This window comes from Jatropha curcas, chromosome 7 (assembly GCF_041381405.1).
Source record: "Jatropha curcas cultivar XTBG-Jc1 chromosome 7, XTBG_Jcur_1.0, whole genome shotgun sequence".
Taxonomy (NCBI): Eukaryota; Viridiplantae; Streptophyta; class Magnoliopsida; order Malpighiales; family Euphorbiaceae; genus Jatropha; species Jatropha curcas.
In genome coordinates, this window is record NC_143157.1 from 21,705,709 (window position 1) to 21,777,797 (window position 72,089).

The following is a 72,089-nucleotide window of genomic DNA, read 5'->3' on the forward strand; positions in this document are numbered from 1 at the left end:
GCCGATGTCAACTCCTTTTTTAATTTGTTAAAGGCATTTAAACACTCTTTATTAAAATCAAAAGGAACATCCTTAACAAGCAAATTACAAAGAGGTTTAGTTATTTTGGAGAAATCCTTGATGAATCTCCTATAAAAACCAGTATGGCCAAGGAAGCTTCTCACTCCCCTTACTAAGTTTGGAGGGGGTAGCTTCTCAATTACTTCCACCTTGGCCTTGTCCACTTCAATCCCCTCTTGTGAGATTTTGTGGCCCAAAACAATTCCTTCACTAACCATGAAATGGCATTTTTCCCAGTTCAGAACAAGGTTAGTATCTTCACATCTCTGCATTACTAATGAAAGGTTATAGAGGCATGATTCAAATGAATGACCAAACACAGAAAAATCATCCATAAAAATTTCTATGAACTTTTCAACCATGTTAGAAAAAATGGACATCATGCATCTTTGAAAAATTGCAGGTGCGTTGCATAAACCAAAGGGCATTCTCCTATATGCAAAGGTACCGTAAGGACAAGTGAAAGTAGTTTTCTCTTGGTCCTCCGAAGCAATAGGTATCTGAAAATACCCTGAGTATCCATCCAGAAAGCAGTAGTATGGATAGCCTGCAAGTCTCTCGAGCATTTGATCAATAAAGGGTAAGGGAAAATGATCCTTACGTGTTGCCTTGTCCAATTTTCTGTAATCGATGCATACACGCCAACCTGTGACAGTTCTCATAGGAATTAATTCATTATTTTCATTTGTCATGACTGTCATACCTCCCTTCTTTGGAACTACTTGGACAGGACTTACCCAACTACTATCAGAAATTGGGTAGATAATGCCGGCATCCAAGAGTTTAATGATTTCAGTTTTGACTACTTCCTTCATGTTGGGATTCAATCTTCATTGATGCTCAATAGAAGGTTTGTAGTCGTCTTCCATCAGGATTTTGTGCATACATATGCTTGGACTTATCCCCTGCAAGTCAGAAATTGACCATCCTAAAGCTTTTCTATGTTTCTGCAACACCTGCAACAACCTTTCTTCTTGATCACATGTTAGGCGAGAGGAAATAATAACAGGAAAAGAGTTGTTCTCACCTAAAAATGCATGCTTCAAATGAGGAGGAAGCTGCTTCAGCTCTTGTTTTGGTGGTGTGCTTTCTTTTTCTTTTTCTTCTGAATTATTATCATTATTATCTATGCTATATAGAGTGTTTTTTACACATTTATCAATTACATATATTCTAAAACAATCATCACAGTCCATAGGAAATTTACACGATTTTAAAACATCAAAAACAACTTCTTCTTGGCCTACTCTTAAAGTTAGTTTTCCGTCATGTACATCTATAAGTGCTCTTGCAGTTGCAAGAAATGGTCGTCCAAGGATCAATGATCCCTCTCTTCCTTCATCAATGTCAAGGATAACAAAATCAACGGGAAAAATAAATTTTCCAACCTTGACAAGTACGTCTTCTACAATTCCCTTAGGCTATTTTATCGATCGATCGGCCAATTGTAGAGACATCCTCATTGGCTTAAGCTCTCTCATACCTAGCATTTTAAAAACTTCATAAGACATAAGATTTATGCTAGCTCCTAAATCGGCTAAAGCCTTTTCAAAATTTAAATTGCCAATATTACAAGGAATAGAAAAACTCCCTGGATCCTTAAGTTTAGGAGGCAATTTATTTTGGATGACTGCACTGCATTCCTCTGTTAGCATTACCATCCCCTGATCATCAATCCTTCTTTTCTTGCTCAGGATTTCCTTCAAGAATTTTGCATAACTGGGCATCTGAGCAAGAGCTTCAGCAAAAGGAATGTTTATTTGAAGCTTCTTGAAGACGTCAAGAAATTTCATGAAGCTCTTATCATCCTGCATTTTCTTTAACCTTTGTGGAAATGGAACAGGTGGAACATAAGGTTTTACTTCTTCCTTTTCTACTAGATCAATGATAGGTGCCTTTCTCTCTTCTTCCTTCTCTTTCTCCTTTCTGGGCTTGTCCTCCAACTCTCTGCCACTTCTCAAGGTGATGGCTTGTACCTGTTCTTTAGGATTTTTCTCAGTGTTACTAGGTAACGTACCTTGAGGTTGAGCTGCCATCATATTTGCAAACTATCCCATTTGGATCTCTAGATTTCTTATCACGGCTTGTTGGATTTTATTGTGTTCTCTCATTTCATTCATAAAATCCATGTGTGATTTTGAAAGAGCAGTGAGGAGATCATCATGAGACTTTTTCTCCAGAGGCAAAAAACCTGGTGGTGCATTCAAGGTGTTTTTAGAATTACCATATGAAAGATTTGGATGATTTCTCAACCTGTTATCGTAAAGATTTGAATATGGGTAATTCCTCCTCCCTTGGTTCATCACGTAGTTCACTTGCTCTAAAGTCTGTGGAATTACAGAATCTAGCATGCATTCTCCACTTTCATGTGGTTCGTTGCATCTATCACAAGTTTGCATGATGGAGTTCACAGATTTAGTGGTTAGTAAGTCTAGCTTTCTTACCATGATGTCTACCTTTGCATTGAGTGCAGTGATGGCATCGATTTCATAGATCCCTGCAGTTTTTCTCCTTTCAAAACTGCTTTGATAATGGCTGTTACTTGCCATTTCTTCTATCAAATCGTATGCCTCATCGATTTCCTTTCTTTCAAAAGACCCTCCTACAGCTGCATCGAGAGTAATCTTAATGTTAGGTGACAAAGCATTATAGAAAGTTTGGACTTGTAACCATTTGGGTAGACTATGATGAGGACATTTTCTCAATAAATCTTTAAATCTTTCCCAAGCTTCGTACAAGCTTTCTTGATCATGATGAATGAAGGTCATGATCTCATTTCTCAATTTTGTTGTTTTAGAAGATGGAAAGAATTTAGCCAAAAATTTCTGGGCTAACTCTTCCCCAGTTGTAAAACTTCCAGCGGAACAAGATTGTAACCATGATCGTGCTTTGTCCCTTAGAGTAAAAGGAAAGAGTCTTAATTTAATGGCATCTTCAGAAACACCATTTTGTTTAAAAGTATCACAAATCTCCAGGAGATTTGTGATGTGAGCGTTAGGATCTTCACTAGGGAGCCCTCCATATTGAATAGAAGTGGAAAGCATCTGAATAATTGCTGGTTTAATTTCAAAGTTATTTGCTTCCACTCTTGGTCTAGTAATACTAGAGGTAGCTCCATTAAGAGAAGGCGTGGTATAATCTCGCAATGTGCGGACATTAGGCTAATGCCTAATCTGAGGATTAATAGCAAGAGGTATGTTCTATGGTGGAGGATTGATTCCGTCCATGTTTGATTGTTCACTACAAAAAAAAACGCGAAATTGCGACCGACCGATCGGTCGCAAATTATGAGAAATCGGTCGCTAAATGGAATTAGCGACCGATTTGCAAAGGACACTAGTCGGTCGCAAAAGTGCTGGTCGCAAATCATTTTGCGACCGATTTACTAATCGATCGCAACTTTTGCGATCGACCAATCGGTCGCTAATCAGAGACCGACAAATCGGTCCAAATCGGTCGCAAATCGGTCGCAAAAAGTGTTGGTCGCAAATCAGTCGCCAATTCTTTTCTTATACTTTGGTTGCAATTTGGTCGCTAATCGGTCGCAAAATATAATTACAGGCAAAAAAAAATTTAATAATATTAAAAATCATAATTTTTTTCCACTGTCAAAAATTGACATATATCTACATTACAATCATGAGCATTATCATCAAGATCACAACACAATAACAATGTAAGAATGTAATTGTAAATGTAATATACTATACAAAATATGAAAAAAATCACTGAAAGCTAAATCGATCCAAAATCAAATCTACGAGGTTGGTCCTCTAAACAATCCAATGTCGTAGCGTCGACAGGAGTATCTACTGGATGTGTCGTAGTGTCGGCAGGAGTGACCAAGGTTACTCTATGACTTTGTCATGCTTGATGCCAAAACCAACATCTTCATCACGACACCACTAAATAGCTGTGAATACTCAAATTTTGAGGCTCAAAAAGCCAGTTTTCCCGGACTGTGAATAATAAAATTTTCTACAGTGAATTTGACTTTGCTATAGTAAATTTGACTTTGCAAACAGTCCGGCCGGACCGGAGGCCATTTTGGAAACTCACCGAAAGTATGCCAATATGGTACTTAAAATGTCCGGAATGTCGCGAGGATCGCGGAACAGGTCCCGGAAAATTTTTTGGAGGTTCGGAACTCCCAAAAAGGCTCCCGGAGCGAGGCACGGTGGCCACACCGGCCACGGCGGCGTCGGCCGCCGGGCCTGGCGGCAGCAGCCGCCCAAACTGGGCGGTAGCTGCCGCCCCACCGCGCGGGCGAGGCCTGGCGCCAAGCGCGCGCGGGGCCTGCGCCCCGCGCGGGCGAGGCCTCTCGCCCCGCGCGGGCGAGGCCTACCGCCAACGCGCGCGGGGGCCTGTCGCCCCGCGCGGGCGAGGCTTGGCCCCCCACCCCCTGGGCGAGCCCTGCCGCCAGCGCGCGCGGGGCCTGTCGCCCCGCGCGGGCGGGGCCTGTCGCCCCACCGACAGGGCGATAGCCACCGCCCTCCCAGGCGGTGCCTACCGCCGAGCCGGGCGACAGCTGCCACCCAGCTCCTTCGGCGGCAGCTACTGCCGAGACAGGCGGTAGCTACCGCCGGGGACCCGAAAATGGCCTATAAATAGGCCATTTTCAGACCATTTTGGCACCTCTGTCCGTGTTGACGGGCGAATCCTTCCCCCTCTCACGCTCCTTGCGTTTTCTTTACCGCTTTTTGCATTTAATTTAATTTTTATTGCATTTTTATTGTGATATTTGGACATTAAAATTAAATAAATTAAAATTAATTAATATTTCCTAAGCGAGGAGCTTAATCTGGAATTAAGAAGCGGTCGTCGATTAAATCAGGTATGTAAACAAAACTCTGCCTATTTAATTTTAGCACTTCATGCATATTTCTCTTCTACTCTTAATAATTCTACAATTGCATAAATGCATCCACGTCATTATTTTTTGGTAAATAAACTGCCTTATTTAATTTGATTAAGCTTAAATGCCCGGTTAATCAATAATCGTGGTATTAAAGCCTTAAATCCGACAATATTGGCTAAAAGAGCCTAGTTAATTAATAACTACGGTTCAATTGCCTTATTTCGAACAAATCTGGCTTAAGTCCAATTAATCAATAATTGTGACTAAAAGCCTTAATCAATCACGTTTCAACAATAAATGGTGATTAAGCTCGAACGCCCGATTAATCGATAATCGTGGCATTAAAGCCTAAATCGCACATTTTGGCAAACTAATTGCCTAAAACAACACATTTTCGGCTCAAAGCCATAAAATCGACATTTTTGGTAAAATGCCTTAAAATGAACCAATTTTCGGCCAAAGGCCTAAAATCAACCATTTTGGCGACGATCGCCTAAATTACACATTTTAGCAAACGAATTGCTTAAATCAACACTTTTTGGCCAAAGGTCTTAAAATCAATCATTTTGGCGACAATCGCCCAATCAACACTTTCGGTAAATAGATTGTTTAAATCAACACATTTTGGCTAAAAGCCTTAAAATCAATCATTTTGGCGACAATCGCCCAATCACATCATTTTGGCAAATAGATTGCCTAAATCAACCATTTTGGCTAAGAGCCTTAAAATCAACGACTTTGGCGACAAATTGCCCGACAACCATTTTTGGCACAAATGCCTTAAAACCAACATTTTTGGCGACGAACGCCTAATCGAATCAATCGATCCTTTGGCAAAATGCCTAAACAAAATGCACAAAGCATACACACACTCATGCACAAAGCATACACAAACATGCACGAAGCATACACACACTCATGCATTAAGCATACACCTTCAAAGCCCTTCAAAGAAGGCCTATCGAACTACGTTGACTTTGATCTTTCATTCAAACGGAAGTACGTAGGCACGTTCGGGATTTCACCCCGGGTGGCAAGTCAAAATCACATAAACATTTCATTTGGTCCAATTACATCATTCACCTTGCAAAGCATTCATTCATCGGTTAGTTCATCAGCATGACATAGTCTCGGGATCCATCTCGGGTTCGCAGACTGTGCTTTAAACATTGGGATAATTAATCTAGTAACCAGGTTAATTAAAATTGGAGTCACTTAGGGTTTTTTCCTAGTTTACCCTAAAATAATTAAACAAGGTGGCGACTCCTACATTCACGTGCATTTCTGTCCTTAGTCACATGCATCCATATGCATATGATATTTGGGGGAGGGGTTCACAGTTTGGCGACTCTGCTGGGGATTTATGTAATTAATTTGCATAAAGTGGACTACAATTGTTGTGAAAACTAACCGGCCTTTCTTTAAGGCATTATTTTATTATGCTTTGTTTTGCAGGGTACCCTAATACGAATCAAGTGTTCTTTCCTTAAGAATACTTGATAAATCCGGACTTAATTGAAAAATGTGATTAAGACATTAAAACTTGTTGATTTATTTGCACGATTGAGAATCCTTTTCTCCATTGCATAAAAAAATGAATTTCAAATGAATTTCTTCTCTCTCTGTTCAAACTTCTGAGTCTGGATAGCAAGTAGCGCTGATCGGCAGGTCTCTTTGATTATGCCGACGGACAGCCAAAGCGTCCTTCCTGTTACCGCAAACCATCCCTAATCCTTTTGGGGGTGGCCCATGAGTATGCGTACCGTTGGACCTATGCGAAACTCTTTGTTTCACATGTGGTTAGGTATATCCTTACTCAAGGTTCAAGGGTCCTTTAATAATTCGATTCTCTATTTGTGTCATAGCCTATAGAACCTATCCTTTAGGACTGTATGCACCCAATGATGTGAATCATATCATTAAACAGATTATGACGTGATGTAGTGCGCATTCACGCATTCATCCCATGCTTCACAAAAAAAAAAACTCGTTCCATTTCAAAGCTGAAAAATCACATTTTGGTCCCTAAGACCTGAAAAATCACATTTCGGTCCCTGAGACCTAGAAAATTACATTTGGTCCCTGAGACCTAGAAAATTACATTTTAGTCCAAAATTTTCCAATTTGGCCACAAAGGCCCAAAAATTCCCATTTTGGCCCCAAAGGCCCCAAAAATTCTCAATTTGGCCCCGAAGGCCCAAAAATTCTCGATTTGGCCCCGAAGGCCTAAAAAATTTCCAATTTGGCCTCGAAGGCCCAAAAAATCAAATCTCGGCCCGTAAGGCTCCAAAATTCCTAATTTGGCTCCGAAGGCCCGAAAATTCCTAATTTGGCCCCAAAGGCCCAAAATTTCCCAAATTTGGCCCATAAGGCCCAAAAATTCAAATCTCGGCCCGTAAGGCCCAAAAATTCCTAATTTGGCCCATAAGGCCCAAAAATTCCTAATTTGGCCCCAAAGGCCCGAAAATTCACAATTTGACCCCGAAGGCTCGAAAATTCCTAACTTGGCCCCTAAGGCCCAAAATTTTCCAATTTGGCCTCGAAGGCCCAAAAATTCACATCTCGGCCCCTAAGGCCCAAAAAATTCCTAATTTGGCCCCGAAGGCCCGAAAATTCCTAATTTGGCCCCAAAGGCCCAAAAATTCCCAAATTTGGCCCATAAGGCCCAAAAATTCAAATCTCGGCCCGTAAGGCCCAAAAATTCCTAATTTGGCCCGTAAGGCCCAAAAATTCCTAATTTGGCCCCAAAGGCCCGAAAATTCACATCTTGGCCCCGAAGGCCCGAAAATTTCCAATTTGGCCTCGAAGGCCCAAAATTTTCCAATTTGGGCTCGAAGGCCCAAAAATTCACATCTCGGCCCCTAAGGCCCAAAAAATTCCTAATTTGGCCCCTAAGGCCCAAAAATTCCCGATTTGGCCCCTAAGGCCCAAAAATTCCCGATTTGGCCCCGAAGGCCCAAAAATTCCTAATTTGGCCCGTAAGGCCCAAAAATTCCTAATTTGGCCCCAAAGGCCCAAAAATTCACATCTTGGCCCCGAAGGCCCGAAAATTCCCAATTTTGCCCCTAAGGCCCAAAATTTTCCAATTTGGCCTCGAAGGCCCAAAAATTCACATCTCGGCCCCTAAGGCCCAAAAAATTCCTAATTTGGCCCCGAAGGCCCAAAATTTCCGATTTGGCCCCAAAGGCCCAAAAATTCTCAATTTGGCCCCAAAGGCTCAAAAATGCCCAATTTGGCCACAAAGGCCCAAAAGTTCACCTTTTGGCCATAAAGGCCCAAAAAAAAAAATCTTCTTTGAGAACTTAGGGCCTTTCGAAAAGTCGAGGTGTCCAACCCTAAGCACTCTACCTTACATATCGCATCCCATTGGATCCTATCCTAGGTGTCCTAGCATACCAACATTACCCTACCACACAGGGTCATACCACCCCACATCACAAGGGTTAAGTCCAAATACCTTACCCATACACTACCCTGTCTCACACACTATCTCACACCTTATATAGGATAGTCTAATCATTTTGACTATGTCCTTTCACAGGTACCCCTCCAAAGACCACCTATACCCGAAACACCAACTGAGCTCTCACCTACAAGTCCAACAACCCCAACTGCACCAATGGCATCACTGTCTGACATCCAAAACCTCATTGAACAAATGGAAGCTAGAATGGAGGCTAGAATGAATGAAGCATTGGCTGCCCAGAGGACTGCCCTAATAGCTGAACTAGGTGGTGGTAATGGAAATGGGGCTTTCGCTGGGGGAAGTGGAACTGCTACCTCCAATCAGGGTTCTGCTACTGAACCGACAAACCCTACCCTTAACCTGGATGACATGCCCTTCAGAACTGCTTCTGAGCTGGAAGCTCAGAAAATGAGAGAAAAATTAGAACTGTTGGAAAGGTCTATTACTGCCCTCAAGACACATAAGGAAGTGGTGGACATGGACTCCTTGTCTTTGTTCCCCGAAGCGAGACTGCCAACAAAATTCAAAATGCCCAACATGGATAAGTTTGACGGAACCACTTGTCCCAAAACGCACCTGAAAATGTATGTGGGTGCCCCCAACCCGTTTGGCCTGAACAGCGAGCTCCTTGCTCAGTTGTTTCAGCAATCTTTGACTAGTGCTGCATTAAGATGGTTTGTAAGCTTGGATCGTTCCAAAATGAAGAATTGGGAGGACATATGCAATGCTTTCAACATGCAGTACCATTATAATATCGAAGTGGATGTTACCCGGAGGGAGCTGGAAACCACTAAACAAAAGAGCAATGAACCCTTCTCCTCGTTCCTTTCGAGGTGGAGAGCCAAAGCTGCTCAAATGATCAACCGACCCTCTGAACAGGAACAAGTTGACATAATAATCAAGAATTTACTGCCTGTCTACCAGTCACAACTTCAAACACAGTACTTGCCTACGTTCCAATCGCTCATTGCGACTGCAACTAAGGTGGAAGACTTAATTCAATTGGGTCAACTCAAAGAAGACTCATACAAGAAGCAGAATTGTGCTGGGACCAGTGAGACAAATGAAATAGCCAGTATAATCCCCACGAATCCTTTACGTGTTGGGAATTTGGGAAACAATCAGCCAAGGAGGCAATATACCGATCTCGGCATGCCAATCCTTTTGGTGTTCCGAGAAGCAGTGAAAGCAAATTTACTAAAGCCCTTAGAAGCAAGGCCATTACCAAACCCCCTGCCTCGGAATTTCAAAGCCAATGAATACTGTGAGTACCATCAAGGACATGGGCATAAGACCGAATCATGCTGGACTTTGAAAAACCGTCTACAAGACCTAGTTGACAATGGGTCCATCATCCCCAAAAGCAAGCTGGACATCAACCAATCCCTTGCCTAACCATGGGATTAATGCAAAAAAAAAAAAAAAATTTGCTGAACAAGAATCGTTCGATCCTTTCGAACTTTTCTTAGAAATGAATGAAGTTTGTGTCTGAGAAGATTGATATCAAACCTCCAAAAGAATAAAGGAATTGTTCAAGACCAACAACAACATGTCTGATCGATTGAAGCATCGAGAAGAACAAAGTCACTATAATCAATTCAATCCTAGTCCATCACAGTCCACCTAGAGTCTATCTTTTAGGGTCTAGTTCTTTTTCTTTTCATTTTCATTTCCATTCAAGTCTTCATTCAATTCAAATTTGTAAATCTAAGTGTCTTTTGTACACAAATTTTGTCTTCTCAATAAAAAGGGATCAGTTTACGTTCCAATCATGTTTATACTCTTTCCATATTCTTTCCTGTGAAAGCACAAAAAAAAAAATCAAAAAAAAATAATAATAAAAAAAATTGAAAAAAAAATGATGACAAAAAAAAAAGATAATAAAAATTGGCAAAGAAAAATGCATTCATCCTTTCATTTGCTCTGCATCAATTAAAGCTGGGGGGCATCCTAAGAAGCACCATCAAAGGGGAAGTTTTGAAGGGTAATCATGGAAAGGATCCAGCAAAGGGTACGCAAGACTTCAAGCAGTACCGAGGCAAAGCCGATTGAAGGGGTTAGGGCCAGAATGGTTTCTCCGAAAACCCAAGAATGGAAGATGCTCCGACAAAGAGGTGTTTGAATTCTGAGCTTGAAAGCGACAGAATAAAGAAGTTATGGTGGGTCTGCATGAAGTCGCAATGCCATCCATACACTACTCAAGTCATCTCAGAATCAAGTTGCCTCGAAATTCTTTATGGAGAGGCTGCTTCCAAACAAGCTAAAGAAAAAAAAAATGGGCAAAGGGAATTTCTGCACAAAAGAAAGAAATCAAGGACAAAGCTACAGGAAATCAAGTTGTCAAAAACAGGTCAACTGCAAGCTCTCCGTTAAATTCAAGCCCATCAAGGGTAGATGACAAATCATTTCAGCCATAAGGACAAAGACCAAGCGGCTGCTCAGATTTTGAAAAAGCAAGTTAAAGAAGCAGTCATTTCCACAAATTGGATGACAACAAACACCTTGAAAATCAAGCGCCAAGCATGGCACAAGTACAACTGTCCTTATAAACAAGGATCATTTCCCAAAATAAGGAAAAGGAAGAGTCTCCTCAAAATTCCTTATGGAGAGGAGAACCATTGAGGAAATAAGTTTCAAATTTAGAGGAAGATAAAGTTCAAGAAAAGGAATCAAATTAACCTCAAGAATTCAAACATGGCGAAGCCACAAACTCAAAGCATAAAAGCTTCTTCAACACTCAAGTCACTCAAGTTACCACCACAATGTGGGTATTCAAAACTCTTTGTGATGAATACAAGTCATATTTCCGTCAACCAGTGGTGCAACCACTACAACAACAAAGTCAGATTCGCCTAGGATCATCACTATTATACGAGCTCAAGTCAATAAGTTGATTCAACAACATCAAGTCGGGAATGAATCCCGTAAAGACATCAAGCCGGGAAGGAAACCCGCGAAGAAATCAAGTCAGAAATGAATTCTGCGTGAACATCAAGTCGGGAAGGAATCTTGCAAAGACATCAAGCCGGGAAGGAAACCCGCGAAGAAATCAAGTCAGAAATTAATTCTGCATCAACATCAAAGTCGGGAATGAATCCCGTAAAGACATCAAGTCGGGAAGAAATCCCACGAAGAAATCAAGTCAGAAATGAATTCTGCATCAACATCAAGCCAGAAATGAATTCTGCATCAACATCAAGTCGGGAAGAAACCCCGCGAAGAAATCAAGTCAGAAATGAATTCTGCATCAACATCAAGTCGGGAAGAAACCCCACGAAGAAATCAAGTCAGAAATGAATTCTGCATTAACATCCAGCCGGGAAGGAATCCCGCAAAGACATCAAGCCGGGAAGGAATCCCGCGAAGAAATCACGTCAGAAATGAATTCTGCATCAACATCAAGTCGGGAAGGAATCCTGCAAAGACATCCGATCGGGAAGGAATCCCGCAAAGACATCAAGCTGGGAAGAAATCCCGCGAAGAAATCAAATCGGAAATGAATTCCACAATCAGCATTAAGGCGGAATTGAATTTTGCCCCAACAGCAAGTCGGAAATAAATTCCGCACCAAGCCGGAAAGGAATTCCGCACTAACATCAAGCCGGAGATGAATTCCGCACCAGCCGAGCACGAAGTTCGCATCCCGGGAGGAACTACGAAAGACCTGATTCTCCCCATCCCCCGAAGAGTTCTTGGAGATACGTAGGCAGCCACAAAGGCGCGGTCACAAACATAAGTTTGCATCATAAAAAGCATTTTCTCTTTGCCAATATAATACAAAAAATAAAAAAAAAAAAAAGAGAAGAAAAGAAAAATAAAAGCTGGAGTTGAAAACCCGGAAGGGCGGCTTCAGGCAAGAATTAAGCCCGCTAGGCTGAAAACCCGAAAGGGCGGTCTAGGCAAAAGTTAGGGCAAAGAGCCTGCTAGAGTCGAAAACCCGAAAGGGCGGCTACTAGGCAAAAGTTAAGGCGAAAAAAAAAAAAAGTGCTTTCAAAGGTCTCCTTGGGAGTATATAAATCATTTTTTTTCAGGAATCACTGAGTTCCTTCGAGTCAAATTTCACTACAAGAAAAATTTGAGTCTCTAAATCGAGTCTCCAATGAGTCAAGTCTCCATCACCAGTGGTCATTCCACAACGAGTCACAAAAATCGAGTCACTCTCAAAAGTTCATCACTATTTGAGTCATTCCAAGAGACAGAGAAAGGAAAATGTCAATTCAATCCCCGGAGTTTCCAAAATAACCCTAAAAATGTCAAACATAATCGTTGAGAGGTAATTCTTTAATACCTCGTCTCCACTCGAACCATCGTTTCTTCGATCATTTCAGACGAGCGATGTCATCAACATTGTCTGTTTCCTCGAGTCATATAAGTGGCTTTGTTCTCTTTGATTCCTCAATCGATTGGACAAGTACAACACCAATGTTTTGAAGTATTCCATGGTCAGCACCATTCTGGGGGCAAGAAGTGATAAGAACCTTCACCATTCTCCCATCACAGAAGTAATCACGGAATTTCTAGTCTTTCATTAAGAAGAAATTCTATTTCAGCTAATAAAGGCATCAAACAGGGGGCGAAATCCTCCAGGTCGGATTCAGGGGCAAGTGTTAACATACACAACCCAGGGTGAAACCCAACTATCGTCGACCTTTTTTTACATAAAACCTAGGGGGAAACCCTAACCAATAGCCAACCATTTTTCATCCAAAACCAAGCCATTTGATCATTTCGACTTTAGGTGGACCCTTGGTTCTCAAAGAAAAAACAAAAATAAAACAAAACATCTTTTCAAGTCCTCTAAGAGGCAAAGCATCTTTTCAAGTCCTCTAAGAGGCAAAATCTCTTTTCAAGCCCTCATTAAGAGGCAAAACATCATTTCAAGTCCTCTAAGAGGCAAAATCTCATTTCAAGCCCTCATTAAGAGGCAAAACATTTTTTCAAGTCCTCTAAGAGGCAACATCTCTTTTCAAGCCCTCATTAAGAGGCAAAACATCAAAATCTCATTTGAAGCCCTCATTAAGAGGCAAAACATCTTTTCAAGTCCTCTTAGAGGCAAAATCTCTTTTCAAGCCCTCATTAAGAGGCAAAACATTTTTTTCAAGTCCTCTAAGAGGCAACATCCTCAAAATTTGCGTTTCAGACAACCACCGACTCCCATAAATCATTTTTATGGTCGGCAGTGGGGGGCAACTGTGAATACTCAAATTTTGAGGCTCAAAAAGCCAGTTTTCCCGGACTGTGAATAATAAAATTTTCTACAGTGAATTTGACTTTGCTATAGTAAATTTGACTTTTTTACAGTAACTTTGACTTTGCTACAGCAACTGTGCAAACAGTCCGGCCGGACCGGAGGCCATTTTGGAAACTCACCGAAAGTATGCCAATATGGTACTTAAAATGTCCGGAATGTCGCGAGGATCGCGGAACAGGTCCCGGAATATTTTTTGGAGGTTCGGAACTCCCAAAAAGGCTCCCGGAGCGAGGCACGGTGGCCACACCGACCACGGCGGGGCCGGCCGCCGGGCACGGCGGGGCCGGCCGCCGGGCCTGGCGGCAGCAGCCGCCCAAACTGGGCGGTAGCTGCCGCCCCACAGCGCGGGCGAGGCCTCTCGCCCCGCGCGGGCGAGGCCTACCGCCAACGCGCGCGGGGGTTGTCGCCCCGCGCGGGCTAGGCTTGGCCCCCCACCCCCTGGGCGAGCCCTGCCGCCAGCGCGCGCGGGGCCTGTCGCCCTGCGCGGGCGGGGCCTGTCGCCCCACCGACAGGGCGGTAGCCACTGCCCTCCCAGGCGGTGCCTACCGCCGAGCCGGGCGACAGCTGCCACCCAGCTCCTTCGGCGGCAGCTACCGCCAAGACAGGCGGTAGCTACCGCCGGGGACCCGAAAATGGCCTATAAATAGGCCATTTTCAGACCATTTTGGCACCTCTGTCCGTGTTGACGGATGAATCCTTCCCCCTCTCACGCTCCTTGCGTTTTCTTTACCGCTTTTTGCATTTAATTTAATTTTTATTGCATTTTTATTGTGATATTTGGACATTAAAATTAAATAAATTAAAATTAATTAATATTTCCTAAGCGAGGAGCTTAATCTGGAATTAAGAAGCGGTCGTCGATTAAATCAGGTATGTAAACAAAACTCTGCCTATTTAATTTTAGCACTTCATGCATATTTCTCTTCTACTCTTAATAATTCTACGATTGCATAAATGCATCCACGTCATTATTTTTTGGTAAATAAACTGCCTTATTTAATTTGATTAAGCTTAAATGCCCAGTTAATCAATAATCGTGGTATTAAAGCCTTAAATCCGACAATATTGACTAAAAGAGCCTAGTTAATTAATAACTACGGTTCAATTGCCTTATTTCGAACAAATCTGGCTTAAGTCCAATTAATCAATAATTGTGACTAAAAGCCTTAATCAATCACGTTTCAACAATAAATGGTGATTAAGCTCGAACACCCGATTAATCGATAATCGTGGCATTAAAGCCTAAATCGCACATTTTCGCAAACTAATTGCCTAAACCAACACATTTTCGGCTCAAAGCCATAAAATCGACATTTTTGGTAAAATGCCTTAAAATGAACCAATTTTCGGCCAAAGGCCTAAAATCAACCATTTTGGCGACGATCGCCTAAATTACACATTTTAGCAAACGAATTGCTTAAATCAACACTTTTTGGCCAAAGGTCTTAAAATCAATCATTTTGGCGACAATCGCCCAATCAACACTTTCGGTAAACAGATTGTTTAAATCAACACATTTTGGCTAAAAGCCTTAAAATCAATCATTTTGGCGACAATCGCCCAATCACATCATTTTGGCAAACAGATTGCCTAAATCAGCCATTTTGGCTAAGAGCCTTAAAATCAACGACTTTGGCGACAAATCGCCCGACAACCATTTTTGGCACAAATGCCTTAAAACCAACATTTTTGGCGACGAACGCCTAATCGAATCAATCGATCCTTTGGCAAAATGCCTAAACAAAATGCACAAAGCATACACACACTCATGCACAAAGCATACACAAACATGCACGAAGCATACACACACTAATGCATTAAGCATACACCTTCAAAGCCCTTCAAAGAAGGCCTATCGAACTACGTTGACTTTGATCTTCCATTCAAACGGAAGTACGTAGGCACGTTCGGGATTTCACCCCGGGTGGCAAGTCAAAATCACATAAACATTTCATTTGGTCCAATTACATCATTCACCTTGCAAAGCATTCATTCATCGGTTAGTTCATCAGCATGACATAGTCTCGGGATCCATCTCGGGTTCGCAGACTGTGCTTTAAACATTGGGATAATTAATCTAGTAACCAGGTTAATTAAAATTGGAGTCACTTAGGGTTTTTTCCTAGTTTACCCTAAAATAATTAAACAAGGTGGCGACTCATACATTCACGTGCATTTCTGTCCTTAGTCACATGCATCCATATGCATATGATATTTGGGGGAGGGGTTCACAATAGCAACACACAAATAAGGTAAATTTGAAAATATTATAATTATGCTTATAATAAATATTTAATTTAATAAATAAATCATAGATATTGAACATGTACCTTAAACTTCTTATCTTTAACAGAGTGCAGTGATTGCATAAACTTAATTGTATACATCCCAGAATCAAACCTATCAATTTAATTTAATACTGAATCAAATATACTTACATTTACAAATATAAGATTTTTAAATTGACAAAGTAACTTACTCATTATATATAAGTAAGAGAAACAAATAAAACATCATCAAACTAAGATTTTTAAGCCATAAAGGCTCTTTTGAGGTTTACAAATTTGATTGGGTAATACTGTGAGACCTTGAGGTCGTGTCATATAAACCTCCTTATTAAATCTCCATGCAAAAATGGATTGTTAACATCCAATTGATGAAGATGCCAATGTTTAATTGCAGCAAAAGCAAGTAATAGTCTAATGGTAGTCATCTTTGCTACAGGACTGAATGTATCAAGAAAATCCAGTCCTTCAATTTGGGTATAACCTCTAGCCACTAGCCTGGCTTTATGTCTCTCTATGCTCCCGTCTGACTTGTGCTTGACTTTGTACACCCACTTGTAGCCTATTGGAGTTTTTCCAGGTGGAAGTGTGACTAAAGTCCAAGTTTGAGTCTTGTTTAATGCTTCTAGTTCAGCAGACATGGCATCCCTCCAAACTTGATGTTTAACTGCCTCTCAATATGATTTGGTTTCAACAACAGAAGTAATATTGGATATGAAATGAAAATAGGAAGGGGATATGTGTTGGTAAGAGATTACTGCAGATAAAGGGTGTTTAATGTAGTTGTTTAGTGAAGAATGTGTTGTGGTCAGATTACAATGGTAATCTTTAAGGTATTATGGGGCTCTTCTTATTCTTTGGGGTCGAGATGGTAAAGGAGAGGGGGCGAATTAGAGGACAAAGGCTATATTGTTTAAGAATGGACAGTAGATGTTGGGTAAGGATCAAACAAATCTGCAGTAGGGTAAGAGGTGAAAGTGGAAATTGTAAGTTGTGAAAAATTATGTGTAGGGGATAAAGGATTAATAAACAGGAAATGGTTTTCATAAAAGATCACATGTCGAGATGAGAACATCTTTCTTTTTTTGAGGTCCATGAGGACATAACCCTTTGTACTAGGTTTAAAACCCAAAAAGATTGATTTCCTAACTCTTGGATCTAACTTTTGTCTGTGAGAGGACAATGCTGTAGCATAGGCTTGACAAACACTTTAAGTTATTGGTAATTTGGAAGTTTTTGATAGAGTTTTTGGTAAGGGGATTCATTCTGTAATTTAAGGAGTAGGGATTCTATTAATCAAGAACATTGAGTGCAGTACATCATAACACCAAAAAGATTTGGGCAAATGGGATTGGAAGAGCAATGATCTAGTCACATTTAGAATGTGCTAATGCTTCCTTTCAACAATGTCGTTCTGTTGAGGTGTCTCTACACAGAAGTTTGATGTTAAATTTCCTTAATTTTGTAAAACTCATGCATTTAAATTCAATGCCATTATCTTTTCTTACTTGTATAAAAGTTGTGTTTCAATATTTTTGTATAAAAGCTTGAACTAAGGATCTCACTTATGATTTGGCTTTCATTAAGAAAATCCATAAAAATCTAATGTGATCATCAACAATGGTAGTACCTTTGTCCGTGTAAAGAAGGAACTGACAGTGACCCCCGAATTCATTTGCAATAAGTCAAAAGCAGAACTAATGACGGACTCACTTATTGGAAAAGATGGTTTCCTTTATTTTTCCAAATGACAGCAATCACAAGGCATGGTATTTGAATTACATTGAACAAAAGGAAAATCTTAGAAATTTCAAGTAACCTTGGGTTTGATAAGTGCCCAAGTCTATAATGCCATACAAGCTCCATCGGAAATGAGACATTTGGTACTACAGTAGTAGAAGCAGCAATAGCACAAATAGAATTCACCAGATGAGAAATTGTTGGAGAAGTCAAGACATAGAGACCAGCTTGAACTTCAGCTGTACAATCCTCTTCGATGTGAGGTAATCCTAGATAACACAAGTATTGCCTTCAAAATGTAAGCTACATGCCAGACTGACATTAAGTTAAACTTGAAACTTGGTATGTATAACACATCAGTCAATTGAAATTCTTCTGTGAAAAATATTGTTCCTGAATAAGCAACAGTAACAAAGCTTCCATCAGGTAGTTTAACAATAATTGGCTTAATCTTTCTACATATTGTGAACAATGAAAGAGAGAAGCAGATATGATCGGTGGCGCCTGTGTCTAGAAGCCATGAATGATGTGCTGTTTGATTAAGAAGAATCATAGAATTACCTATTGTGTTGTCCAGGACAGATGAGTTCATAAGTTCAATGGTTGCATTTTGTTATGTAGGAGTCACAACATTATTGCAAGCATAATCTATGCTGTCAGTTGTTCAATGAGTCCAATATGGTTGTTCTTGAATGAGAGAAAGCAACTTCATGTCTTGGTCTAGTGTAAAGAACATATTTGAATTTTCTGAAACATTATGAGAATCTACTGCAGAAAAATTACTAGCATCAAACAAATTAACAGTAGGTTGAATTGCATTGTTCTTAAACTGAAAATTAGGAGGGTAACCATGCTTTTTATAATAAGTCTCAACTGTATGCCTTAGTTTACCACAATAAGTGCAAAACTTAGTTCCTGAGTTCATCTTATTTCTATTCATCTGAGGAGAGTATGCTTTTGAATAGGTATCTGAAATCCATTACCACTAATTCTATTGCCAGAAGAATTGTGGTTCCCATTCTTGTTTCCATAAGAGTTATTAAAACTAGTGTTTGGCCTAAAAGATTTATTCAATAAAGCCTTTGACTCAGAAGTACTTGTGTATAACAACTGCCTCTCCTGTTGTATAACTAGAGAGAAAAATTTATTCACAGATGGCAGATGATCTAGCATCATTACTTAAGATTTAACATGGGGCATATTGATCATTCAGGCCCTTCAAAAACCTAATCACACAATCATTCTCCATAAATGTCTTGAACACACCAATTGCACCATAAGAACAAGTAGGTATAGGCCTGAAATTGAGCAACTCATCCCACAAGATTTTCAATTGAGTAAAATATTCAATTAAAGACAACTGTCCTTGCTTAAAACTAGAAATTTCTTCTTGGAGATTTGAGATTCGTAATACATCACCTTGAGAGAAAAGATCTTGCAAATCACTCCATACATCAGATGCCTTATCAATCCATAACATACTTTGTGATCCAAGACAGAATCATGGTGTTACATCTCTCCTAGGTTGAGTACCTTGGATCAGCCTGTGATGGTGGAGGCATTGAACCATTAACGAACGCCATTTTGTTCTTTGAAATTAGCGCCATCTTTATGGCTCTGGCCCATGAGAGGTAATTAGAACCAAAAAGAATAGGTGAGACTAAGACAAGGGAGGGATTTTCAATAAGATGAAGGAAATATGGATTAGAAGGGTTCTGGAGGTGATCATTGACAATTTTACTTCAAAATTGAGGAATAAGAAACATTAAGAATGATTTCAGCAAATATCAAAGGAAACTTGAATCAAGAACTCACGAAGAACAATAAACACTAAGAGCTTCGCAGATCAAAGGACGTGTTCCAATACCATAACAGAAATTTTAGAGAAAACAAATTGGAAAATTCTGGAAGATATTTTCATTGAATGAGAAATGAATCTGTTTACACATATATGAGCTTTACAGCTTTATTTCGTTACAGCTTCTAGAACAAGTTGTTTTTCATCTCTAACTGACTTGCCAACTAGGATTCTAGAATAACTAATTTAGTATAATAAATACTAACATGATCCTTACCGTACCATTTAACTTGGTTCTATGTTTTCTATATCTCCTCGTTTTGTGTCCAAACTCTGTATTTTGCCATCTGTTAATAGCTTTCTCTCATGATTTATTTAACTTTTCTTAATTTGATAGAGAAATAGAAATTAAAAGAAAAAAAAATATCAATGTCAAAAAGAAATTTTATAAGAATTATTTAAATTACAAAAAAAAAAAAAAAAAATTGGTCTTACCAAACCTCATAAAGCTTTCTCTATTTATAGTATAATAATAAATAACTAATTGCAATTCAATATATTATCATTAAAACTAATAATGACAACTATATATTACAATTTTAAGATAAATAAATATTAAAATGTTTGGAAATTCATTGTTAATAAAACTATTAATAAATATTTTCACCGTTAACCTTCTCTATCATTCTTTTAAATATAAAATTTTCATTCATAATAATAGATGATAATTATGATTAATTATAGCGATTTTCAATATCAATATTATACTAATATTAATTTAAAAGATAAATTATAATATTAATATGATAATCAACATCAAAATTATGATAATCTTTAATTAAAAATCAGGTTATAATATTATAATAATTTTAATTATTTAATAGATATAATTGAATGACAATTAATACCAATATTATGTAATTTTAATTGAGAAAGATAGGTTACAATATTATAATAATTATAATTATTTAATAAGATGTATTAATTATGATAATTGAATAATTAACATCAATATTTATATAACATTATAATTAATAATTAAATTCTATGTGGCACTATCAAAATTTAAGAGTTCTATGTGACAGTATAATCCTATATGTCATCACCAAAATTTAAAAATATCATGTGGCAAAAGCAATGGAAGAGCATTTATTTAAGAAATGTAACATGTGAACTTCTTGCGAAAAAAATACTTGCTTTATATATATATATATACACTCGATTCGATTGTTTTGCTTCCTCCAAGTATTGCTAACAATTTTTTTACCAAAATAATTTTATTAAATATCAAAAAGGTCCAAAAAAAAACTTAATATAATCGAGCATTGAATATGAGCTGATAAGCACCCGCATATACTCAAAGCTAATTTAGAAATATTAAGTGAAGAAAGCTGCTTAGATGCAGCAATGAAGCATAAAATTCCACTAAACTATGATTGATACCCAACCACAAATATTGCTTTAAGTAAACAGTAAGGAAGAAAGTTACAAGTAGAAATTCCTTTGAGATGAGAAAAGATTACTGCTGGTAATCTTCCCGAAAATTACCCAACCAATCAACATACTACATGCTAAATCTGCTAATAACGTGTTACGATTAAAGATGTGAAATGAACAGAAGCTAAAATCATCAAAAGTCTCCGTATAAAAATTCACCGTCACCGGTCTACGCACTTTTCACATAAAAACCTTGTCATACTCTTAACTTTTAATTTTATACACTGAAAATTTTAACTCATAAAATTGGAACTGTCAAATATTTTTATTCGATCTATTAAACACCTCAACTTATAAAATTAAATCGATTAAGCACTTATTGGATAGTTAAAAAAATGTAAAAATTATTTTTCAAAAGTTATATTAATCACATATCAATTTAAGATTTTGGAAATAAAACCTAAAAACCTTAATAAACAAGATTTTTTTTTGTCAAAATTCAGTGGTTAAATTATGTTTTTGCCATCAACAAAATAGATAATGAGAATAGAAGCTTCAAATACAAGCAATAATGAACCAAAATTTGATCCAATAAATTTTCTGTTGTATCATTCAAAAAAATTTAAAAATTATTGTTCCAAAAGTTGTAATAATGACATATCATATTAATATTTTGGATATAAAAGCTAAAACCTTAAAGAAATATTATTTTTAGTGCAAGAAGGTGTGAGATTATTTTAAAAATTTAAATTTAAGATGTCACAAGATCGATTTTAGAGTTCAGAGTGTTACAAGATTTTTTTTATCAAAATTCATAGGTTAAATTACGTATTTTGGCCATCAGCAAAATAATCAATGAGAACAGAAGCTTCAAACACAAGGAATAATGAACCAAATGTGATCAACAAATTTTCTGTTGTATCATCCAAAAAAATGTTGCATCAACCAAACTTGGGCTCATGCAACACCAAAAAATAATGTTTATTGGGCTCATGCAAACTTGGGTCTATTTTATTTGAGTTTGGATTCCGCAAGTATTCAAAATGCTGAGTGGAAAATTGAGAACAAGGTCTAGAAATTGGTTTGCGCTTGGGATAGTCCATTGAGGCTTAGTTAGAACCTATAAATATATATATATATATAACCTACCAAATTGACCAAATCAAATTGGTTCTATTTGGTTTGATTTATTTTTTAACATATGTTTAGTTCGGTTTCGATTTTAGTTAAAAAAATCAAAATTTTTTTAGCTCGTCTCGATTTTCATTAAGCCAAAACAATAAATTCAAATCCGCTCAAAATCAATTAAATCTATTTAGTTTGGTTTAACACAAATTGTTGGAGAACACACATTCAATATGAGAGCTAAGACCGTTATATATATAAGAGAAAGAATAAGAGATGTCATGCACTTGTGTGACAAGGAGAAGACTACATGATACAAGGCAGATTATTTGCCTACTTATTTATGAGTCTTGTAAGGGGTGAACATTCAGTTGGTTGGATCGATTTTGAGTGATTCACCCACAATTAAAATATTCATTTTAAAATTAGCTTGTAATAATATTTTTATTAGAAATCAAAAAGTTCAAAATCTATATATATATATAAGCATAGCAGTTTGTATTATATGAAAGTTAAGTATAAGTCTCTGAAATTGCCAAGTATGAGGAGGACAATAATTATTTAACACGGTTATAAGAAGATAAGTTATAATGACAGCAATTGTAAGAAGATAAATTGTTTCATAGTTTTAGTGTCTTTGTCATGATAATATCTATTAGTTACATCCCATCGAGATAATGCATTAAATTTAATTAAAATACAAATAACTCAAGTCATAATATAAGAAATACTTAATTTATACTAGGAGCAAAGTTGCACGGACACAGGACACGAAATACGGAACGTACGTGATATATGATAAAATAAATAATTATTTATAATAAATAAAAAACATAAAATAAAAAATACTTCATTTTTTATTTTAATATAATTAGTTTAAATTAAAATACATATAACCCAAATTATAAAATAAAAAATATTTAATTTCTTATTTTAATAATTACCTTGATATATGAAGTAGTCTTATATACCAAAAGTAAAGTTGCACAGACATGGACACGAGATACGGGAACGTACGAGATATAATAATAAATAAACAATTATTTATAATAAATAATAAATATAAAATATAAAATACTTAATTTTTATTTCAATATTATTAGTTAAATTTTTAAAATTATTATCTGTCATGACCCGTTTTCATGGGCCGGACCGGCACTAACGCCCAGGTAAGCTTAAAGGCCCCGAGGCCCGTAGTAAGCCTGAAACACTAAAATTTACTATCTCAATATAAATTTCAAACATTCAGCCCATATTACTAAAAAAAAATAAACCTCAAGATTTTATTACATCTCGGCCCAAATTTATCTTCTACAACATTCCATAGTCCGGGCCCAATTTACAATACATCACATTTCTAATATGGGCTCACAGAATTATTTCGTCTATAATAATACACGACTAAATGTAAGTAAATTCTACACTTGCGGAGTCACTAATTGTTTGGTATACATAGCTTTTATACATATAATTACATAATAAAATAATTATGGAACTAGGAAGATTTCTCTATTGCCCTGCGCCGAAAAAACATAGCCTAAGTCGAATTAAAGAAAAACTTACTTCCTGAAAAAAAATTAAACAAGACATGTGAGTTTCTAAGAGTAATAATTATTGCACAACACACGCATTCACACAAATGTGTAAATATATCAATCTAGTCCTTCGACTAGTTATATGCTCACGCGGTCAGTCATACAAATGGCATATCATCAGCACTCACAATCATTAACATCTTCATATAATCACATCACGTGGAAATTAGTCAGTGGCGTCACCGAAACTCTCGACGAGCCGTACTCTCACTTAGCCCATCCTCTCAAACATGTGCACCTGGGGAGCCAATCCCCCATACCTGGCTGACCGGTCTAATCCTCACACGACCAGTCCTCTCATTGTTTTTACATTCTCTCTTTTCTTTTCCATACCAACACGAGGCATCCCGGTCGTCTCCGTCAAATCTAGATCATCAGGCGCACACAACAGGAGGTCACCCTGCGGGCTACCATAAAATCTAGATTATCAAGTGCGCCCAATAAGAGACCACCTTGTGGTTTCTATCCATGGTATCAGGTGCACACGGGGGCGCCGATCTCCCATTTTTCCGGCCGATTGTCCAATTTCATAATTTCATCATAATCAGGATCCATGCTTTATCGACCGTTCTCACAAATCCATGGTGACCCACTTCATCCCAATTCCACACAAACAAAGCATAGCATTATCACAACACAATTAATCAAGTATTGCAATTAAATGCAAGCATATTAATCAATTAAACATCATAATACAATGCACAATTAGACATCCAAAATCAATGCAAATAAATAAATAAATAGTATTAACAATAAACAACAATAATAAAATAAATAATAATACTGAAAATAAATAAATAAATAATTGAATAATTAAATGAATAATAATGATATTAATAATTATAATTAGAGCACTTTATTTATTATGTATCAAATTATAGAATTTATCTAAATAAGCTTATTTATTATGTTATTAATTAACACTAGTCTAGGTTCTATCAAAATTTCGGCAGAACCTCCCCTAGAAATATGACTATCTACCTGTTTAAACATCATAATAATATTATATGTTTATCAATCAATACACACAGCCCATCCGTCGGGCAACTCACAACAACACTTCCCATCCGCCGCATTCGTAACTCAACATCCATTAAGCTCTTGCATCAACAAATAATCAACTTACATAAAAAATAACTAATAATTCTTATTTCCATGTCAAATCTTCTAATTACAATTATAGTTCATGAAATTTATTTGACAATACTCTAAACTAATTTCCAATTACATTATCCTAAAATCCTAAACCAATTAATTAAACATATTCGGCTATCGCGAAATCCGCATACTAATCAATTTAATTTATTTACAAAGGACTAAAAATGTTCTACATATATTTAGGCTATTCCAATAACCTAATTTCTTATTATTCAATTTAATTTACTCAATTACTCAATTAAATTCATTAATTAACTAATTCAGAATTTATACAAAAATTGAGAATTGAGTCTTAGAGTGTACAGAATGAAATTTGGGCAACGGTTCCACGATCCTCGCGATGAGAGTAAAATCTGTCCATTGTTGCCTCGCCGGCCGGGAGCCAGAACGCCGCCTACACGGCGGCCGAAAAATCGTTCTTGCCCAAAATTTTGCGATCCACACACCCCTAGACTCGAAATTTCATAGGGAGCTTGATTTTTTCATCCATTTGTTGAGCCCATGGCTGGTCTAGCCGGAACGGGCATCAACAGCCGCTGCCACCATTGCCGTCGATCCAAAGGAGGAGAACAGCATCTCAACCGCGCTGCCGCAGCCGCCGGAGACGAAGGGGAGGACGAAGGAGAGACCGCGTTTGCGAGAGGAGCCAGCGTCCCCGGAAAGTCGCGGAACAGGAGGCTTGACGCGATTCCGGTCGCGACTCCTCCTGCGACAGCTACTGACATTAGAGACGAACGGAAAGAGGCGAGGTTAACACTGCGGCGGGGTCGGAGCTTGCTGCGGAGAGGAAATGACGGCGAGGAGCTCCGGTGGGCTGAGCAGGAAAGGAGGAGGGGAGAAGGAGCGGAAAAGAACGCGCGGAGGAGGTGAAGGAAAGAAAAGATAAAAAAAAAAGATGGTTATAGAGAACAATGGGCCATTCCGGTTCGATTCGAACCGGTTTGGTTCAATTCAATGATTTGGCCCGTTTTTTGCTCGGTTTGCAGGTTTTTTCACGTGGTTTTCGAAAAATTAATTTGATTTCCGGGTCCGGTTCGATTTATTTTAATTATATTAGTTAAATTCCGTAACATTTCCTCCATTTATTCAATAATAATAAAAATATTAATAGTAATGATATTTGATTTTAGGATAATTAATTTATATATATTCATAATAGATTAAATTGCTGGAGTTTTATATTATTTTTTGAAAATTTTAACTGTTCTCAAATAAAAAATTCCGACAATATATTTGGGCTTGGGCCCAACTCGCAAAACTTTGGACTCAAATTAAAATTGTTTGGTGTTTATAGCCCATATAGTTGAAAATCGAGATTTTTGATTTAATAAAATTTTCAAAAGTTTCAAAAATAAAAATTCGGGGTATTTCATTATCACTATTGAAAAATCTATATATATATATAAACAGGATAGTTTGTGTTATAGAGAAACCAAGTGTAAGTCTCGGAAATTGCCAAATGAGAGGATGACAATAATTATTTAGCACAATTGTAAGAAGATGAATTGTTTTATATTTTCTAAAGGTTCGATCAATTATTAAAAATTAAAAAACCAAAAATAGGAATAGTAGGACCAATAATTAATTTGTCAGCTAAGTTTTACAAATTTGATTGATGTGCAAGCACATTTGTCCAAGTTTGATTTTTTTTTTTTTAATTTTCTAAAAATCAAATTACTTTTCTTTTTTTTTTTTTATATCAAAAAAAATAAGTAACATAAGTAGGACATCCATACGTTTATAACACACTACACTAAATAAGTATAACACATTAATATTTTAAATAAATAAATAATTATTTATAATAAATCATAAACATAAAATAAAAAAATAATTAATTTCTTATTTCAATGTAATTAGTTAAATTCTTAAATTTATTTCACTATTGAAAAATACATTTTATAGTGTGTGTGCATTTTTTTATGCAGGTCATACTAGAGGTGTCAAAATGAGTCATGATACGGGAACACGATTTGCCTAACACGCGAAATAAATGTGTTAGAGTTGAGATTAAACGAGTTCGTGTCATAAACAAGTCACGCATTTATAACACGAATATAAACGTATTGTGCCGGGAGTTATGCGAGTGACCCATTTATTTAAGAGTAAAGAGATAATTTTAGTGTTAGATATAAATACTCTAAAACGAAAACCTATTTAAATTTTATTATTGTATTACTTTTATTTTAGTTATGAATCTTGAAGAATGTATGCATTTTATGTATGAAAATTTATTTTAAAATACAATTGGAGTTAAATAAGTTAAAATTTAAAAATATTATAAGCATGTTAAGTGGGTTGTACACAAGTCAAAGCGACCCAGTTAACATGTTTATGATATTAAGTGAGTTATACAGATTGTATATAGGTTAACACGACCCATTTAATATATTTATGATATTAGGACAAATTGCGAAGTGTAAGGAGTTAGTATAATTGTAAGAAGATAAGTTGTTTTTATATTTTTAGATAAAGTCATATAAGATGAAAAAAGAAAAGAAAACTAAACTATTATTAATAAGCAAAAACTATTTTATTTGGAAATAAGAAAAGAATATAAGGAAAAAAAATTCTGATAATTTTCTCTTCGAATTAAAAGCAAAATAAAAAAAAAAACTATAAAAATAAATTTGTAGAGAAAAAATAATTTTGTTTTTTTTATATCCAAAAAATTGAGTAACATAAGACATTCATATGCTTCAGGCATACTGCACTAAATAAGTATAACACATTAATATTTCAAATAAATAAATAATCATTTATAATAAACCATAAACATAAAATAATAAAATTTAATTTTTTATTTCAATATAATTAGTTAAATTCTCAAAATTATTATCACTATTGAAAAATACATTAATAGCATGTGTGCATTTTTTATGCAAGTCCTAGGGGTGTCAAAATAGATCTGAACAGTTCGCCTAACATGCGAAATAAATAGATTAAGGTTGATATTAAACGGGTTCGTGTCATAAACGAGTCATACATTTATGACACAAATATAAATGTACTGTGTCGCGGGTTGGCAGGCCGATTAGGCAAGTAACCCATTTATTTAAGAGTAAAAAGGTAATTTTAATGTTAGATATAAATACTCCAACTAAAATCTATTTAAGTTTTATTATTGTATTACTTTTTATTTTATTTTATTATGAATCTTAAAAAATTTATGTATTTTATGAATCAAAATTTGTTTTAAAATACGATTAGAGTTAAATAGGTTAAGATTTAAAAATATTATAAACATATTAAGTGAGTCGTATATAAGTCAACATGACCCACTTAACCTGTTTATGATATTCAGTGGATCGCACGAGTTATATATGGGTCAACACAATCCACTTAATTTATTTATGATATTAGGTGGATTAAACGTATCATGTTCATATTACCTGTCTAATTTTCGTATCGTGTTCGTGCCGATAAATTTACATAATTATTAAATTGATCGTGTTCGCATTGACCCTAATCATGTCGTGTGTAGGGGAATCCATGTTGAACCTAACACGCCAACCCATTTTGACACCCTTAGGTCATATTCTATGCATGACTTTTGCTATTATATATTTTGGTAAAAGGATTCGAATGATACTTAAGAAAACATATTTTAGCATTGTAATTTTTTTTTACATATCTCAATGATACAATTTTATAAATCATATCATGATCATTTTATTATACTATTTATTATTTTTGAATGATATTATGAAAGATTATTTCATCTTTTACTAGGTTTTAACACTAGTTACTATATAAATATATTAACCTTTCCGATAAGATAAGAATTTGATGAAAATAGAGAATAATTAAAATTTATTAGATAATTTATTTAAATTAAAGAAAAAAGAGTTACATGATTTATGCAGACATATATAGGACAAGAATCTAGAGAATACATAAAGTTTTCTCCTTTGTAGAAAACTAGCATTATGAGATATCCATGAAATTGACTTCAAACGGGGATAGGTTCAAGGAATATTCCTTTGACATAGTCTTTCAAATGCTTTGAATCAGTATATCCATCTCCATGCTTGTAACTGACATCTGCTAGACGAACAAGATTAACAATTCTCATGAGGATACCCACTGATACTACTTATTTAGACTGCATAATAAGTTGCTCGTTTAGCTATTTTCTGGATCTCTTCCATTGCCTTCTCTTTGGAAACTCCATATTGGTTCATATAGCAATCGATGCAAGAAGCAACATGTCCTCTATTTTGCTCAGTCTGTGATTTATAAAGGCATTTTTAAGCATTTGATATGTGTTCTAAATTACTAAATTAATAAAAACAAAAAAGGTGTTAGGATTTGGTTTTTAATATAGTAAGTACCTCATGAGACATTACATCATTCACCATACGGCCAAACTCGCCTCCAGCTTGGTTGAGCTTTGGATAGGTTTTCAACCATTCGAATTCTTTAATTCCTTTGATTTCTTTTACTCCCATAAAAGATACAGTTGCAACAAGAGGCAATCCCGAAGTCACTCCTCCGTTAAAAATATAGTCATCAAATGTTGGCACTTTTCCGTCAGCCTTCCATAGAGCCTCCTGGTAATACGCTCGCACTAGTTCTTGAAACTGGATACCAACAAACAAAGATTAATTATAATTCAGAAATGAATTTGATTAACTAAAGATTCTATGCAAAATAGATTACCGCTTCCCTTCCGTACTTGATGCTGTAAGACTTTCCTTCTGCCTCCAAATCTTTTTCAAATTCATTGTACGTGGTGTTGATCAATAATTTATAGATTACTTTCATGTATCCAGGAAGATGATCAATCAAGGTCATATCCCACCTAATGAAATTAAAAAAAAAAATGAAGAAAAGGAAAATCGCACATCATTTAATGGTGTGATCCAAATCTGTATACAATAATATATATACACACATAAAATGCACTAGTGCAATTACCTTTCAATTGCATGTACAAGACGGTCAATTTCTTCTACGGTGGCATATGCATCAATTGTGTCATCTATTAATGAGATAAACAATACAACTTTGGAAACAATCATTCTAGCCTTTGCATATTGAGGTTCAAAATACATAGAAACTGTCCAAAAGAAGATTTCCGCCATTCTATTTCTTGCATAAGGAACATGCTTAGTAATATTCAAATTTTTCCACCACCTGAAATATCATTAATTGCTAACTTATAAGTCATCTGATCATAAAATTATAAGTTCAAAACTCTAATTAGAGTTTGATTAATGAGAAATAACTCTAATGGGTAGAAAAAGATGAATTACCTTGAGAATTGACTTAATTCTTCTTGGTGTAGTAATTGTACTCTGTTAAATCCAACTTTGCAAGCTCTAGTAGAGCTTCATTTTGATTTTCATCAACCTCGTATAAATCGATATATTTTCTTGCCTCTAGCCTTGGTATGCCTTTGTGTACAGGCTGCTCTAGGGCAATGGTTATATGCTTTGCAAAATCAGGGAATGACTCAACCGCAGAGAACTCCAAGAAAGCCTTAGTGAAAGCTAAGGCCTCATCTAAAATGGATTCATTAGGCATGCTCAGATGTGTAGCTTCAAAAAGGCTTAGTATCCCTTTGACATCACTTAGTAGGGACTCCTTGAACTTACCATCACTATCCTTGAACTTGTTGAACACATCTAATTCACAATTCATAAAATCGAATTAGACTATCATATGTGTACTTTAATTTTGCAAAATTGTGGTATGCAATATTGATATATCAACTTTTTTTGTTATTTATTGTATATATATTCAACAAATATTTTTATTTAAATGTAAAGAGTTGCCTACCAGAAGAGATTTTGAAACCGTGTTGTCTAAACACCCGAAATATTACCGCAACAGTGTAGAGATCATAATCATTTTCATTAAGAAAATTAGGTTGGTTATTGAAAATCTTATTTAAATTCTCTTCAATCTCGTCCTCAAAATGATATGATATGCCAAGGCGACATAGTGAGTCGATCGAGACGATTTTTTCTACCGGATCACTTGTTGGCGCCATTAACATGTCATTTTTTACCTTTTCCTTCAACAGTTGTACTCGTTTACTTAATGATTCAAATCCCTATACAAAAAATATAAAAAGTCAAGTACATATTAAAATGTATATTTGAGCATACTCAGTACGTATGAAAATGACATACCGATTGATCAAATGGAAGAGAGCCAAGGCGCTCCCCCCAAACAGTAGAAGGAAAGTTGGCTAATGGACGAACTGTTGTCTCGGATTGTTTTGATGAACAAGCTTTAAGTGTTCTTCGAACTGTTGGCTTAGCTGAGGAAAAGGAAGCCAAATGAATATAGTTCTGCTTAGTACTAGGTAAGCTTAATAAGAATGGAGTACTAAGGATTTTTTTAGGGCAGTTTGCTTCAAAAATTGTAGGTTGCATTGTCATTTTTGAGAACTAAAGAGGAATAAACTTCAATTTGTTGGTTTGAAAACAAAAGGTCATGGCTGCCCTTTTATAGATGGATGCTATTTACCACGTGTTGATTTGGAAACAAAAATTCATGGCACTTGCTACGTGCTGGTTTGTAAACAAAAGGTCACGGCCCCTTTCTATACCGCCAGTAATAATTTAATGCATTTCATAGGAATCGAATTTATTTTCCATCTTTACGGAAATAAGGTTGCTAGCACTCAAATCATCAGGTTGTTATTGGTTATAATTTTACTCATGTTTCTATAAAGAGAGATAATGAATTGGCTTGTATATTGCCAGATTGTCTCCACCAGAGATTATGTGAAATAAAAATTGAAAGAGCACATGAAAATGTTGAAATTCCCTATAATTTTTAAATTATTAAAAATACAGACAGAATGAATTGATTACTGATGTCTCAAATGATGAAAATGCCTCCCCAAATAATAATTGTTTTTGATTGGCATATAAATTCTTTTGTATTATCAGAAAAAATAATTAATATTTCCTTTGTATTTTTTTCATTCCAAATATAAAACATTGGATTTCCAAATGAATTCCACAAAATTTTGTGGAATTCATTTGTTTCAAACGAGCTATCCCATAATTTTTATTTCAGTTTAACTTGCACACCGATTAAGAAAATTTAGTTAATATAATTAAATTATATATATATATTTTTGTCCTTATGCAATCTAATTTTAATATCCATTAAAATTAAATGATTCATATTAAATTATTCTTGAAATTAATTAAATTATGTCTGATTACATAGAGTTTTTTAATATTCTATTTTAATTTATATCAAGATTTAATTAATGATAATGCAGTGGTTTGACTATTATATTTGTTGATAAATAAGCATACTAAATAAAGATAAAATAATAAATTTTAAATATTATTTACTTAAAAAAAATAGGACAAAAAATAAGGGAGGAGAGTGCTACACATCTCTTTTGAGGTAGCCTTAATTTATGAACAGGTTTCTTGTATTTTCAAATAAGAATATAACATTTACATGCAGTAATTATAAGTTCATCAAAGTGAAAGGAAGTCACTCAAAATATATAAATTAATCAACACTATGGTTGTGTTCTGCAGCAACATTATAGTTAACTTTTAGAGTTTTTGACAAAAGGAATTAACTTTTAGAATTAAGATAGTGTTTTATAAAAAGTTAAAAGTGTCTAAATCCAAACCCCATTACCTGGAATCGTCTAATCCGGCTCAAGGTTTAGTCACAGTTAAAGCTCCTCGTCTCTGCAGGTGCGTTAAGTGGGAATTGAACCCGAAATATCTTCCTATATGTCCAGTCTGCGTTGCCAGGTGAGCCATAACCCATAGGTTTTTTTAGCTGATTTTAGTAGGTGATTAATTTATTTTTTTTTCAAGTCAATGTACTCAATTTTCTCGTAAATAGACATTTACCGAATAATCAAAATCTATTAGCTTATGTTTTAAGTCCAAAATTGTGCAGTATTTTTTGAAATGTTTTTGTTATTTAATTTTTTTTTTAATAACATGTGCTACCAAAATTAAAACTTAGTGATCCAACTGAAAGAAATGCTAAAGTTGATTTTTTTCAGTTAATTCCAATTTAATTGAATAAGTATACACTATAAATTTTTTAAAGTATATATAACCCTGAGGTAAAAAATATTTTAAAAATGATGATATAACACTCTACTTTTTATGCATTCTATATTTCCTGTTTTTTACAAATTTATAAGCTTTTTCTATTTCTTTTTATATAAATGTTTTTTATTTTTATCTCTTATCTCCATATAATAGTAATAAAAATTACTTTTAATCTTACTTTTAAAATCGCATTGTATCATATCTCTATAAAAATAATTAACTCTCTATCTAATTTGTATTTAAAATAGATTTTCCAATGATAAAATTCAAATAAATTTAATTGTTATCCGTTAGTCTATAACGTATATTTTTCTAATTCAAACTTCTAATCTTATACGGATATATTCACTGTCAGTATATATATATTCACCATCGAAAGAAGTTTTGCCATAAACTCAATCAACTTCACGATCATGCTTCTTCGATTCTTTCGCAAACGTACCAATGAGCTTCATTTGGTCCAATAGAATATCAAGAAGAGGGAGAGGTAGAGACAAGAGAGAAGTCAAATAAAGGAAATTGAAGAGAGAAAGAGAAGAATTGAATAGAGTGAGAGATCAAGCAGAGAGCTTGAGACTTTGAGTGCTACAATAGATAGAAAATTGAAATTTCTTGATGAGAGCCTAATATCTGTTATTTAATATTATTATGTATTTTATCGGGTCCTTTTCTTAAATATGGTATAGTTTATACAATTCTCAGAATTTTAATTAATTAAAATTCACATTGAATTTTTGCATTTTTATTTCAATTCATAAAACAATAACGAATAAATTGAATAAATTTTACAAAATTATGAATTTACTAAGGAAGTATGAAAAGTTACATTAAATAAAATTATTATTAATCTAAGTACCTCGAATTTGACATTATGCCAAGATTATAAATCGATGCGCGGGTCTTCAACTAGTAAAATTTATAAAATTGAAAAAATTTTCTTAATGAATTATAACTAGTGCTGTCTGTTACTTTTCAGGTAAGTGTCTCTTTCACTTGTTTTTTGGTTGATTAGTATTAAAAAGAAATTGTTATTTCAAACAAAGAAAAATGAAAATTCACAAAATTTGCCTCATCTTTGTATTCTTTTGAATTAATTTTCTTGTTTGGTTTGTTTATTGGAAGAATATGAAAATCCTCTTCTTTGATTTTGGTTCATACAAGAAGAACTCAAGTTTGCCTTTGGGTTGACCAAGTTTGAAATACATTTATTGTATGCACCATATATTTCCTTATATATAAATTAATCTAGCTACTACCTCCATTCCATAATACTTGTCATATTTGAAAAAATAGTTTATTTTAAGATAATTGTCACAATCGTAGTTTCAATGAGTAATAAATATTTTTTTTCATATTTACCTTTTGTACGTTACCAATAATTATTGCTTCAATTTAATAATTTTTTAAAAGAATTAGTATTAACTTAAGGGTAATATAATCAATTTACTCAATAATTCACAATAATTTAGACAAATTTAATAATTTTCTTAAGGGACGTGAAAAATTTCAAATGTGATAATATTATGGAATAGAGATAGAATTTTTATTATTTCTTATTGGTGTAGCATTAATTGTAAAATTAGGAATAATTATTATCATAATAGGCTATATTAATTATATATGTTTACATTGCATTAATAAAGTTAGACTAGTAGTAGATGTGATCTGATGTGACTTCTACACGTGTTATTTTTAGTTTTTCTTTTTCTGAAAGGACTTTTACTCTTGAGTATGATATTTAACCAACCAAATTTCATATGGCAAAATCATCAGTTAGTCAATAATTCTATTGTTGATTTTAAGATTGATGTTTTTGATTTTTCTCTGTTTTTTTTAAGTCATTACACTCAATTTCTGGTAATAAAAATACGTAACGATTTAAAATGTGACAAATTTCAATTTTTACATTTAATTTCTTCTTTGTATATTTTTTTTAAGAAATTTAACAATTCATTAATAAAGAATATAATTTGAGTACATCGTAATATTCTCCTAGAAATAAAAATACAAATCTGAAGTGTTCATATATTCTTTTTGGAGATAAATTTGACAAAATAAATTAATCTTCTGAGTAAAAATTAATTTATTTTTAAATAAGACAATAAAAAAAACTTTCTGCGATATTATTTTGAACTTTATTCTTTCTAAAACTTACTACAGCTGTCACCTGCACCAAAATTTAAACTTTAAAGTGCAAACTTTAATGGAGAATAGTTCGCACTACAAAACTTTATTTATAAAAGAAACTCTATCTAAAGTCTCTAACCACGAGCAATCAACGATCTATTTTATATCTTAAGCTACTAATAAAGAAGAAATAAAAGATCACATAAAAACTCCTTATCAATAACGAGGAACAACTCTATAAAAGAAGAAAAATTAATAAATCAAAACAAACACCTCACTAAGTGAGTACCAAAAATATTTAAAATTTATTAAATATTATAAATCTAAGACTATATATTCTAAGTTTTAACTTAACAAAAATATAAATAAAGAAAGAAAAATAATGGAAAGAAATGAAAAGGAATCACCGCGGATCAAAGAAGATTGTCAGCAGTGATTCGAAAAGCAAAATCTAAACCAACACCAAAGAGAAAAAAAGAAAGCTACAAAGAGACGGGTAGGTTTTTAGCAAGGTTTTTTAAAAGACAGCCCATAGTAATTGATGATAAGACCAAAAACAATATTTAACTTTGCTGTAGGTGCAAAAGTCTCCGGACAGTTCATACCATGAGCTTGCCTTATATAATCAATTGCCCCATCTGATTTATGTTTTATAAATTTTTAATCCAAAATAATTAAAGAAACTCATGATAATTAAAAAAACTTATCCATAATAATTATAATAATAGTACACAATATAATACTAAATTATGATTAATAATTATTATTACATAATTTTGATATTGATCAACTTAAACTCAGTCATACAGAAACTATGAAGTTTTGATTAAAAGTTAGTTGTTATTTATGATTATTAGTAACTATATTAATAGAAGTTTAGAAAGACAAAAATTATAATATTATTCAAATTCTTTGTTATAATAATATTAAATATAATATTAAGTACACATAATCGATGCTATTAAAATATTATTTATACTTAGAATTGTTGTATTTATAGAATTAAATATAATAATAACATAAATTATTATTATGGATATGTTCGGAAAAATTAGTTGTTTTGGTAACTATTAGTTGTTTTACAAACGTTTAGTTGTTAAGCTGTTAACTGTTTGACTAACTTTTCATAAAACGCTAAAAATCAAACGTAATATGAGCTAATTTTTCACAAAATGCTATTTTAACCTAGCTAGTTTAAACGATATGTTATCGAACACTATAAAAAAAAAAAAGTAGCATTTAATATTTTGAAAAGCTACTTAAAAAATTGTTGCCGCCGACCCCAGCCTCTATAGGGAGAGAAGTAATATTGTTTAGTAATTTATAAGTCAGAATATAAAAAAGCTTATACAAGAAAAGTACATATTTTTTTGAATTCAAGTTTCCTTTCCAAATATGAAATTCATTGTTAATCAATGAAGCAAATTCTATTTAATTACATCTTTAACATATTTCACACTTTTAATTAAAGATTAACAAAAGATAATTAATTTAATTACAACTACTATTTTTAAAATATTGAAATTATTTAATGATTTTCTTACTCTTTATATAATTATCTTAAACAACAGTTAAAATAAAACTATCAGATGATGCTATGAGATGGTTTTATGGTTTTGCTTGTAATCAGAAATGATACAATGAGATGGTGTTATGGTTTTGCTTGTAATTTGGGTAGTTGTTCAGTTATTATGGCAGAGCTTTGGGGCCTTTTTCTGGGTTTGCAGCGGGCTTGGGATAAAGGGGTGCGTGACTTGCTTGTGGAGCTGGATAATTCTCAAGCGGTTTGGCAGGTTAATCAGGCTATTGCTCCTTCTCCGGTTTATAATCTGGTGTTGAACATCCAGCAGCAGCTTCGCAGAAGCTGGGAGGTCCGTCTTTCGCATATATACAGGGAAGCAAATTCTTGCACAGATTGGCTGGCACATTATGGCTCAACTATGATCTAGTTATGGGAAATCACAGTTTTGAGTCTCATCCCCCTGGCTTAGGAAGGTGTATTGAATTAAGAGTATGCTAGATATTAAAAGATTTTAAATTTCTAATGGTGTTCAATTTAGATTCTTTTAGAGTCTATTAAAATTTTGTGGTATTCAATTCAAACTCTTATAAAATTCATAAAAATCCGATGGTATTCAATTATGACTTTTTGAAGGTCTATACAAATTTGATGGTATAAAAAAATTGCTGATTTTTAAAGATTTTATAAAATTATTGATTTTCGTTGGATTTTAGAGTGTTACATATGAATAAAAAAGTCATTCACAAATTCATCCTCCAATCCAAAGATTTCAAAAATCTTTTAAAATCTAACAGACTCTTGATCCAATACACCCCTTAATAGAATGAAAGCGGAAGAGGTACCCGCAAATTTTAAACTACCTGCATCCATTTAAAATTTTATTATCTGTATCCGTTCTAAACCCGTTTAAATATCTATTTAAGTACCCATATTCAAATCCGTTTAAATATTTACTACCTGTATTCGTCCAAAAACCCGTTGAAAGTATCTCTTAAACGGATAGGGTACCGGCGAATCTTTAACTATCAAAATTTCGAACTTCTTTTGATACATTTTTTTACTGATAATTGATAAGGTACCCACTACCGAACCCGTTTAATATAGCGGTTAACGGGAGCGGGATGGCCGCTGCCGACACTGCCCATTGCAAGCCTTTCACTGTCGATAGGGATAAGTTCTTAACGAAGAAAATAATGATTTTGGAGAAGATTAAGTATTTTGCCTTTTAGTCCCTTATTATTTTTCAGTTTTTCAATTGGCTCTAAAACCTTTTAATTTGTTCAATTAAGTCCTGAAATTAATTTTGATGGGATATATAGTTGTGATTTCATCAAAGTCAGTCAAAATGTATAAAAAAAAGTCCCGCAAATTTCATAAACTCTACGTAGAATTTTTGTGGAATCTGTGAAAATTTTAGAAAATCTTTTATTTCCATCAAACTCAATAATTCTTTTAAAATCTAACACAATTATAATCCAATATACTCCTTTCGTTAGTCTCATGCAGCGTGATAATTGTGGGGTGGCATACCCTTGATATGTTCTGACTTAAGTTATGTCCTTTTCTTCTTTTTCCACAAGAAAAAAAAAACAAAAAATAGCTATAATATATTCGCATGCGATTCATTTTCAAGGATAAAGACAAAAGAACGATCAATCAGATGGAGCAATCCAATTGCAAAGTATGCTAATAGAAAGAAATGGCTTTCGTCAGCTAGTCAAAAATTGTCTTTTTCTTTTGCTGATTTGAAGACGTGAAAGCAAATTTTCCATAACGAATTGTAATTGAATATGATAGATTGAATGATGATATCTAAATAGGGTATTTTGAACCCCTTAATATAAATGTAGAAAGATACGTAATCAAAGTTGTATTTATTGGATATGAATTTGGAATACCAATTGAATCAGTATTTAAAGTAGATTCGGAGCCTTATGCTTCTTGTCAAATATGGATTTGGATCTAGACTAGCTGTGGTTCTTACTGGATAATTGCTTAACTTGAAAAATATCAGAATTGTATTACTAAAGATGATTTTTTTTTAAGCTACTCCCAATTTGATTGGAATAGTACTACTATGAATTTTTTGAAAAATTCAAAAAGTTTCCAAATAAGTGGATAACACATATTTGCTTATATGAATCTTGGCTTTTTTTTTTTTTTTTTTTAGTATTTCTTATAGGTTCACTGTTACTTGTAAAATTAGGAATAATTATAACCATAATTTTACCTATTATATGAATTTAGTACTATATTTTATTAATTTTCTCATATTATATTAATATTCACATAGTTATATCACTTACCAATTAGTCTCATAATGTCGAATTGTGTCCAGTGTACATTTATTTCAGATTATCAAATGTTGTTAGTACATTTTCACTTTTTTTTTTTTTTCTTAAGGAAATATAGTTCATTAATAATAATAATACCAAGTAATTACAAACACTCTTATATGTGGTTAAGGAGAAACAAATTAATCTTTTCAAATGAGAGAATTGACGATGAAGCTTCGGTGGATATTATTAAGCTTCGAAGCTTTGAACTTCTAAAAGCTAAAGTCCCTTCTTAGCATTATTGCTATAATAATTGCATGCGTTCTTCAACCATTGTTGGTGGCTCAAACTAAGGTTGATAGGAAAAAGGCTTTGGGGACCTTATCCATCTTATGGCTTCGTGATTGTATTTTCTTGTTTTATAGCTCAAGAAATTGGATTGTTCCTATGTTCTATGCTATGCCTCACTTGTGGTTTATGTTACATTTTAGTTTGAGATACTTCTCTTTGTTAATGATGTAGTTTTCACCCGATGTTTTTACTTATTACATTCGAGATGAAATTTACTTATTTAGACCGGATTCATAGTTCATCCATGAACCAAACTAATGAAAATAGAATTTTTATTGAAATAAAAGTATTTCTTCCTGAAAAAAGATAAAATATAAACAATTTTTAAAAAATTTATATTTTCATAGGTTTGATATACAGATAAGGTCATGGCCCCAGTCTAAGCAATTATCTGCTATTCGAGATAAGTTTGAGAATATAGGCTTATAGGTTCACAGCAAAACTCTTGAATATGTTAAGTCTTTTATAAAATTTAATAAGATTATTAAGTTTGCTGACTAGAAGAAAATTCTTCTAAAGCAAACTATGTATAACTTGATTATCCTAGCTAAAATCATCACATATATTTTATAATATATATTCTTTTTGTATGAATATTTCACAATATATTTAGTATTAAGGAATATATTATTATTGATATAAATAAATTATTATATTAGAAAAATAAAATAAAATAATAAGGAAGTCAAAAACGAACAACGATAATGCTGTCTGTCCGTCTCTATCCAGACTACCCTACAAAATTGATGCGCAGTTATGTTCTAACCAGTCACCATTAGCTCGTTCTCTATTCCGATCTTCTCCATAACCAATAGCTTTTTCACTATGGAAGACCAAATCCTCTCATTTCAAGTTCTTTTCAGTTTCCTTCTTTTTCTTCTCGTCTTATTCAAAGTATCCAAGAAATTGTACAAACATGATTCTAACCCTCCGCCCGGACCACGGAAATTACCTTTCTTTGGTAATATTCTCCAGCTCGCCGGAGATGTACCTCATCGCCGGTTAACAGCCTTGGCCAAAACTTACGGACCTGTAATGGGTATTAAACTCGGTCAGATTCCTTTCCTTGTCGTGTCCTCGCCGGAAACAGCTAAAGAAGTAATGAAAATACAAGATCCCGTTTTCGCAGAACGAGCGCTTCTCGTTGCAGTAGAAATAGTGCTTTATAACCGAAACGACATCGTTTTTGGGTTGTACGGAGATCAATGGAGGCAAATGAGAAAAATTTGCACGTTGGAATTACTTAGCGCAAAACGAGTACAGTCCTTTCGATCAGTGAGAGAAGAAGAAGTCGCAGATTTAGTCAAATTTCTTGGTTCGAAAGAGGGAAGTCCTGTTAATCTTACTCATACTTTATTCGCTTTAGCAAATTCTATGATTGCAAGAAATACGGTTGGTCATAAAAGCAAAAACCAAGAAGCATTGCTAAGACTTATTGATGATATAATTGAATCAATAGGAGGTGTTGGTATAGCTGATATATTTCCTTCCTTAAAATGGCTTCCTTCAGTCCAAAGGGAAAGGTCTAGAATTAGGAAATTGCATTATGAAACAGATGAGATCCTTGAAGATATTTTACAAGAGCATAGAGCTAACAGGCAGGCAGCGGCTTCCAGGAATGGCGATCAGAGGGGAGCTGATAATTTTCTTGATGTTCTTTTGGATCTTCAACAAAGTGGAAATCTTGATGTTCCTTTAACTGATGTCGCCATCAAAGCAGCAATCATTGTTAGTGTATATTAGTATTTTCTAGTTACATTCTTTTTCTTTTTTTTTTTTTTTTTTTTGAAAAAAAGAAAGGTTTAAATAGGTTCCAATTGTGATTTCAAGCTCCAACTGATGATTTTAATAATTGCAGGATATGTTTGGAGCTGGAAGCGACACATCCTCAAAAACCGCAGAATGGGCAATGGCTGAGTTGATGAGGAATCCAGAAATAATGAAGAAAGCACAAGAAGAACTGCGGAATTTCTTTGGTGAAAATGGAAAGGTTGACGAAGCAAAACTTCAAGAATTAAAATGGTTATATTTAATTAATAAAGAAACACTGAGATTACATCCTGCAGTAGCTGTAGTTCCAAGGGTTTGTAGGGAAAGGACTAAGGTGAGTGGATATGACGTTTATCCTGGCACTCGGGTTTTCATTAACGCATGGGCAATCGGAAGAGATCCTAAAGTTTGGAGTGAAGCTGAGAAATTCAAACCGGAGAGATTTATTGATAGTGCAATTGATTATAAGGGTACCAATTTTGAACTAATTCCATTTGGAGCAGGAAAAAGAATATGCCCTGGAATGACTCTAGGTATGGCTAATCTGGAGATTTTCCTGGCAAACTTGCTATATCATTTTGACTGGAAATTTCCTAAAGGAGTAACTGCAGAAAATCTTGACATGAACGAAGCTTTTGGAGCAGCTGTCAAAAGAAAAGTAGACCTTGAATTGGTTCCCATTCCATACCGTCCTTAATTTTCAACATCTTATATTCTATCTGCAAAGTAAAGTTCACCTAATGATATATTGCATGCAGATAACTATAAGATAGGGGTGGGTTTTTAGAAGATAGGTTATAGTTTTCTTGGCTTTAGTTTTTACTTTCAAATGTACCAAAAAACGCTGTTGTGGTGTGTAATAAATTGAATAATGTCAATCAAATAATGAAATAATGGAAAGAAAATTGGGATTTTGATAAAAATAATGCTCTTCAAAAAAAATATTTCCCAATCTAATGTTATTTCAAAACTATTTAACAATTTAATGTTTGTTTTAGCATGGAGAGAGATTGTTGCACAAAAGTAACTCGTATTGACAACCAATCAATAAAAAGTAATTATATAAATAAACAATAATTTTTATTTTGTATTAAGACTACCGATCCAATTGATGGTCTTAATACAAAATAAAAATTTTAAATTTTTAAAATTGTCTTTTCACTAAAACACACTATTCATTTGGTAGTTTTAGTGCAAATATGAGATATGACAACTAGTGAGTAAAAAGTAAATAGAAAAACAGTGTGTTGTTAAGAGTCCACCAAGTTAACTAGTGATTTCAATAAAAAAAAATATTTGTTTACTCAAAATATTTTTTCACCAAAATACACATATGAATTAGTGGTTTTGGTTCACAATTATTTCAAGTTAAGTAATAACAACATAAATTTCCTTACACAATTAAAAATTATCAAAAGTAATACAGTGTTTCGAGTATTTATATTATGTTAAACATGTCTTAATAACTAATACATAGAAAATTAATTATATTAATATCTACTCACTTGTCCTCCTGTATCACACGTTGGAGGCCTCATATTACGATGTGGGTTTCGACGTACTGCATCTTCTATGTACTACAGATCTACTATAAAAAAAACATAATATTATTATTATGATCTACTATTATAATCCATATATAAATCTACTTTTTCGTGATATATAATAAATATTATTATTATGATCTACAATTATGATCGATATATGGAAATCAATAAAAAATTATTGCAAGTAAAAATTATATAAATATCATAAACATTCACAATATATACTACAAATCTATTATAAATACATACATACTAGAAATATACTAAAAATATTACACTATAAATATTTACTGCATCTAGAAAAAAAATGTAGAAATATATTAAAATCATAAACTAGAAATATGCACTAAAAATATTTCACTACAAATATTTACTGCACCTAGACAAAAAAAAATATAGAAATATACTAGAAATATTACTCTTGGTAATTTTTAACTGTTTAAAGAAACTTATGTTGATAATTATTTAACTTGAAATAATTGTGAACTAAAACCACCATAACACATGTGTGTTTTGATGAAAAAATATTTTGAGTAAATAAATATTTTTTTACCAGAAACCACTAGCTAACCTGGTGGACTTTAAAAATATTATTTCCCCATATACTTTTTACTGACCAGTGCTCGCTTCTCATAATTGCAATAAAATCATCAAACGAATTGTGTGTTTTAGTAAAAAGGCAAATTAACAACTTAAAATTTTCATTTTGTATTGAAACCACCAATTAGATTGGTGGTCTCAATGCAAAATAAAAATTGTTGCTTATTCATATAATTATTTTTTATTGACTGTTTGTCAGTATGAGTTATTTTTTTATTGCACTAAAACCACCATTTAAAGTTGGTGATTTTATTGCAATATTCTCTCTCCATATGAGGAAAAACATTAGACTGAGAAATAATTTTTTGAAAAGCATTATTTTTGTCAAAAGCCGAAGAAAATTTATGTCAATGACATTAAAAAAATAATTTATTTAAAATGAAAAGAAATTTCCAATTCAACAAAATATGTAGTAATATCCTAACTTTGAGCCACATCAGCAAGGACAGCACTCTAGTATTGTGCCAAATCAGCATCTATGCTTGAAAAGTCATATATTATATATCTTTCTTCTAAAAGGAAAACGATATGAAAGAAAATTGTCAAATAATGACTAATGACATTAAGATAAATTAATAAAAAAATAAACTTAAATGGATTAAGTGTTTAAGATACATTTAAATTTAATAGACAATCGCTATAAGATCGGATTTGATTCATGAAAAGCAACAAGGGGCAGCCACGAGCCCCAAAACTGGAATATCATGTTCTTTCTTGATTCAAAATTCGTATGCTTTAATGCTTGTACTGCCATGGGTCTCATTTTCATGAATTGAGATTCCTAGACGGTATAGTGAAAAAGCAAGGCATAGCCTTCAATTTTATCCCAAATTTTTCGAATAGTTGTCATTTCACTCTAAATAAATCTTTGTATCTGAATACCTCGAATTTATCAATTTAATTGTAATTATATCCTAATTTCCATTTAATGTTTAATTGCACCCTAAAAGTGAATTACAACACCTTATCAACTAGTTACAATTACACTCTAATTTAAATTAATATCCAACTCATTATTTTTGCATTTTAAAATTGGTTCAATTTTAAAATCAAATATTCAATCTTGATTTTATTTATTTATCATATGAATACTTGAGTTTGATTTTATTATTGATAGTATAAATAATGGGTTATGGAGTTCATTCTTTTACATTATTTTAATTAAAATTCCAACCTTAGTTTACTTTTAGGGTGCAATTGCAACAAATTGACAAGTTCATGGTGTTATAATTCACTTTTAGGATGTAAATGCACCCTAAAACAAATTAGAGTGTAATTGCACTAAGGTGATAAGTTCAAGGTGCCCAAACTACAAAGGTTGATCTAGAGTGAAATTATAACTATTCGAAAAGTTCGGGATGAAATTGAAGGTTTTGGCTATTCATATTGGCATATATCTATCAAGTATCCGAACTCTATTATCAGGGACCCCTAATCTGGCTCAAAGCTTAATCACAATTAAGGCTCTTCATCCCTCCCTATAGGTGCATTTAATTGGGATCGAACACGAGAAATTTTTTCATAAGTCTACGTTATTAAACTGAGTCATAATCCGTAGGTACTTTCTCATATTTTAGTATAAAGGGATAATGCGTTGTATTTAGCCGCTTAAAGTCTCAACCAGAAATTAGGCGGAATAAAACTTGAAAGAGACCATGAAAATGTTGAAATTACGACTATAAATTATTAAAAATATAACAATTACATGCTAATTAGTTATAAATTTATCAACGGATGGGTGAAATGAAGCACCAAAAACATATAAATTAATCAAAATTAACCAAATATCATATATTCAAATCATCAGTTAATCAAGAATTATAACTGATTATATTTTTCTAACAATATATATATATATATATATATATATATAGTTTATCCTAATAGCTGATTGTTTGAATTTTTTTTTTTTTAAGTCAATACATTGTAATTACTTGAAAATGAAAATAAATTTAAAATAATATTAATATAACATTTTGGATTCCAAGTAAGAGTGGCAAATTTCTTATCTTCATGTTTAATTTCCTTTTACTACTACAGTGAATAGACATTGACCCAATAATCAAAAGACAGCATGAAATTGTTGAAAGTTTTTACTCTCACTACCCAATTTGAGGCTGTAAAGTGTAACGTAACCGACGCAAGGGGACAAACCTAGCATGTACAACCACTTGAATGTGTTTCAATTTAATAGTTTGTCCTTTTCTGTTGTTGATTTTAATAGCTTTGATTTTTCTTTTTTATTTATTTTTCATCCATAACCACCCGCATTTATTTGAAAAAAAAAAAAAAAAAAAAAAAAACAGAATTGAAACACTTAGATTCCGATCTTTCACTCAATTTTTTTCATTAAAATTAAATTCTTGAGCATTGGTATGTAGATTGCAATTGGAATCAAACTATAATGTAGATGAATCAAAATCCAACTCGAAATGTTGGTACAAAATTTTTAATTGAATCAATGATGTGAATGTTAAAATTTGATTTTGAACAGATATGGAACTGACTGTTAACATAAGGTTTCGGTTCAGCTCAAATTGAAAATTTTCTATTTTTATTTTCAAAACTATGATCACGTAGTCTATTCTATACACCTCTAACATATTCTTTACTGCATGAAACACTTAAAATTTTTTTAAAAGAAAAATACACTTTACATAAAAGTTAAAAATCTAAAAAAGTAAAATAGTAAAAAAAAAGTAAAATTTTTAGTCTAAAATTATATTATTTAATACAAATAGGAGTTTAATGTTTTTTTCTTTTAATTTTTTTATTTTGTTCAAAATTATATTATTTGAAGATTTTTAAAATTTTCTAACAATTTATTTATTTAATAATATTTAGACAAAATAAAATGACTATATGTTTGATTATTTTGTAAAATTAATTAAGTTTATTTCTTATATGAATATCAGCTTTCTAAAAGTTATTTAAAATAAAATTTATCAATATTTTTTAAAATTCACATTAATTTGTTTGAAAGAAAGATGTAATCTTAAAACTAATTTTTTTTTTTGAAAAAAAAAAATATGTATCAAAAACCATAATCAGAATCATCGGTTCATCATAATTGCACTAGAATTGAAACAAATCAAAACTGACAATTTAAAGGCTGATCTAGGTTTAACATTTTAAAATTTTTGAACCATCAATTCAGTGAATAAAATCGGCAGTTCAATGAACCGGCAATACCTACCTGAGTGTATAGAACTGAAACGAATCAAAACTGACAGTTCAAAGGTTGATTCAGGTTTAACATTTTAAAAATTTGAACCCTTGATTCTGTGAATCAAAACTGGCAGTTAAATGAACCGCCCATATTTACCTAGTGTATAGCTACCATCTCTAATTTCTTTGTGTACATGTAAAAAAATACTCTTTAAAATGTAGCTTCGTATTGAACATAAGATATTTTAAGTTGTAACTTTTTTTTTTTTTTTTTGAAAAGTTTTATTATCATCAAATATGATAATAATTTAACTTTTTTATAATACCTTCCTAGGATTCTATTTTCCTAGAAAATTCTGTTATGAATAGACAAACTTAGTTGTTTTCTTTTTCCTTTTTGGGTAACTATAATAGACTTTTGATGGTTGCTCCCTCTCAAAGAAAGTGATAGCACATATGGAGAAATTACCATTCAAAGAAGGCATAGGCTAATAAATAGCCAATCAAAATTTTAAACATAACAGGTTTGAAAATTAATGAAATTAAGAATATGTACCATATGATTGTTTGAATTCTTTTTTTTCCCTTTTTTTTTTTTAGTGGTATACTTAATTTATGGTAGTCAAAAATATATATACGGTACAGTAAGTTAATATAACTTGTAATACTTCAATCAACATCAAAGTATAAACTTGAAATACCGTTAAGACAAGTTTGATAATGTGAATGCAGGGAAAACTAGGTGGGTGGCAGGCAGCGAATGCTGCAAATCCAAGAAATTTAAAGAAATTTTCTATACAAAATTAATTATGTTAAGCCTTTAAAATGTAAAAAAGTACATTTTACCCTAAAAATTTTGAAAATTTTCGTTTTGCACTCACAAATTTTATTTTCTAGTTCTCTGCCTATATGAATGCAATAAGTTTTTGTATGTTTTTTGTGATTAATTTCTTCTTAGGACATAGCTATGTTGATATCGACATTTACCTAAGAATCAAAGACAACATCATTGAAAGACAAAGGGAATGTCCCGCAATATATATTAATTGTTTTACGAATCGTTAATTGTTGTACTAGCTATAGCTATTAGTTGTTCTACTAACTAATAACTATTTATATCACTACAACAAATTCGCTAATTTGCGACCGACAAATTGGTCGCAAAATAGAAGAAATCGGTCGCTAAATTCAATCAGCTACCAATTTGCGACCGATTAATACCGGTCGCAAAAGTGCTCGTCGCAAAAACTTTTATGACTGAATTACTAAGCGGTTGCAAAGTAGCGACCGAAAAATCGGTAGCAAAATTATAAATATCGGTTACTAATTTTCGTTGTGTATTCCTTCTAAAATCCTATCGCAAATTGTGTTGGTTGCAATTAAGAATTGAGGTCGCAAATTTTGAAAGCGATTGGTCAGTGATTTGTCGCAATTTTAAATTTAACGGTTATAATTTTGATTGCAGTTCGGTCGCAAATCCGTCGCAAAATATAATTACAGAAAAAAGAATTTAATAATATTAAAAACCATAATTTTTTCCACCTGTCAATAACAGCTTATATATATATAATATCACAATCAGAAGCATCATCATCAAGATCACAACACAATAACAATGTAAAAATGTAATTGTTAATGTAATGTACTATACAAAATATGAAAAAATCACAAAAAGCTAAAAAGGTCCAAAATCAAATATACGAGGTTTGTCATCTGCACAATCCAGTGTCGTAGCGCCGGGAGGAGTATCTGCTGGATGTGTCGTAGTGTCGGCATGAGTGATCAAGGCATCGTCTGCAGTATCAGGATCAAGAGGAGACAGTAGTGGCTAATGCAGAGCTGTAGAAACATCTCGATCTGTAGCAGGCGGAGGATCAGAGGAAGAAGTACCAATAACAGGCTGACCGAACATCCGCATGACATGTGCCCTAAGCTCTGCAAGCTGTCTCTCCTGCTCATCAACATGAGCCTGTAATGCAGTAATCTCCTCAGCACTGTGGTCGGGCTGTGGTCCTGAGGCGGCTGCAGAACCGTACGATGTTGAGCTGTAGTAAAACTGTGATGCTTAAGACCCGATGCCATATACTTTCCTCTTCTTTTCGCCCCCTACGACCTCCAGATAAAGAGGTAACTCATCAATTCTTGACTCATCTTCAGATTCAGCCTGAGAAGAAACAACACGCTCTCGAGTTGTACTGTAGTTCTCCTAAAAATAATAAATTAATTAATCAATGCAGTTGCAAGCTTTATTATATTGAACTTGTACACATAAGAGATGACTAGAAGGTAAATGTAAATATTCTTCGTTTTTACTTATATTGACGCCCAACGTACGTCTGTCGACAAACGTATTTTCATCGTGGTCCTTTGTGTGAGTGTAAGTTAACACCTCCATCGGTGTAGGCTCACGACCATATTTTTTAGGCTGTAATGGATTTTTGTGCATGATATATTAATATGGTGTCATTTCATTAAACATCAGTTTTATAACTGTGACTAGTTGACTCACTAATAATCGAGATGTCTCAATAGCAGATCTTGATCCACCTGTGTGTCGAGAAGGTCCTACTCCATCACGGCCAATCTCACTGTTTTGTGCAAATATCTCATGCTTTCTCATATGGTGTGACAACGATAGACCGTGATGAATATTGTAATCGTGAATGGCCAAACAGCTGAAACCCATCAGTATAAAGCCTCAATCTCACATTTCTCATATCAGCAGCACACAGGGGATGATTATTATCAAAGTGTTTCTAGGCTTCAGAGTCTGACGAATGAGTCATTATACCTTTCTCGCATTCATGCAAAGCATGCCATCTCATGTGTTCGGTTGTCGCCTTAGATGTATATAACCTTTGCAGGCGAGGAACAAGAGGGAAATAATACATCTTCTTAAAAGCCTTTTGTCTTTGTACTCTACCAGTCCCTTGACCCAGCCGTTGATATCTTGAAAGATTACAAAATTTGCATTCTCTTAATTCAGAGTCAACACCCCAGTATATCATACAATTATTTTGACAACAATCAATCTTTTCCACGGGTAGTCCTAATCCCCGAACTAATTTTTTTGTCCGGTAAAAATTATCCACCATCGAATGGCCTTCAAGCAACATTTCTTTTGATAGCTGCACAAAATCATCATAACACCTTTTTGAAAAATTGTGCTCCGCTTTCATGTGAAGTAATCGTGCCACTACAGATAGAACTGAATGATTCTTGCATCCAGGCCACAGTTCACAGTTACCTGCACTTAGCATATCAAACAATTGTTGTGCTGTATAGTTTGGCGATTCCTCCATATTATCCCTATTATCCCAGTGAAATTCTGCTCTACCCGCATCGATTACCATATCATTGGATTGATTACCATAATGAAATTGATAAAGCTGACCTTCTGGACTTACAGAAATAGAGTGGCCTGACCCACTGGAAACTCGAGGTTCACCATGATGTATCCATTCGTAATAATTTTCTATGAACCCATTTTTGCATAAATGAAGTTTAATTGTATCGATATCTAAGAAGACTCTATTTTGACACTTCTTGTGATTACATGGACACCTCAACTTATTACCATCTATACAAATGGGATTACCAACTGCAAACTATATAAACGATTCCAATCCTTGCAAGAATTCTTGTCTTAATATCCCATTAACCTCGTACCTCTAGTACATCCAATCTCGATTAGTCCACATTTTTTACCTAACACTCTGTTTATAAAGGGCAAATTTTATGTAATTGCATTGATCCTAAAGCATCATTAAAACATGCCAAAAGTAATGTTTTATTTACATTTCTAACTTATTAAGATTATTTCTATAATAAGGGTAACTACATATATGTAAACTCACTAATGAATTTATGTTATATATATATATATATATATATATATATATATATATATATATATATATATATATATATATAAACTTACTATAATATCAGTAAGTGTACGATTCCTCATATTCAGTTTTAAAAAAAAATTCGGCAGCATTTCGACATAATATAATCAAATCTCAAGTCAAAACACACTAATATAAACACTTCTATATCATACCAACATTCTCTAAAGGCAAAATGGCCACAACTAGGCCTCCAACTCAAATGCATCATTCATTTCATAACAAAAAAATAAATAAAAAAAAACAAAGAAAACAAAAAAACAAAGAATAAAACAACAATAACAATAACAATAATAACAAATAAAACGCATTATTTCATAATTACAATAATAACAAAGAAAATAAAAAAACAAAAACAACATTTCGTTAATAACAAAAAAAAACAAAGAAAAACAAAAATTGCAAAAAAAACGAAATTCATTTCATTATTTTAACTACAATAATAATAATAATAACTAAAAAAAATAAATAAATAAAGACAATAATAACTACGATAATAACAAGATTTCATTAATTTTTTGTCATTCAACTACAATAACAACAAAAAAAAAATGAATTCCACAAAAAAAAAACAAAAACAAAAACAAAAAAAAAAAAAGAGTGACAGTCGTACCTGACCAGACGACTGCGAACGAAGAGGAGAAGGGCTTCTTCTTCAACCGGCGCTGCAACAAACCAGAGAAGGAGGCAGCTGGCGGTTGGAAACGGCGCTGCAAACTGCTGGAAACGGGGAGGAGAAGGAGAAGAAGGAGGCTGCTGATAGTGTTATTTTTATAGTATTTTCAATATAATTTTTATTAAGATTTTTACCATTTTTTATTTATTTAAATTAGTTTTTATTTAATTTTGTTATGTTTTTATTCAAAAGCTTCCTTGAATCATAATTCACTTGGTCTTAAGGAAATTTGTAGGATTTTGGCATAGAAAATAGCAAAATAAAGCAAGAAACTCAGGCTCTGGCACGCCCTAGCTGTGCACATCAGCACGCCCGTGCTAGAGCCAAGGAAAAAAAAGCGGAGAGTCAGACTCTAGCACGCCCTGCCCATGCAAGACAGCACGCCCGTGCCACAAAGGAAACATCAACCCAAGGGCGTGCTTGCTGAAGCACGCCTGTGCTGCAAATACCCTAGACTTCCAGAGCCTAGCACGCCCTGACCGTGCTATTGAGCACGTTTGTGCCATAAGACCCTATTCATGCGTGCTTCTGAGCACGGCCCGTGCTAATCCCTCCACAAAGCAAGCACTGGCACGCCCAGACCATGCTTCCAAGCATGCCCGTGCTAAACACCAAAGGTTGAATTGAGTCAAAATTGCCAACCATTCCTTACCAATTTCATGAGCCCACCTTGGAAACCTTCTTCACATGCAAATCAAGTTCTAAATCTATGCACATGGAAAAGTCATGATTGAGAGAAAATTAAGGCCTAATGAGAACTTTAATACCTAACAATGTAGACTTTATTCTCAAAGCAATGTGGATTTCTCTCCCAAGAAGACTATATAAAGAGAGGAAGGGTTCTTTGCAAATTCCCCCATCCCATTCCATCCTCATCTCATCCCAGATCTCACATATCTCTCATTCTCTTACTCTTGTACATAGTTTTATTTCTTCAAGAGTTCAAGTATTCAAGAGTTGTGCAAAGGTTCAAGGAAGCCATCTGGAGCCAATCGTTAACTAGTTCTTATTTCTAAACTCTTAATCTTGTTTATTTCTTTCATTATTCTGATTGATTATGGAATATTTATCAAGTATTATTGAGTTTTATTTAAGTATTATGTCTAACTATACTCTCATATTAGGGATTTGATGTAGCTTAGTTTCTTTTCCAATTTATAATATTAGATTTGTTTTTCTTTGTTCAAGTTATGATTTATTGATGAACTTAATACTTCCAAGCAGAGTTTCTCCCCTGGATTGATTTATTTCATTAATCACTATCGGAAGAAGGATTTTTGATATGAAAAAGTTAATGAATCACATGAGAATAATAACTTGATGTGGAAGCTATATGATTTGATTCATGGGGAGTTTTCATGAATTAACAACTTTAATTTATGAATTCATAAACAAACTACAAAACTTAATGATTTAATTCATGTTTGATTGTGCTATTGGAAGATAGATAATTAGACGGAATTAAAATAGCTAACAATACATCGGGAGAGCTTGTTAGTGATCTTAGAGTTGCTTCCCTTACTTGAACAATTAAAATTGATTAATGAACTAATACAATAAATTGGATAGAATTAAGTGAAATTAAAATCTCTAGTCGTTTTTAATCCTTGATTTCTTTAATTAATAATTGCTTGCTTGACTTCTTCTTATTTTCATTTATTGAATTTAAATTCTCAAAATAATTTCCCTCAATTATCGTTTAAATAATAATAGGTTAATATAATTTTGGTACTTGGTATACAATCCTCGTAGGAACGATATTCTACTCATCATATATTATTTGTAGCGAATTCGTACACTTGCGAGAGCACTGTCAAGTTTTTGGCGCTGTTGCCGAGGATTGGCGTTACCAATATCAATACGAATCATCCTATTATTAATTTAGACATTTATTTTTGTTCATTTAATTTTTTGAAGACCATTTTGGGTTTTTATGCAAAGAAGATCAGGTAGAACTGAACCCCAGATCTTTGATCAAAAAATCGAAAAGACTTACCGTAGGAACAACGCTGCTAGAAGAGCACGTGAGAATAGACCAGAACAGCAAGCAAATATGGACGATGAAATTAACCCTCAAATTCAGAACAAACCTTTTGAGATCAATCCTCAAAATAGACCTCAACCTAATGTCCGCATCTTGCAAGATTACACAACACCTTCTCTCAATGGGGCAACCTCGAGTATCACTAGACCTAAGGTGGAAGCCAACAATTTTGAAATTAAACCCGCAATCATTCAAATGCTTTCCACTTCAATTCAATATGAAGGTCTACCTAGTGAAGATCCTAATTCCCATATCATAAATTTTCTGGAAATTTACGATACCTTCATACAAAATGGCATTTCTGAAGATGCCATAAAATTGAGACCCTTTCCTTTCACTCTTAGAGACAAAGTAAGATCCTGGTTACAATCATGTCCTGCTGGAAGTTTTACAATGGGAAGAATTAGCTTAAAAATTTTTAGCAAAATTCTTTCCATCTTCAAAAACTACAAAATTGCGGAATGAGATTATGACCTTTGTCCACCATGATCAAGAAAGTTTGTATGAAGCTTGGGAAAGATTCAAAGATTTACTAAGAAAATGCCCACACCACAGTTTACCTAAATGGTTACAAGTTCAAACTTTTTACAATGCATTGTCTCCTAATATTAAGATTACTCTGGATGCAGCTGCAGGAGGATCTTTTGAAAGAAAAGAAAATGACGAAGCTTATGATTTGATAGAAGAAATGGCAAGCAATAGCCACTATCAAAGCAACTCCGAGAGGAGGAAAACTGCAGGAATTTATGAGATTGATGTCATCACCGCGCTCAACGCTAAGGTAGACAATATGGTAAGAAAGTTAGACTTATTGACTACTAACTCTGTGAATTCCATTGTACAAGCTTGTGACAGATGCAATGAACAACATGGGATTGGAGAATGCATGTTAGAATCTATAAATCCACAAACTATGGAGCAAGTAAATTATGTGATGAATTAAGGAAGGAGGAGTTACCCGTATAACTCTTATGATAACAGGTTGAGAAATCATCCTAATCTGTCATACGGAAATTCGAATAACGCTTTGAACGCACCACCAGGTTTCATACCTCCAGAGAAAAAGTCTCATGACGATCTCCTTACTGCCCTTTCTAAATCACACATGGATTTTATGAACGAAACCAAAGAGAACAATAAAATCTAATAAGCTACAATAAGGAACTTGGAGATTCAGCTGGGACAATTTGCAAACATGATGGCAGCCCGACCTCAAGGTACGTTACCTAGTAATACAGAGAAAAATCCTAAAAAACAGGTGTAAGCCATCACCTTGAGGAGTGGAAAACAGTTAGAAGGTATGCCCAGGATTGAGAAAGAGAAGGAAGAGCAAAGAAAGGTCCTCATCATTGACCTAGAAGAGAAGGAAGAAGTGAAACCTTATGTTCCACCTGTCCCATTTCCACAAAGGTTGAAGAAAACGCAAGACGATAAGAGTTTCCTCAAATTTCTTGGCGTCTTCAAAAAGCTTCAAATTAACATACATTTTTCCGAAGCTCTTGCTCAAATGCCCAACTATGCAAAATTCTTGAAAGAAATCCTAAGCAAGAAAAGAAAGATCGATGATCAAGGAATGGTGATGTTGACAAAGGAGTGCAGTGCAATCATTCAGAACAAATTACCTCCTAAATTAAAGGACCCAGGAAGTTTTTCTATCCCTTGTAATATTGGCAATCTTAATTTTGAAAAAGCTTTAGCAGATTTAGGATCTAGCATTAATCTTATGTCTTATGAAGTTTTTAAGATGCTAGGGATGGGAGAGCTAAAGCCAACCAGGATGTCTCTACATTTAGTGGATCGATCAATCAAATATCCTAAAGGGATTGTAGAAGACGTACTTGTCAAGGTAGGGAAATTTATTTTTCCTATTGACTTTGTGATTCTTGACATTGAGGAAGGTAGGGAAGGATCCTTAAACCTTGGAAGACCCTTTCTTGCAACTGCAAGAGCATTGATTGATGTGCACGAAGGAAAATTAACTTTGAGGGTAGGACAAGAGGAGGTTGTCTTTAATGTTTTGAAGTCATGTAAACTTCCTATGGACTATGATGACTGTTTTAGGATTGATGTTATTGATGAATGTGTAAGGGACAAACTGCATGTTAAAGATGATAATAACATTAATCTAAGCATTATAGATGAAAAAGCAAGTGAAACACCAAAGCAAGAACTGAAACAGCTTCCATCTCATTTGAAACATGCATTCTTAGGTGAGAATAGTTCTTTTCATGTTATTATTTCTTCTCACTTAACACTTGATCAAGAGGAAAGGCTGCGCTTGATCAAGAGGAAAGGTTGTTGCAAGTTCTGCGAAAACATAGAAAAGCTTTAGGATGGTCAATTTTAGACTTGCAGGGGATAAGTCCAAGTGTATGCATGCATAAAATTTTGATGGAGGAAGATTACAAACCTTCAATTGTGCATCAAAGAAGATTGAACCCCAACATGAAGGAAGTGGTCAAAGCAAAGATCATAAAACTCTTGGATGCAGGCATCATTTATCTAATTTCAGATAATAGTTGGGTAAGTCCTATCCAAGTGGTCCCAAAGAAAGGAGGTACGACAGTCATTTCTAACAAAAATAATGAGTTAATTCCAACTAGAACTATCATAGGTTAGCGTGTGTGCATTGATTACAGGAAATTGAACAAAGCAACACGCAAGGATCATTTCCCCCTACCTTTTATTGATCAAATGCTTGCAAGACTTGCAGGTCATCCTTACTATTATTTTCTAGATGGCTATTCAGGGTATTTCCAGGTACCTATTGCATCGGAGGATCAAGAGAAAACCACTCACTTGTCTTACGGTACTTTCGCGTACAGGAGAATGCCTTTTGGGTTGTGCAATGCTCCTGCAACTTTTCAGAGGTGTATGACGTCCATATTTTCTAACATGGTTGAAAAATTCATTGAAATATTTATAGATGATTTTTCTGTATTTGGTTCTTCTTTTGAATCGTGTCTCTATAACCTCTCTTTAGTGATGCAGTGATGCGAGGACACTAACCTTGTTCTAAATTGGGAAAAATGCCATTTCATGGTTAGTGAAGGAATTGTTAGGCGACAAAATCTCACAGAAGGGGATTGAACTGGATAAGGCCAAAGTGGAGGTGATTGATAAGCTACCCACTCCAAACTCAGTAAGGGGAGTAAGAAGCTTTCTTGGCCACGCAGGATTTTACAGAAGATTTATCAAAGATTTCTCGAAAATCACTAAACCTCTTTGTAATTTGTTAGTCAAAGATGTTCCTTTCAATTTTGACGAAGATTATTTAATTGCCTTTAACAAATTAAAGAATGAATTAACTTCAGCGCCCATCATTTCTACACCAGATTGGAGTCACCCCTTTGAGCTTATGTGTGACGCAAGTGATCATGCTGTAGGAGCTGTTCTTGGGCAGAGAAAAGAAAAGAAATTGCATGTCATTTATTATGCCAATCGTACATTGAATGATGCGCAATTAAACTATGCCACCACTGAAAAAGAAGTCCTAGCTATTGTTTTTGTTTTTGATAAATTTAGAGCTTATTTAATTGAGCTAAAACAATAGTGTACACTGATCACTATGCTATTAAGTTTCTAATAGAAAAGAAAGATGCAAAGCCGAGATTAATTCGTTGGGTTCTTCTCTTACAGGAATTTGATTTAGAAATTTGTGATAAAAAGGGAACTGAAAATCTTGTAGCGGATCGTTTATCTAGGGGGAAGAAGAACAAGCAGAACTGCAAATCAATGAAGATTTCTCCCACGAACATCTTCTTCTTCTATCTAAGGCACAAGCTCCTTGGCATGCTGATATAGTCAACTACCTTTCTTGCAAAATCATTCCTCCCAATCTTTCCTATCAATAAAAGAAAAAAATTTTTCATGATCTTAAATACTATTATTGGGAGGAACCATTTTTGTTCAAGTATTGTAGTGATCAGCTCTTTCGACGATGCATACCGGAAGAAGAAATGGAAAGTGTTCTTTGATTTTGTGATTCAATAGAGTGTGGAGGACACTTTGGAGCAAGCAAGACAGCAGCGCGTGTTTTGGAAAGCAGTTTATACTGGCCTAACTTGTTTAAGGATGCCTTTAATTTTGTTCATCTCTGTGACTGTTGTCAAAGGTTAGGCAACATTTCAAAGCGACATGAAATGTCACTAAACAACATCCTTGAAGTGTAAATATTTGATGTTTAGGGCTTGGATTTTATGGGACCTTTTCCATCATCATATTCCAATCAATACATTTTAGTGGCAGTTGACTATGTTTCAAAATGGCAGAAGTTGTTGCCCTTCCCAATAATTATGCCAAAAGTGTGATGAGCTTCATAAAGAAATATATTTTCACATGACATGGAACTCCAAGAGTTATAATCACAGATGGAGGTAAGCACTTCTGTAACAAGTACTTAGATTCTCTTCTTTCCAGATATGGTGTTACTCATCGTGTAGGTACCCCATATCACCCTCAAACGAGTGGGCAAGTGGAAGTCACAAATAGGGAAATCAAGAAGATATTGGAGACAACGGTTAGACAATCTAAGAAGGAATGGTCCAAGAAATCCATGACGCTCTTTGGGCCTACCGAACCGCCTTGAAAACACCAATTGGTATGTCTCCATATCGAATGGTGTATGGTAAAGCTTGTCACCTCCCTGTCGAGTTGGAACACAAGGCATTTTGGGCGATCCAATTTCTTAACTTTGATGCTAAGGAAGTTGGTCAAAAGAGGCTGCTTCAATTAAACATGATGGATGAAATGAGACTCCATGCTTATGAAAATGCCAAAATCTATAAAGATCGCACCAAGCAATGGCATGATAAGCATATTATCCTACAGAATCTAAGAGTAGGCCAGCAGGTATTACTCTACAACTCTAGACTCCATCTTTTTCCAGGGAAACTGCCCTCGAGGTGGTCTAGCCCATTCACGATTAACGAAATTTTCCCGCATGGAGCAGTTGAGATAATGGATGGTGACCAAAGTTTCAAGGTTAACGCTCAATGTTTAAAGGTTTACCAAAATGGAAACTTTGATCCCGTTAAAACCGCTATAAGTCTTGAATAGCCTAGATCAGGTTCAGTACGTCGAGCTTAACAACGTTAAATAAAAGCGCTAATGGGAGACATCCCTTTCTATTTAACCCTTTATTTAAATTGTTTTTGTTATAATTTTCCAAAATTTTCTTTATGTTTATTCTTCTACTTTCAGCTTAATTTTTTTCAGGCAGAAGAAGAAGTCCAGAAGGTAGCACGCCCTAGATGTGCTCATTAGCACGCTCGTGCTTCAAAGAGGTAGAAATCACTCTTAAAGGTCTGAGGCTCGCACGCCCTGACCGTGCCAGGAAGATAGAATTTTGCTTACAAGTCAGAGTCTAGCATGCCTAGACCGTGTGAGATAGCACGCCTGTGCTAAGGCAAGGTAAGATTTTTGCAGTTAGCACGACCTAGCCATGTCCTATAGCACGCCTGTGTAGATGAGAGTACTCTGGAAAGTCAGAGGCGTGCACGCCCAAGCCTTGCCAAGCCGCACGCCCGTGCCTGCCACAGCCTCAAAGAGACAGAGCCGCACATGCCCTGATCGTGCCGATAAGCACGGTCGTGCCATGTTCAGACTTGCGCATTAAAACGTGCCTCTATTTAAAGAGCACGACCTAATTCATCTTATTCCCACTTCGCACGCCCTAGCCGCCCCCACCATCTCTTCAGTTTCCCTCTTTTTCTCTCAACCCAAACACAACACATATCAAATTTTTTCACCTCTCTCCTTCACCATGCCTCCACGATACAAGTGCAATAGACCCGCCTCTTCGATAGCCGCTAGACAATGCCTAACGGCTCGGTCTTCCACTGCTTCTCCTCCACCTGTTCCACCTCGTACAGGTCCAGCTCCTCCTCCATTCGAGATTGCCTCACCGAAGCAACAAGAAAGGTATACAAAACTCTCTCTTCGCCTTATTTTGCCCAATAGGTTTATTGATGAATCTGCACTAGCACAAATGGGGCTTAGGGATGCTATTCTAGAACCCCTTATGCGTATTATGTGGGAGCAATTTCTTGGCATGAAGGATCTTGTTTACGCACCTCTAACTTTAGAGTTTTTGAGTTCATATTCTTCTGTTATTTGATTATTGCCTGTTAATTTCGCTAGCAAAATTAGATTCAGGCTGTTTGGAAGAACTTTTGATCTTTCTGTAAACGATGTTAGTCATATATTTGGGTTTCCCACTGAAAATGCTAATAATCAAATATCTATGGATTTTAATGATCACAGTACATGGAATGATCTTACTGGAGAAAATAAATATAATCCTAGGCTTTCAAAAGCATCAAAATTGAGAAACCCTGCCCTGAGATATATTCACAAATTCCTAGCCAACACCATTTTTGGGAGAAGTGAGAGTGATGGGGTGTTGAGCCGAAATGAACTATATTTTTTATGGGCAATTAATCGAGGAATTTTGTTGAATGTTGGTTATTAGCTATGCCAACGATGGGCTAGAGTGGCGAGAGCAGATAAAGGGGCTATTATGATGGGGTGCTTTGTGACCCAAATTGCTACATATTTGAGAGTTTGGAATCCCGCTAGGCCAGTTATGATAGTGTGGGAGGAGGAAAGGGCACCAGGTTAGGCTTAGACGTTATGATTCATATGAAGCTAGTGGAAAAAGTAGGAGATTCATACCGTTTGGTGGGTGCTCGAGAATATAGCTCTGATGATGAGGAGGCTGAGGATGCCGCTGACACTAACATGGAGGAGGGTAATCCGCCTCCTTTCCCTGCTTTTGGTACTTCTTTTGGTGCAGGTACTTCTAGAGCTGGGCCTTCTTTTGAGGGAGAATCAAACATGTCCAATGATGAGGTGCTTGAACGGATGATGTCCCGGATGGACATGTTTGATACTCTGCTTAACGGAATGGAGTCGATGATTGCTGACCACTTTCAATCGATAGAAATCATGCATGGTAGCCTCGAATCCCAATATCAGGGCATTGCTGATCAACTCCAAACTGTCCTTCAGTTGTTGCGACCACATCCACCTCCACCACCTGAATCTTGATGGATTTCGATTTGTTTTTGGGTTGCTTTCTATTTTTTATTTTTGTTGGATATTATATCTTGGATTTTGATTTAATTGTTGCTTTTTAGTTCGACTTTGGCTCTTATATATTATATATTCCTGTTATTAGTGATTTTCTAACTTTATAGCTTTGCTAAACTCCAACACCCGACTTTATTGTATTGTTCAATACAATGATGGTACTAATTTCTCCACCTTCTTACTCTTTTGTTACATTATTAATAATATGATAAGTTTGCAGATTTGAATAAGGCTCATTAAGGACAATGTGCTAAACTAAGTTGCGGAAAGAAGTTTTAGCTAAAACTTTAAATTTCTTTTGTTATTTAAATTTCCTTTGTTATTTTATTTTGTTTCATTAGTAAAATAAGGTTGGAATAATTGTGATCAAATATAAAACTTATCTTTGATTCATTAACCTTTGATTAAATTAATTCTTCTTCGAAGTTAATTATTTTTTAGCTTCAATTTAAGTTTTTAATTTAACATACTTCTTTGGTTTAACCATTTGTTTCTAAGATTATAAACATTAACTGTGTGAAGGTTTTATGATAAATAGATATGTTTTTCATAAAAACTTATTTAACCTTGGCATTCCTAGAACAAAATTAGAATTTTCTTCAAGACAAAAAACTTTTTAATACTAACATTTAGAAAGAGATGATTTAGGCATTCTTTGTTAAAACTTCATACTTAGCCTAGACCATTTAAGAAAGTATGACCTTTGAAACCAAATTGAAACCTATATCCAATAATTTATTGTTCACCCTTATTTAAACCTAGCCATTAAACCAAAACTAATTCTCTACCCTAAATGCAATAATGTGTAATTGAAGGATTTGATTTTTATTAAAACATAGCAACAAATGGAGAAAATTCCATTAATACTAGCAAAAGAGGAAAACAGAAAAAGAGAAACACCCTGCAAGTAAAGAAATCAATCAAAATTCAAGTTTAGGGAACTTTAGCAAGGAAGAAATTATCAAAAGGTGCTATGAAGAGACCTGGCCAAAAATACCTCTAATTTCAAGCTAGTAAGGAACTTCAATTTAATCTCCCTTTACAAATAAAAATTGTTTTTAATATAAATGAAAATCCTGATATTAAGCATTCTTTGTATCTTTTGTCTACCATATTATCCTTTTCTTCTTTAGCTAAGATTATATACCTAAAACCCCATTACAACCTAAACAAAGACCTTTTGATCATTTGAATTGTACGCATTTCAATTGTGGAGAAGGGATGACCAATTTTGCCTATGGGAGTGTTGAACTTGTATCTTATTTAAAGGTTAAATGATTTCAATAAATTCATGTTCTAATTGTCATAAGATTAAATAATTGTTGATGATAAAAATCTTGTTAACTCAAGTTTAATTAAAGGAATGTGTTCTATTAAAAATTGAATTTTGGCTAGAAAATGATTAGCATAGGAAACACATGATTTATTCTTATGTTAATGACTTTGGATACTTATTGAAATTGTGAATGATTATTCCATACCATATTAAGCTAATATTTAGTTTTGTTGCTTGGGGACAAGCAATGGTTTAAGTTTGGAGAATTTTGATAGTGTTATTTTTATAGTATTTTCAATATAATTTTTATTAAGATTTTTATCATTTTTTATTTATTTAAATTAGTTTTTATTTAATTTTGTTATGTTTTTATTCAAAAGCTTTCTTAAATCATAATTCACTTGATCTTAAGGAAATTTGTAGGATTTTGGCACAGAAAAGAGCAAAATAAAGCAAGAAACTCAGGCTCTAGCACGCCCCAGCCGTGCACATCAGCATGCACGTGCTAGAGCCAAGGAAAAATAAGCGGAAAGTCAGACTCTGGCACGCTCTGCCCGTGCAAGACAGCACACCCGTGCCACAAAGGAAACATCAACCCAAGTGAATAGAAAAGATTGGGAAATATATTGATAAACATCAACCCAAGGAGTAATAAATGAAGTTTTTCCAATATTATCCTTGTTTAGATTAGTTATGTTGACGCGTGTTTTTTATGCCTCGCCTGATCCAATGATGATACGAGGATGAATGGGTCAATATCTAGAAGTCTTTTAATCCAAGAATTTAAACAAAAATATATATATAATAATAATAAATAATAAAAAAAATAATAAAAAAAATAATAAAAATATTATAAAAAAAAAAGAAAAGAAAAAGAAAAGAGGGTGCTACAGTGACTAACGCGTGCTACAGTAGCCCCGTATTAAAAAAATGCACTGCTACAGTGTTTTGTACTACACTGCTACAGTGCAATGCTACAGCACTGCTACAGTGCTTTGTACTACACTGCTACAGTGTCCCAACCCCTATAATAACACACTCTCTCAACCCTCTCAACTCTCTCTCGCCCTCTATCTCTCTCAACACTATACTACTAAAAAATTATAATCTATAATTTTTACTATATTTCATAATATTCAAATTTCTATCCTAAAAAATTCTTATGAATTAATTTTGAAGAGAAATTGCTATTAGATATTGATCTTAGGTGAATTAAAATATAAAAAGAGAGAAAATAACAAAAAAAAATAAATATAAAAAATCATTCAAATCCTTGGAAACAAAGCTTCTGGCAGATCCGATCCATTTATAATCCCCAATCTGAGGATCAGGTAATTTCCTCGACATTTTTGTATCTTTTACATATTTTTATGTATTTTTGTGATTTTAATAATTTAAGTTTTTTTAAATTATATTCTGTTCATGTTTGGCTATTTTATATGTCCTTAAATTATATTTGAACAAGAAAGTATGTAAAAAAAATCATTCGAAAATAAATTCTGGACCAAAAAAATATATATGCAGTGTTATTAATTTTTCCAAAAAAATCCACTATTCACACACTATTCACCCGATTTTCCAGAAATAAAAAATATAAAAATAATAAATTTTGCACGAAAATAAAGTTTAATTTCTTCAATAAATCAACTATGAACAGATTATAATTTAATTGAGCTTAAAATATTAAAAATGTGATTATACATATTTATTTGTGTGAATTTTATTATTTTTGGTTGAATGCAAAGATGAAATTAAAATAAAAAAAATTAAAATATGAGTTAAATATTGAGTAATAATTATGAATGGTTTTATTTTTATTAGTTTACGGATTTAATTTTTCATTCGATTTATATGTATATATTTCTGGATCCGGTTCAATTATGTGTTTATTTGTTTTATGTGTTTATTTATTTGAACTTTACAATTTATGTTTAAAAGAAAAAAAAATTAAATTAAATCTGTAGATTCATTAATAATTTGCATATTCGGAAAATAAAAATAATTATAATGCTTAGAATTAAGTTTGTAAATTTATTTATGTTTAAGATTAATTTGCATGTTTATTAATAATTATTTGTATATTTAGTGTTAAATAATAATTATGTGTGATTTTGTTTTTGTAATTTTTGTATTTAATTTTGAATCGATTTATATAATTTTTTGGATCTGGCTTGTTACCCGCCTTGAACCATAAGGCAAGAGCGGGTCTTTTATTATTTGATTTATTATTCTTGATTCGGTTTGTCGCCCGCCTTGAACCATAAGGCAAGAGCGGGTCTTTTATTTATTTGTTTTAATTGCTTTAATTTGAATAATTGTTATGTGATAATTAGATTTGTTTGGGACGATTAAATAATTTTCCAAATAGGAACTCGGTCCGATTTATTTGGGTTGGGTTTAATTAAATAAATAATTTGGCTTTTCTAAGTAAAATAAATTAGAAATCATAGGTTAATAATAGAGGCCGGTTTTTCCGGGCGTCGGCTTCCAACGGGCCGGCGTACCCAATTCCCTTACCCAGAATCGCATTGTTGCGTCTGACCAGTCTTTTAAAATAATTTGGCCTTAGAACAAAATTGGGTTTAAAAAGAAGTCATTTTTATAAAAATGGTCCCATTGCCTAAATAATGGGTGGCGACTCAAAATTGTTTATAAGACCGATTTATCGGCACCACATCCAAACAATAAAAACATTTCATCAAAAATTCAAAAAAAAGAAAATTGATGTTTTCGGGTCCTTCGGGGGGATTTTTTTTCGACGAAAACAGATTGGCGACTTCACTGGGGATACAACCACTAATCCCCGATTATTTTAAATTAGATGGTTGTGATTAGGAATTAACTCTAAAAACCTATGTTTTCTAAAAAATAAAAATAAAAAAAAATAAAATTGGTTAGAAAGCCGTTGAAAAATTATTTAATCGTCCGTATATGTTTAATTGCTTTCCTTTTCTTTCTAGGATTTTTTGCATTCATACCTCATTTCTCTCTTCTCACCTCATTCTACCCATGCTACCTTTCGGTAATGGTGTTAAGTTTGACGGTGGATCTAGCCTAAACTATACGATTTAGGTGCATCCATCCGAGAATTAACATTACTACCAACCGCAAGCCTAGTACCTTAAAGGTGCGTCAAAAGGAGTAGGCCCAACAAAGCCCGAATCCTGTTTGCGGAACCCAGACTTTGTTAAGCCCAATAAGACTGAAGCCCATGCATATAGTTGAAAAACCTTAGTTACTACCCCTAAGGTGTACCCGATTCTGTTTGCTGTTGTTATGCCGCATTCATTTCTGAGAGTTTATATCGTCAATCTCAAAACCCCATGCTGGTTGTCGAGATTAGACCAAATCCTAGGAAACAGATGTCGGAATTTATACCAACGGAATTCGTGTGTGGGAGAAATAAGGTTGGAAGGCATGCATTTTCCAACTCCCGTTCCCCTATGTGTTATAAACTGTACATATGTTGTGACATTCATGCATCATGTAACACTTTCCTTTTCAGCAATGCATTAATAAGAGCTAACACTCGATATGGACATTTGATCTTGATTTTGAGAGTGGACCTCTAATTCGTTTTGAATAACATAATGCAATTGTTTATAGTGAATTGATACCCAAAAGAAAGGGGAGTTATAAAGGAGTTGAGATTTCTTTGAATTTTCACATTTTTGGCATTATTCGGAAATAAGCATGAGATTGCAAAAAAAAAAAAAAAAAAAATTCCTGCTTGGGACCATTTGTTCCAAGGCCAAAATTAAGGAAACAAAAATAAAAAAAAATAATTAAAAAATCCCGCTTGGAAATTCTTTCATTCCAAGGAAAAAATTAGGGACTCGAGAGAAAATGGCCGGTTGTGAAATTCAAAAGGAACGGTCGACGACAGATAATGCCGGAAATGTTTAAATACAAAATAAATTATTGCTATGTTATTCATGCCGAATTTTAGGTCCAATCGTCAAAAACGAGATGTTATTTCCATACTGGTTATTAGCACACTGATTTGCATTTTTCATCCTATACCTATATTCTTCATGCATACAAGTGCAAAGACAAAGGAAAGGCAAAACACCAGTCACATCTTCTCAAGTAAAAGAAGAAGACGAGTCGCTGGATGAAAGCAAATTGCGAGCAAAATGGATGCCTTAAAGCAATCACAGGAGAATTTGCAGATCACAGTTTTTGACATGGGACAACAACTGCACATGATCCATGCAAAGCAAGCACGTATGGAATGGAAGTGGATGAAATATTTCCAAAAAAATAAAAAATAAATAATAATAATAAATAATAAAAAAAATCTTTTTTACTCTGTCACCCTCAGGTTCGGGAGCCTAGGGATTTTTTGTCCTTTGTTTTTCATTTCTTTTTAATTTCTTGTGTGTTTTATGCATGTGCATTTTGTATTTTATGCATGTATCCTCCCACAATGAGGACATTGTGTCTTTCAAGTGTGGAGGAGAACTACATTTTCATTTCACTTATATAAAAAATGTGTAAATAAAAAAAAAAAAAAAAACAAAAATAAAAAGAGGGTGTCAATTTCTTTGCTCAATGTTTTAGTTTTTACATGTTGATTGGTTTATATTTTGCTTGTTGAAATAGAAGTCTTGAATAATATACCATGATTGAGAGATTTAAATGCTTTTATGAGCTTAGGTATTAAAGTATGACATATAAAATTTTTCTTTGCAAATATCTAATTAATCTTCTAGACATTATTTTTCACTTTAGAGAAGCATGGATCCTAACTTAAAATGAAGAATAGGAAGGAAAGGGAAACTAAAGCCATAATACTTGTATGTTTCGAGTCAATAAAGGATGAGGGTATTTAAAAAACAAAGCGATAGAGGGAATAATGGAAATCCGTTCTAAAACAAAGTGGTACGGAGCATAAAATGCAACCACTTACCATTTACATTCCCCCATATATCTTTACAAAAAAAAACCTTGCGATAAGAAATACCTTGAGAGTGTGGTATGGAGCATAAAATGCAACCACTTTGTGAAAAAAAAAAAGTAGGTTACCTAAAAATACCTTGAGATAAGAAACAATGCATGTGTGCTAAAACTGTCCTAAGTACTTCCTATTTTGCATTCTAAGGAAGAAGGATTGCTTTTGAATGACTAGATTTTGTATAGCTATATTAACAATTCTAATTGTCATATTCATTTATACTACTTGGTTCATAAAACACTTCAATCTCTTATCTTTGGTAGATTACTTAAGAAGTCTAAATCAACCAGCAAAAATAAACATGATCAACATGAGTTCTAAAGAAAGATGAATGTTTTGCTTAGAGACAAGCAAAGAACTAAGTGTGGAGGAATTGATAGCCTCGCAAAGCGGGCAAATTTTGTTATGTTATTTTCATATGCATGACTGCATGTTGTTTTATACATTTTACGTTTGCTCATGTTGTCTTTGTTTTAAAGTGATTATAGGAATACAATTCCAAAACAAAACAAAAATAAAATGTTTTTATACATGAGGGAGTTGCATATTTTCTCTCTTTGTGAATATTACAGGTAATAAAAAATGTAAATTTTTGTCCTTAGTTAATTAATCCATTTTAATGTGCTTTCATTTCTTGAATCCGAGGGCAGGAGGCCCAAAGTGCTAATCCAACAAATAGTTTCGAAAAGAAAAGATTTGTTGTTGTTCTTTGTTGTCTTATATGCAGAAAACAGGATTCAATCAAGAGAGGACCAGCGGATTTATTGAAACACAAAAAAAAAAAGAGAGATACAATAATTGGGAGTTCACGTCCCTCCGAAATACAAAAAAAAAAGAGCAGCAGCAGCAGTCACCACAGCGGTTGGATCATCAAACATTGACCCCTCCAAGACTTAGTTCCATCGCTAAGAATGAAACCAGTCAACATACTCGGGTGTCACAGTGTCCTGCATCACCCCTTGACCCATGTACCATGTGTTTCGGCTCCGCCAACGGTCAGCTAAATTGGTCAACAGACTTGGCGTCATGGGAACACTTTCGAAGTTATGGGCTCGAGGAACACGCTGAACGACACCATACTGGCGATTGATCCTATCTGGGAAGTAGGCCATGGAACGGTCGAGACTGGCATACAGCACATAACGGAGGTTCATGCTCCCAGCAGTGACCAGTCTAATCCTCCACCAAGGACAAGTCCACCGAATCACGGGGTTATCTCCAAAGTCAAACTGTCCTCGGGAACGAGGCCGAAAATTAGCAGACCATATGTTGGAATGGAACGTGCCGGGACTGGAGGAATCAGGCTTAGTTTATCTAAGGCCCAAGCTTGCAGTAACATCGGGCAACCCCGATGGTGAATGTTGAAATTAGTAACATGAAGGGCAATATCCCTGACCCAGCACATGGTCTCTCCCATGATCATCATGAAGACGGTGCGACGGTACAGTAGTCGAAAGTCTCCAATTCCGGGTTGGCGATTCTTCATGGCATACACATTCAACAACAGGAAACAACAAGCCCAAACCCAAGAATGGTCCGAATCCATGGACAACACTCTATTCAGAAAAGGCTCTAAGGGAAGGCCTCGATTCGGATCTATTCCGTCAGGAAGGTAAATCGGGCATAGAGTCGCAATCTCAGCCGGATCATATCTGGGACCTGGGGGCAAAGCTGGAGTTTCATCTTGTACAGGGTGGTGACCCATTATGGCGCACATCTCCTCGTAGGTCGGCGTCACTTCAGAATCATCAAAATGGAAAATCATAGCATTGGGATTGAAATGCCCTACGAGCCAGGATAAGAAACTGGTATCAGGCTTCAAATCTTTGAAGTACCTTAGCCAAGCTAATTGATTCAGGGGATAGATCTCCCACAAGTTATCCGGAAGGGATTGAACAAAAGATGAAACTTGATTTCTGAAAGCCATGGAAGAAAGTTGTTTCAAATGCTGTGGAATGAAGACAATGAAGAACGTAACTCCTTGTTATAGAAGGGAAAAGGCCCCACTGGGTTGAAAAGGATACCCATTACCAGCTGACTGGCATCTGCTTTCTGTGGTGATAAGATGCGGATTCGCCATCACAAGGCATAAAAAAAAAAAAAGAAAAGTGGTGGAAGCATCCGGAGAAAAAGAGATAGACAAATGACGTCCGGATAAAGCGATGGACCACTCTTGTAAGTAGGTGGGATACCTCCATTCTATTTTTGTGGTTTTGTTTTCTCTGTGCAGGAACAAAGCAAATCAAAAAAAAAGCATCACATGGACAAGTGGCATCCTAACAAAGTGAAATAAAGCAACAGTCTCAAAAAAAAATTAAAAAACAATCAATTTGGAGTCACTTGCCACACAGGGGGCAAACTCAGCACATTCCCTCAACCTCCAGGTAAGTTTTCTTTCAACACCGTATCAGGAAAAGTATACCTGAAAATTTGAGAAAAAAAAAAAACAGCAATTTTTGTTAAAATTTAAAAGACTTTTGTTAAATTCAAAGTTGCAATGGATAAAAAAAATAAAATTTTCAAGGTTTGCTTAAAAGATAATATTTTTGGTCTCAAGACAGAATTCCAAACTGGGGGCAAAAATAAAATCTTTTGTCCTGATGCAAAATTCCAAATTTCAAAATTCATGATTATTAATGCATGGGGGCATGTGATGCTCCAACATTTAACAAAGGCAAGATCTGTTTGTACACAGAAATTGCTCTTTCCTTTTGAAAATGTTTTCAGGTCAACCGGCGTTAGACCCCACCGAACAGTGATGATGTATTGCGAAACTGTTTGGATTTTCTCATCCCGATCAATGATGATGTATTGCAAAGTTGATCGAGTTAATCCCTTTCCTGATTAGTGATGTTGTGTTGCGAAGCTAATCAGAACAATTTCAACCTCCGAACAGTGATGATGTATTGCGAAGCTGTTTGGATTTTCTCATCCCGATCAATGATGATGTATTGCGAAGTTGATCGAGTCAATCCTTTTACTGATTAGTGATGGTGTTGTTGCGAAGCTAATCAGGCCAATTTCAATTCTCCCACCGAACAGTGATGATGAATTGCGAAACTGTTTGGATTACTTTTCTCGATTAGTGATGGTGTTGTTGCGAAGCTGATCGAGTCAACTCTCTTACTGATTAGTGATGGTGTTATTGCCAAGCTAATCAGGCCAATTTCAATTCTCCCACCGAACAGTGATGATGAATTGCGAAACTGTTTGGATTACTTTTCTCGATTAGTGATGGTGTTGTTGCGAAGCTGATCGAGTCAACTCTCTTACTGATTAGTGATGGTGTTGTTGCGAAGCTAATCAGGCCAATTTCAATTCTCCCACCGAACAGTGATGGTGTATTGCGAAGCAGTTTGGACTCTCTTCCCGGTCAATGATGGTGTATTGCGAAGTTGACCAGGACATTTAAGTCTTTCAGGCCGATCAAACCGAGCCTCGAAGGTGTCTTCATAGCCGATCAAACCGAGCTTTGGAGTCATTCACATATTTGACTGGAGCCGACGAAAGCCGATTAAACCGAGCTGAGTAGGTGGCCAGATGATCAACCAAAATCCTTCAAAACCAATCAGGCCGAGTTTTGGAGGTCATTACCAATCCGACTGGAGCCAACAAAGCCAATCAGACTGAGCTGGGAAGGTGACCAGATGATCGAATCATCCCAAAATCCTTCGAGCTAATCAGACCGAGCTTCGAAGGTGCCTTCAAAGCCAACCAAACCGAGCTTTGAAGATGATTACTAGATTGAAGGCGCGTCAATAGGCCACCTTAACATTAATCGTTTATACAATTAATGATAAAGTGTGGGGGCAAACTGTTGACGCGTGTTTTTTATGCCTCGCCTGATCCAATGATGATACGAGGATGAATGGGTCAATATCTAGAAGTCTTTTAATCCAAGAATTTAAACAAAAATATATATATAATAATAATAATAAATAATAAATAATAATAAATAAAAATAATAAATAAAAATAATAAAAATATTATAAAAAAAAAAAAAGAAAAAGAAAGGTGCTACAGTGACTAACGCGTGCTACAGTGGCTGTGCTACTGTAGCTGCGCGTGCTACTGTAGCCCCGTATTAAAAAAAAGGTCCGCTACAGAGTACTGCTACAGTGCAATGCTACAGCACTGCTACAGTGTTTTGTACTACACTGCTACAGTGCTTTGTACTACACTGCTACAGTGTCCCAACCCCTATAATAACACACTCTCTCAACCCTCTCAACTCTCTCTCGCCCTCTATCTCTCTCAACACTATACTACTAAAAAATTATAATCTATAATTTTTACTATATTTCATAATATTCAAATTTCTATCCTAAAAAATTCTTATGAATTAATTTTGAAGAGAAATTACTATTAGATATTGATCTTATAAAAAGAGAGAAAATAACAAAAAAAATAAATATAAAAAATCATTCAAATCCTTGGAAACTAAGCTTCTGGCAGATCCGATCCATTTATAATCCCCAATCTGAGGATCAGGTAATTTCCTCGACATTTTTGTATCTTTTACATATTTTTATGTATTTTTGTGATTTTAATAATTTAAGTTTTTTTAAATTGTATTATGTTCATGTTTGGCTATTTTATATGTCCTTAAATTATATTTGAACAAGAAAGTATGTAAAAAAAATCATTCGAAAATAAATTCTGGACCAAAAAAATATATATGCAGTGTTATTAATTTTTCCAAAAAAATCCACTATTCACACACTATTCACCCGATTTTCCAGAAATAAAAAATATAAAAATAATAAATTTTGCACGAAAATAAAGTTTAATTTCTTCAATAAATCAACTATGAACAGATTATAATTTAATTGAGCTTAAAATATTAAAAATGTGATTATACATATTTATTTGTGTGAATTTTATTATTTTTGGTTGAATGCAAAGATGAAATTAAAATAAAAAAAATTAAAATATGAGTTAAATATTGAGTAATAATTATGAATGGTTTTATTTTTATTAGTTTACGGATTTAATTTTTCATTCGATTTATATGTATATATTTCTGGATCCGGTTCAATTATGTGTTTATTTGTTTTATGTGTTTATTTATTTGAACTTTACAATTTATGTTTAAAAGAAAAAAAAATTAAATTAAATCTGTAGATTCATTAATAATTTGCATATTCGGAAAATAAAAATAATTATAATGCTTAGAATTAAGTTTGTAAATTTATTTATGTTTAAGATTAATTTGCATGTTTATTAATAATTATTTGTATATTTAGTGTTAAATAATAATTATGTGTGATTTTGTTTTTGTAATTTTTGTATTTAATTTTGAATCGATTTATATAATTTTTTGGATCTGGCTTGTTACCCGCCTTGAACCATAAGGCAAGAGCGGGTCTTTTATTATTTGATTTATTATTCTTGATTCGGTTTGTCGCCCGCCTTGAACCATAAGGCAAGAGCGGGTCTTTTATTTATTTGTTTTAATTGCTTTAATTTGAATAATTGTTATGTGATAATTAGATTTGTTTGGGACGATTAAATAATTTTCCAAATAGAAACTCGGTCCGATTTATTTGGGTTGGGTTTAATTAAATAAATAATTTGGCTTTTCTAAGTAAAATAAATTAGAAATCATAGGTTAATAATAGAGGCCGATTTTTCCGGGCGTCGGCTTCCAACGGGCCGGCGTACCCAATTCCCTTACCCAGAATCGCATTGTTGCGCCTGACCAGTCTTTTAAAATAATTTGGCCTTAGAACAAAATTGGGTTTAAAAAGAAGTCATTTTTATAAAAATGGTCCCATTGCCTAAATAATGGGTGGCGACTCAAAATTGTTTATAAGACCGATTTATCGGCACCACATCCAAACAATAAAAACATTTCATCAAAAATTCAAAAAAAAGAAAATTGATGTTTTCGGGTCCTTCGGGGGGATTTTTTTTCGGCGAAAACAAGTTATAATAAATACTTT

At 34.1% G+C, this 72,089-nt stretch overlaps 1 protein-coding gene, 1 long non-coding RNA gene, 2 other non-coding genes and 1 pseudogene across 5 annotated transcripts; 2 read left to right on the top strand and 3 right to left on the bottom strand.

Annotated features, from left to right (window-relative positions):
• The first annotated feature begins 2,739 nt into the window (after positions 1-2,739).
• On the top strand, positions 2,740-2,846 carry LOC119371579 (small nucleolar RNA R71). Its single transcript, XR_005179215.1, has one exon. It is a non-coding gene; the product is annotated as a small nucleolar RNA R71 (small nucleolar RNA).
• Positions 2,847-17,561: 14,715 nt separating this feature from the next.
• LOC110009923 (uncharacterized) lies at positions 17,562-19,677 on the bottom strand. 2 transcript variants are annotated; one of them, XR_002284796.3, is made up of 2 exons: positions 19,080-19,677; positions 17,562-18,053 (listed from the first exon to the last, which is right to left on the bottom strand). It is a non-coding gene; the product is annotated as an uncharacterized LOC110009923 (long non-coding RNA). The 2 variants fall into 2 exon arrangements; XR_016321646.1 differs by having other exon boundaries at positions 18,222-19,677.
• Positions 19,678-28,725: 9,048 nt separating this feature from the next.
• Positions 28,726-31,165, bottom strand: LOC149494958 (casbene synthase, chloroplastic-like; annotated as a pseudogene).
• An 8,675-nt stretch (positions 31,166-39,840) lies between these two features.
• LOC105641122 (cytochrome P450 726A27) lies at positions 39,841-41,811 on the top strand. The gene is made up of 2 exons (XM_089723671.1): positions 39,841-40,834; positions 40,965-41,811. The coding sequence occupies exons 1-2, from the start codon at positions 39,932-39,934 to the stop codon at positions 41,571-41,573; spliced, it is 1,512 nt and encodes a 503-aa protein (XP_089579797.1). The 5' UTR covers positions 39,841-39,931; the 3' UTR covers positions 41,574-41,811.
• Positions 41,812-53,269: 11,458 nt separating this feature from the next.
• Positions 53,270-53,377, bottom strand: LOC119371583 (small nucleolar RNA R71). Its single transcript, XR_016321939.1, has one exon. It is a non-coding gene; the product is annotated as a small nucleolar RNA R71 (small nucleolar RNA).
• Between the last annotated feature and the right edge of the window lie 18,712 nt (positions 53,378-72,089).

Excerpts from the sequence above, each read along its gene's own strand:
- LOC105641122 (XM_089723671.1), top strand. The coding sequence starts at position 39,932 with ATGGAAGACCAAATCCTCTCATTTCAAGTTCTTTTCAGTTTCCTTCTT. Across the intron at positions 40,835-40,964 it reads CCATCAAAGCAGCAATCATT|GATATGTTTGGAGCTGGAAG; the intron begins GTTAGTGTATAT and ends TAATAATTGCAG.